The sequence below is a fragment of the Beta vulgaris genome, chromosome 3 (assembly GCF_026745355.1).
Source record: "Beta vulgaris subsp. vulgaris cultivar EL10 chromosome 3, EL10.2, whole genome shotgun sequence".
NCBI classification, from domain to species: domain Eukaryota; kingdom Viridiplantae; phylum Streptophyta; class Magnoliopsida; order Caryophyllales; family Amaranthaceae; genus Beta; species Beta vulgaris.
The window spans coordinates 1759005-1818997 of NC_079204.1; the positions used below are offsets into that span (position 1 = coordinate 1759005).

Here is a 59993-nt window from a genome sequence, read left to right on the forward strand (position 1 = left end):
TGACCAAAGATTCATAGATATGACATTTAATTTAACCCTAGCCCAAACCACCCCACCACCATACCTAGGGGTGAAAGTTCGGTGTGCGGTTTGGATTAGGGCCTAATCCAATCCGATTCGAATAAAATTTGGATTTCAAATTTTCAATCCGAATCCAAACCAATTAGGGTTTGAATCCGATCCAATCCAATCCGAATTTTCATACTCTAGATTGGATCCGATCCGAAAATCCAATTTTTTTAGAACTCTTGTTTTTCGATGAAATAAATTAAGCACAACAACAACCTAGTAGATTTAGGAAACGAGGAATCAAGTGGAGTTAGTGTTTTAGGGGAAGAGTTGAAGTGCTATGCGTATTGGGCTATGGAGTAGGTTTTTTTATAAAAATAAATCAGTTAAGCATTTAAGCCCAATCCAGATACATAATACAAGGAATATTTCTATTTGGTTATATTGGATTTTTGGATCCAATTATCCTCAATCCAATCCGATCCAAAAATCCAATTTTTCAAAAAATCTCAATCCGAATCCAATTCGAACACAGTTTGAATCCGATCCGAATTACTAATTTGGATTGGATTGAATTCAATTTTAGATTATATCCGAATAACTTTCACCCCTACCCATACCACACGCTCGCGTATACCACACTCGTAATTCGTAAACATTGATCTCAAATATGTACAATTTGCATAAATTACGTCCCCCATAACTTTAAAAAAATATCACTTTCAGTCCCTCAATTTTATTTCATTTCACAGTATCACCCCTCCCCATTGTTTTTATTTTTTTTTGTTTTCTGAATGTTGAAGCGAGAAATTCAATCCCCAACTCACAGAAAAGAAGAACTCGTGCGAAGAAGAAGAAGAGAGAGAAAAACTCTCCCAAATTTTAAAATTTAAAATTAAATTAAATTAATTTAAGGAATAATTAAAACGACAGTCGGTGACGGAATATCAGCGCAGACATCACTCACAATCATCACGAAAAAAATACACCCTAATTTTCTCTCTCCTAAGGTGACATTGGCGCTGTTACTCTCGTCTATTTTCTCTCTCCTCCATGGCCGATCTTTCGCTTTTTTTAAGGTTTGTTTTAATTTTTGTTTTGGTGGATTTTTTTGTAGTAGTAATTTTTTTGTTTGTTTTATGTCGATTTTTTTTTAATGTTTTGAGTGTGCATTTTTTTGATCTTTTTAGTTTGGAGATGATATGATTATGTGGTTGATGGATCGATTTTAGAGGAGATTGGGTTAATTTGTGATTAATTTGGGTAATATCGATTGATTTTTATTTTTGCTGATTAGGGTTTTAAATTTGTTGGCGTTTAATGTTGTAAAGTAATCCCTAATTAGGGTTTGTGTTGATAGATTAGCTTAATGAGTTTATAATTTTAGTTATGCACTATATGATGCTAGAATTTTTTTTGTTGATTATGGTTTTGGTAAGTACATGCATTTTTTTTGGTGTACTTGGAGGTTATGTGAGAGACTGTTAAGTGGGTTGTGAAAATTGATAATTTTGGGTTAATGCATTATATATGATCTTAATAATAAGTTGTGGGGTCTTAGGGAGAAGTATCATCTGAGATATTTTGGGAGGTGCCAAGATTCTGATTGAGCTTAGGGTTCACTCGGCTCGTTATACTCACACAATAATCGAGTGAATGGGGATGCTTGAGGGAGTGGAGAGAAAGATTGATGTATTTTTGGGATCCCCATCGTTTTTCGTTTGAAGCATTTACTATTCTTTGAACCTTGATGCTCAGTTATATGGTAGAATATCCTTATCGATTATCGTTGTTTTTGTTGCTGTTAATCTTTATGTTTATGTTTAATTTGTTCCATGTACTAGCATGTATTAGTGGTATTAGATTGTTCAATTTAGTCATCTGTTGGATACTTGGATTGGGTCTTATTGAGGTTAGTCCACATTTTCTTATAGATATCCCTAAAGAGCGGAAGCTCTCAAATGCAAGTACTTCCTTTTGTTCTTTTTTGTTTAGAAGTAACATTTTGCCATTTAGGGTTGCTTTATGTAATAGGCACATTCATCATTGTTGTGACATGGTAAGCTGACATCCTGATTAATGCATTTTTCACTTACTTTTACTCTCCTTTCTACCTTTTTCACTTTTCCTAATTTTAACTCACATTCGCTCTATTTTTTTTTTCATTTTTTCCTTGGTCCAAGTGACAAAGCAAATGCCCTATTATCAAAAAACAAAGGAAGTAATAGTTAATGACACTGGAAAATTATTGCCCGATAGCATTCAGAGACATAGCAGGTTTAGTTTGCACTATTAGTCTTTGCATCCCAGTATTTCTGATTGCTAAGTTGCTGTTTCCTTGGGAACATTCTTTGGGCCATCACATATTCACATTATTAGACTTACAGAAAGTTCTTTTTTTGATTGACAAATTATGCTGTTTTGGTGTATTATTACAATTGGTTGAAACTTGGAATGCTATTTCACCATGTGTTGGTCATGCAATTGTTTTGCATTGAGAAGGGATGGATTATGTGCTGCTCTTAGCATTGTAGCCTCTTTCTTTTCACTGGTAACATTAGCTGGCAGTACTTGTAAAAAATAAGAAATCGGAACTGCATAGTGTATCCGTGAAAGTGGAAATACAAGGGAAAGTGATGTATCTTATAAATCAATTGGAATCGTGAAATGGAGTGGCACCCAACTTCATTTCACAAGATTGTATGTCTTCAAATTGTTTCTCCCGTTATTTAGCTGTATTGCTGACATTCATTTAGGTGACACCTTTTTCTTGTTTTGACATTCTAACATTTGTCATATTGCTGTGCTTCTAATTTCATTAGCTACCTTCTTCCTCTTTTGTCTCCTTGCAGGAAATATTTTGTGTTTGAGTCTACAAAGGGTGCTTGTTGAAGCGGGGTGGTTTTCCGAAAGCAAATTCAGTATTTTGTACACCTTGCGTGCATCATAACCAGTTATCATGGTGTTGAAAAATGATGGTCATAATAGTGACTTCTGCCATGCAATTGATGCTAATGAGGATACGAGTTCCACTTTGTTAGCTTCTGAGTGTAGGAGGGACGAGAAAGGTTTAGAACAGGACAATGATGTCAGTTTCAATGATAAAAGTGCTAATGAGGTGAAGGAGTTTTTTTGCTCTGGCACAGATAAAGACGATAGAAGTGAGTCATCTGAGACAGGTTTAGTTAACAGTTTGGGTCAAGGAGGTGAGGCAGCTGATTTGAGGTCTAATCCCGGGAGTCCACGTTTGGGTTATGCTGCAGAAGACAGGCTCCTTGAATTGAGGAAGCATAGTCAATCCGCATCGCCTAGTAAGAATCATGGCAAGAATGAGAAGGTCATGCTGTCAAATGATGTAACAGAGCCGGTTGAAAAGTGTGAATCTTCTTTGCAAACATTTCCTGAAGATGATGTCGATGAATCTGATGTTGAAGAAGAAGATGTAAGTGTCACTTTGAGTCAGAGATTTTCATTCTGCGCAGTTGTATATTAATGAATAATGACTATCTTGTTTTGATCTGTCAGTTTTATACTTCCTGATTAGCATCAACATTCCTTCATTTTTATTAATTTCCCATTCATATTATTTGCTCTGCTTTTAAGAAGATTCCGGCCATTCTATTGTGTAAATTCCATGTCTTTCCTCTATTTTGGGAAATATTGGATGTGTGGTACATATTACAGTCTCTTTCCTTGGAATATCAAGTTAAAATACCGGGATTTGTTTCACTACAGAATTTTGTGGAATTAGAGCTGGAGTCGTTGAATGACAATTATGAGATGACACTTTCTTTGCTGAAAGACAAACATTGTTGCTAGTAGTTTATACCTTGAAGACTAAACTTATACTGTTAAGTGTCAAAAGTTTTTCAGAATCTGGTTTATCTATAGAAGAGGAATTCAGAACTGTATGTGATGTTTTTTTTTCCTTTTTCTTGGACATGTGCGAGGGTCACTAGTGAACTCTAATTCACTATAATCCGTAATAATTTTGACTGGATTGTAGGAATCGCCAAGTCTTGAGATTTTTTGTGCTGGCAAAGTATTACAGTGTAGAAGTTCATAATTTGGTTCACTGGAACAAGCCTCACAATACTGGGTGGTTTTGGTTAATATTGTCGTCCGTATTATTATATTAGAACGGATCTTCCAACCCAATGTACGGTGGTGTTTATGCAGTTTTTACTTGACTTTCAAGTTTCTTTCTAGGATGTGATTTTGAGTGTAGGAGTTCTTAGAGTTCTTCTTTTTTAACAAAATCATCATGAGGTTTTGGTAGGAAAGAGAATGAGGAATGTTATTAATGAATAACATTGCAAAATCGTGAAATACAATGATTTACCCTTGGTTTAGAGCTACTGTATGTTTGGACCTGGATGCAAGCCTATCATTTTTGCATGTAATTCCTGATATAGCTACTCCTAAAGTGATACTGTCGGAAGAACAAAACCTAGTGAGGTCCCTGTAGAAGCTGAATGTTGGAAAGATGAGACATGTGTACATCCATTTAGTATTGACATATTCCTGATGCTTCTTAATGGTAATAGCATCCATTACACCCAGATGTGGTTTTATTGATCTCTTGAATTGCAAGTTTTTAAGCGCATATACATCGAATCATTGTCAGGAGACCTAAACATTGATATACAATTTCTCATGGAGCATTATTACACACTGAATCGATTCTTTGGGGGGAAGGCTCAAATCAAAAGTGGAGATTGTTGAGAGAAAGAAGCAATAAACATTTATGAGATTGCTAAGTCAGAGAGCATGAACTATTTCAATGAGGAGCTTGAGAATTTAGAGTAGAAGGTGCATTATAAGTGCAGTATTGGAGACAGGATTATGGGGGCAAAAACCTAAAAGTGAAATGGGCAAGGAGAGGCAACAACAATGCATTAATTCCAAGAGCTATAGTCAAGCATTCTCGTAAGAGATTATGTTATTCTTAGTTGTTTGGTTGGAGTTCAAAATGGCACTTTCAGTGCAGTTGTCTCCAATTCTAGATTGAGTATAACTTACAACAGTAGGGTATATTCACCCCAAAGATGGAGCCTTAAAAGAAGATTGAATTCATCCACTTCTGAAAACCTATTTCTTTTGACGGGCCAATTCCTTGAACCTTCTCTTTGCTGACTTGTAATTGAGCTGAAATGCTGAGGCTGCTTCATAGCTCTTTTGCTGTGTTTCAAAGTATTTGTGATGATAGGACTGAAGCAGTTTTTGTCAGGCATGGCACAGTCTGGGTTGCTCTACGCTGGTATGATGTTGTTATCGTAACCCTGACCTCTTTTAAATCTCGACTCTTGTGAATTACCAAAAAAATCACCTATCAAGGAAGCAGTTTCTCTTTTGTTCCATTTCTGCTCCGGTTGACTTGGATTGAAATGGTAGAGTTCAAATCCTTCTTGGCTTAAGATTGTGAAGAAATATACGTTTAGCCCAACCAAAGCCAAAAAGTTCATTTTAAATCGAGAACATTAGAGCTTCGTTTGGACTAAGCGTTTGTTGTACCCTAACACGTTCTTCTTAATACTCCAAACCAATTTCTACCAATTCCCATAATATGAATGAGAGAAGGTGTGGTAACCTAAATTTTTAGCAGTGAGGAGAGAAATGTATTGAATCATTTGCCGGGGCCTTTTATTAATGAAAATGTAAATTCTAATGTGGGAAGGATGAAAAACAAAAGTGTAAAGACTAATATGGGGGTGGAGGGAGTACTGACCATATAGTTCAGTTCTAGCCATAAGTGCCAAACATGAAATTTCTCTTAAGCTATGTCTTGGTTGCATCTATCTGATCTTGTTGCTTCTTCATCACTATTATTCTTAGTTAAGAGTTTTTAAACATTGAAGATACCTTATTTGATTTGTAGTCATTTTTGTAGAACATTTAACAAAGTGTTACCTCCTTGTTGATTTTATGCTGAATTTCCTGTGTACACTTGTATGTTGTCGCCCTTGGGCTTCTGACTGTGCCTGTCTATCTTTTTTAATTGAGTCATCTTTTTACAGACCTCAACAGACATTATATGCTTGTTTGTAATATACTTTATCACTTAACAAACATGCAAAAATAAGCATGGCTGAAGGCGCGTTTTCCGTGGTGTTCATATGGTCGGTTATCTGAAATTTGAATGATGATCTTCAAGCATAGTGCTAGAATGCTAGGATGTTACTTGATGTTATTGCTTTTCATCTAGAATGTTAGCATTATTTTCACTGTATGCTATTTTGTTCCATGAGGATGTCATTTTATATTTACAGGGTAATAAGAAATGCTTTTGCCTCCTCTTTTTTTATGCTTTATTTTATTTTTTGTTTGTAAATGTATATATGACTTCTATGAAGTGTATTACCTGTTCGCTTGCTAAACTAATTGCAATCTTTGCAAATTGGGATGTGGCAGGTAAAGGTGTGTGATATATGTGGTGATGCTGGCCGTGAGGATTTGCTTGCTGTTTGTTGTAGGTGCAGTGATGGTGCGGAGCACACGTAAGTACAAATTTTTCTTTTTCGGCTGCAGGTTTGATCAGGTGTCTGATTGTGGTACTGATTTATATGTATCAATTTCTTCAACTAGGTATTGTATGCGCGTGATGCTTGAAAAAGTTCCGGAAGGCGACTGGTTCTGTGAGGAATGCGAATTAAACGAAGAACTGGAACGGAGACAGGAGCATTTAAAACTATTAGGTACTATTGAAAGAAGTAGATCGCTTGGAAGGACAACCTCTGTAAACTCGGAGTTTTCTCCTAAGTTGGAGAACAAGGACTCCTTTTGCGAACGTAGTAAATTAAAAACTTTTAGTGTAAAAAAACAACTACCGTCAAAGAGGACTGAAGATAGCTTCGAAGCTGGCCCGACAGCAAAGAAGCAGGCTCTTGAGTCAAGTACTGGTTCGCCAACCGCATTAAGTCCTAGTCGTGTGTTGTCTAAGGACTCCTCTTTTAGGAATTTGGATAAGACAAAGGGAAAGTCAATTAATCAATTATCTATGGGCATCGAAGCTGCTGTGGATGCTTCAGAAAATCCACGTTCTCCCACTAGAAATTCGCCTCAGAGCCTGAAAGGTAGCTCTTCATGCGTAGCTTGTTGGAAATCGCTTGTTAATTATAAGAGCTTCATTTAGGATTTTTTTTTTTTTAACTGTGTTTACCTGCTCTTTTACTCCAGGTAATCTTTTAAAGTCAAATTCTTTCAACTCTAATTCAAAGGCAAACGTAAAGGTTTCAGAAGTTCTTCAAAAGCAAAAGCAAGGTGTTGATGCAAAGGATGGACAAGGAAAGCTGATTGCGAAATCTATGTCTTTCAAAGGATTAGGTCGTTCAAGTGCTAGTGAACCAAAGGTTAAAATGCTTTCCCCAAAATGTGCTCCTGTTCAGGAGTTGAAAGGTCAGAAGCAAGTAAGAGACCGTACTTCATTTGAAAGAAAGAACTCAATCAAATTGGATTCATTTCCTGTTCAAACAACAGCTAATTCTACCAAGCGTCACTCTCGTGTTGATAACACCTCAACTCTAACTGTAAGCAATAGTCGTGATCACAAGAATGCTCAATCTGATGGAAAATTGACTAGTTTGTCAAAGCCGGCATGCCATGTGGCTCATAAGTCTCAGGAATCCATGGCTACTTTAGGTACTTTGATATATTTTACTGCACTGGATTTTTTTATTTCCCTCTTTGTGATTCTGATGACATTTTCTTACAGGTGAAGTTAAGAGGTCATCATCGACTAATAGCAGGGGATCTGGAATAAGTAGCTCTGCTGAAGCAAAGCCCAGCCATGTGAGCTTGAAGGATGTAACAACTTTGAGTTCCGCTCGGGCTGTTGATGGATCAATTGTTGGTGCCAATGGGGCCAAAGCGGATATGCATGATAATCAGAATGAAAAAGGACCAGAGAATACTTTTGGGCGTTCTAGACAAGGTGTTAATGGTGCTGCCGTTAGTGGAAATCGTCGAGGTATTTCCGCAGATGCTTCCTTGTTGAGAGCCAAAGATGGGTTACGTGAAGACAATAAATTAAAAGCTGCAATTGAGGCGGCAATGCAAAAAAAGCAGGACATATTTAAAAAGAATAAGTTGCCTGAGAAGCTTAATGAGTTATCTGTGTTAAACACCCAAGGAAACCATGTAGGAGATGTAGTTTCAAATCAAGCGATGGATATAATATCTGAGGAAACAGTTTATGCGAGGGAAGCAGGACTCTCTAACTATTCATCAAACTCTTGCAAACATACATCTATTGGTAGTGCAAAGCAGTTGAAAGTATACCCTGCTGATTTTGTAGAAGACCCAATTCTCACAAAGTCCGCCATTCCTGAGCTTGATGCTGTCTGGCAGTATGACCTCTTTTCTCAGGCCTTCTTTCTTGGTGTTTTGAAATACAAGTTTGGTTTTCTGTATCTTGAGTTTTTATGATGTCAATTCTTTCTTGTCCTTTGCAGAGGAGGTTTTGAGATACATAGAAATGGGAAACTTGCGGATGTTTGTGGTGGATTCCAAGCACATTTGTCAAGCTTTGCATCTGGTAAAGTGCTTGAAGTGGTGAGGAAGCTTCCGCCGAAAATGGTTCTTAATGAAGTATCTCGACCTGGTGCATGGCCTTTCCAGTTCAAGGAAGCCGGCGCTCAAGATGATAACATTGCTTTGTACTTTTTTGCCAAAGATCCTGAAAGGTTTGTTCTGCATATGTTTTTCTTGTATTTGCATAGTTGGTGTTTAATTCGTTATATATATGCTTCGATTTTTTTTGATGCCTGTATTGTTTGTCACAGTTATTCAAGGAGCTACAAGATCTTGTTGGAGTATATGATGAAGCATGACTTAGCTCTTAGAGGAATTATTAATGGTGTTGAACTCCTTATATTCCCATCAAACCACCTTGCTCATAGATCACAGCGTGAGTTCCAAAAATAACACATGCGACCTTCTGTAATCTTGAAATTGTTTCATGAGTATTAATCTTGGCTGCTTGGAGGCTATAATGCTTAAAAAGTGTCTATAAGGAGACCTATGCGATAACATAACATACTATTAGCTCAGTGCTTTCCCCAAGGCTCTTGGCCAAACATGGTGCGGTGCGAGTTATAAATACCTTTACAACTTGTTGTCCCTCAACTTTTCCGTACTTTTGTTATTCGAAACATTTGTAGAATCAGGTCTTAGTTTACTTCTATTCTTGAGTGACAAAATGAGGTTAAATTAAGCTTTCTTAGAAATTTCAATCCATGAGTATTTTGTTGGGTGTAAATTGCTTGCCTATTATTTTCCGATTAGGTCTGGCTCTCTTTCCCCCTCTGTGTCTCCGACTGTTTGATGCTGCTGGACATGTGATTTACAAATGCAAATTTATATTTATTTGGTGTCCTATGATGTTCACCTGTATTACTTGTCAATTTAAGGTTTCTATTTTTCCTACAGATTTCTTAAAGAACCTTCTTGCCTGTGGGTGGTCAATGGTCATGTAAAGTTGTCATCTTTGAAGAAATTAGTGTCGTAGTCAATATTTATAAAATGTTATTTATGATTTTCTTGCAGGTTGGAATACTTTATTTTTTATGTGGGGGGTATTTCGAGGTAGGAGGGCACATGGTCCAGATGACAGATACGCTTCGCTGGAGAGGGCGGAAATATCTGTTTCTGTTCCCAATACGATTCCGAGAGTCAGAAATGTTGCCTCAGCTGCTTCTCTACCCGTGAACACATGTTTGCAGAAGCCTGCAATTGATGACTTGTCTGCATTAGGCAGTGATGCTCTTGTATCAAGAAGTGAGGCTCCTGTTTTAGACGGGTCGTCTCTGCAAAAGTCTGGCTGTATGTCTAATGGAGACTGTTATGATCAGGGACGTAATGTAGGTAGAACCGGTTTGACTTCACCAAACAGCCAAGGGAACCTTGAGAAATGGCCCAGAAAGGATTCTTCAGTCGTAGGTGCCGAAGCATGCTTAGAATCACGGACTCCTGCTCTGGTAATCCTTGATGTCCATGATCTTTTTTCCTTTATTTCTTGCTGACTCTTTCAGTGTGAAATCCATAGGTTATGTATCATATCTGTTGTAAAAGGTGCTAGACCTTGCTGTCCTAAAAGGTGCTGTCTGATTGTTAAATATGTAGCCAAATGTGGCTTACTAATTAGTAAAAATCTGAACTTAGCAAATAGTTTTTTTTTTTAAACTCATGATGATTCCGAAGAGCATTCATCTAGGGCTTGGGTTGATAGAAAGTGAAGAAGATTTACTTGATTTAATTATTTGATACTGGCTTTTGATGTTGTTTATTTTGACTCCTGTCTAAGGTGTAGTGCATTGTCTCTTTTGAAGATGCCTTCTCTTCTCTCTGCTGGTCAGTCATTCTTGTTTCTGTAGTATACTCTTCTCTTTCTTTTGTCTTCGTAGTGTTGATAGAGAAACATGTCCTGTCTCTGTATTGTTGATATACTTGTGACAGGGTGCTGACCTGCGGTCCGCTGAATCTATAATGGCTCTTCCCACTTGTTCTCCTACTAGTGAGGCGGCTAGTGGAATTGACATAAAAATTAAGTGTATCAAAAGGAAGTGTTCTGACAACATCCAGGATAAATGCAGAAGTGTAATTCTGAAGGATCATTAGAAAAGAAGAGTTGGGTGTAAGAATTGCAAGGGAAAAGGTTATTATACAACATTTGGCACATATACAGCTTATGAAGACATGTCTGCTGTTATTAGAACTGTCCAGCTGACCTAAGCGGTCCATTTGATAGGCGGTACTAAATAACCATTATCGGCAATGGAATTATATGTGATTTGCAAGGAAAATCCTTCATTACCATGGTAATGGAATTTGATCCCCGAACATGTGATTCTACATTCTCACTTTATGCTGGTAATGGTAGTCAATGCAAAATTGAAGTAAAACACATGTTCGGGTAAGATTTTTCATCACCAAGGACATTGACATGAGTTTTTTCATACAAAACTATGCGGAAATTCATTACCATTACAGCCATATATTACCGCCTACATATGGGCTGTAAATAGATAGCTCTCTCATATTTCTATCCAAAAGAAAGAGAGTTTGTGCTGTCCTCTCACATCTCTGTTCACCTATTTGTTAATGGTCTCTTGTGTGTCAAATTTGTGTTCCATATTTGTGCTCCATTTTTCCTATCATTTGACATGTCGTTGTTGTTATTTATCTTGGTGTAATGGTCATTACTATAGGTAACTATTACAAGTACTACTGTTGCTAATACGGTTGTTTTCTTACCAAATTAGATGTTAAAAGTAGTTTGGTATTAATAAGTCTGATTGCGAAGTTCATGAGGACCTTCCTGAATGTTGCGTATTGCGAGCTTCACAGTTTTTGTACTTTCTCGATTTATTGAGACATGGTATCAACTGCTAGTATGTATCTGTGGATCTGAATTCTTCCCTGCCTTAGTTCAAAATATTGAATTTTGGTGTCACGAATTGTATTGTATATTATCTCTCAAAGTTGGTTTTGTGGTTTGACATGGCTATACACAGCAAATCGGAGTGCTTGTGATTGCAAATATCTGATGTTGTTTGGTTAACAAAAACACACGACATCGTCTATTTTCTTGGAAGTAGTTCCCATCTAGTGGAACTTCCCACATGAAGTAGAATTTCTTATGCTCCATATTGTGATTCTTAAACTTCATTTTTCTTGTTGGAAGTGGAGAGAAGGGGTTTAACTCTTTTTAGATGAACAGTCAATCTGAGCATATATTATAATTAATTGTCATTTCGGGACATGCCTGTTTATTTGATAGATATAGTGATCATCACCATGTAATTCTGACTCGTTTTCCCATCGTCTATAGGAAGATCATGGTCAGCCAGACCCTAATATAACTGTACAGCATCCGCATTCAACACAGGAAGTTGATAGCAGCCTTGATCATCATGAATCCAAGAAATCACTGTCTGATCTTATGTTGGAAAAACAAGATAATAATTCTTCCAAGGTGCTTATGGTAGGTAAGCAAGAGGGCTGTTCTGTTTTCTCTTCAGAAGAACTATATTCGGAAAAGAACAATGTTGAGGATAAATTTAAGAATATCGTGAAGGAAGAAGATCCGTCTTTGGATAATATACAGAAAAATGGAGGCCAGGTTAAAGTTGAGAATATTGTGAAGCAAGAGGAGGATAATAATAAGGATTCCATGTGGAAAAACGGCAGAGTTGAGTTGGATTCCAAGGGAAGCTTGAAGCAAGAAGAGTATGTAGATATAAATGTTTCTGCTGATGGTAGCATGGAGGACCTCCATAGCTTGCAATATTCACCCAAGACACATTCATACAAGAGTTCGTTGGAGCCTAAATCAGAAGCTGCTTCTGTCATCCCATGCCAAAAGAGGCCATGGATGGACAGCAAAGATGTGTCAGAAGGTGGCGACCAATCATGCATCAGCAAAAGAATAAAAGGGGATGATGGCTTTTACGGGTGTGATTTACGTAGATTTCCGAATTCTTTGGGTGATAGGATCACAGCCCAGATGCATGACGTGAGCACTAGCTCACGTATTGAAGATACATCTAATGAAGCTATGGATGAGAAAGCAACATCTGTGAATTCTGGATCAGCTGAGAGATGCTTCTTTCTTGTGGATTCACATGCTGCTCAAGGTGTCCCATCCAACGATCGCTCATCGCCTTGGAAAGTGTCTTTGTTAGGAAATGAGGATCGGCTGCCTGATGGATCCCCTAACTTGGAACTTGCTTTAGGAGTCGAAAAGAAACAGTCGAGAAATGGTCTGTTACCTTTCTTTGCTGGGATAGTTGATAGAAAAGGTCCTGACAGGCCTCCTGACATAGTGTCACCAAAGGAAGAGGATGAAGATGCCAGTGCTTCTCTCTCTCTCTCCCTTGCATTTCCGTTCTCGGATATGGAAAGCCCAGGGAAGTCTGTCAGACCCCTGACAACTCTGGAACAGGCCCTTCCTGCAAGACATGAGGCAAATACTTCGCTGCTGCTCTTCAGGAACTCATCAGGCAAGTAGACAGGTCAGTTCTTATGTATATTAATTGTTACACATATGGCAAGTTAATAGGTCATATACTATGATCTTCCATCGGGTTTTTGAGAGAACCCATGTCCCGTATGTTAATAACCCGACAGGATATGTTGATATCTCACCCTGCCCACAAACACAAAGATTCCAACCTCTTTTTTTTTTTCCTTTTAATTTTTAAATTCCCTCTTTTGGATGGTGCATAGGCACGGCTCTTTGTATATAAAGAGAATAGTAGCCGTCACAGTCCACAAGTGCATAATGATCGAAACTGCTGTTCTGTGTACCAAACATTGTTGTCTAGTTTTGTCTAATGTACTTCAATTAACATTTTATTTGCAAGATAGCAAAATAAGTTGCTGAATTATTCCCTTGTTTAGACGAGAATGGAATTTATACATTGTTTGTACTGGTGAAGAACAGTGTTAATCATGACTCTGGCTTGTGGGTGATGCGATGGATCGTTGGACAAAGATTTTACACTCAATGTTTGCCGTTTGTGGTTAAACATGGGCATAGATAAATCGTCTTTCTTTGTTGTATTCTAATCTGTCGAGTCTCTTCTCTTGTCAGTGGCTAGGAGTAAGCTGAGGTAAGCCTGAGTGTGGCTTGTTTGGACTTGCCTTGGATGTCAAAGGCTCGGTTTGATGCTTGGGTTAACTACTGAACTAAATGAATAGTAAATGAAACTAGTTAGCACAATCCTGTAACCAGAATAAACAGTAGTATGGATTGCATTGTTGTCTATAAAAGAGAAGACTTGGGGTGGGGTGGGGTGGGGTGGGGTGGGGTGGGGGGTGGGGGGTGAACTTGGTTGGTTCAAAGGCTTCAGATTATATGGCATAGCTTGAGACATGGCCGGTTGTAGGCTGCTGTCCAACGGGAAAGCCGGTTGTGAGAAAAGGCATATGGAACCAAGGAACATTGCTAAGGGATAACTGATCGCGTCTGAATTTTGTAACTGAGTTCGAATTTGTATTCTTTTCCGGCTTCAATTAGTTTTCATATTCAAGGGTATAAGATAACAGGAATATCATTGATATGCTCAGGCTGTCTCAGTTGTTTTGCCCCCAGTTTTTTCGGGGGTGTGTAGTTTGTTCGTGGGCGTTGCTGAGATCACACTCGTGATTCAACTGGGGTTGCCTTTATTTTGGCAATTATTCTTGCAATTATCAACTGTCAAGGAATGATTCTGGACTCATTCTGCAGAATTCTCCGATTCACCTGGGAAAATAAGCTTTTTTCTCTTGAATATCTTGAAGACTTTGTGGGACTGATGTAAAATTTAGTCGCAACAATTTATCAATTCGTAAAAATATGCTAGTTATGCACTTATCCGATCTTATTGTGCCACTGTAGTAAGAGCATTAATATGCTAGTACAAAGATCTAAATGGCCCCAATTATGGAAATGACCAATACTCCGAATTCAAATCACGCACCAACTTCACAACATTGTCATATTATGCCTTACGATCCAAATTGGCTTAATGGATCTAACATTCAGATGAAGTAGCTATATCTTCAGAATCTAGAAAAGTAACCACTACGACCCAATAACCCATATTGTCCTAATGACAACAAACTTCTAGCATTTGCAACACTTCAGGTTAATGTTTCGGTCTCCAATTCAATGTTACCAATGTTCCAATGTTTATGAACGGCATGAACAATTCCCATCAGCTATAAGAGGAGATGAAAGCAACAATCAAAACATGCAAGAAGATTTTCGCCGTGGATCGACAATCAAAAATAAGTTGAAACACTGCCAAGTAACAAAGGTATTGGAGTATATTTGACTATGACCAAAGAGTAAGGATGATCTTGAGCAAACATAATGATTCATGAACAAGGAACCACCTAAAGAAAAATCCATCTTTGCGTTTTAGGACCATGAAATGGGTTGATAGTCAAGAAAAAAATTTAATCAAGATGTGACTCAGTCAATGGGCCGACTCGAAGTGTAAATATGAAAGCAAAAGGAACAAAGGAGAAGTATAATAAGTACTTATTTGGGGTGTAAGAATAATATTTATGGGTATGTAGTTTTTTTGAAGGTAAGATGAAATCTCTTGTAAGGAAGGGGGAAAATTTGGGATTCCTCCTTGTAAGGATGAGACTTGATCCCAAGATTTTTGGGATTTGCGGTGGCGTCAATATCACAAAACTATCACCTGCTGCTCTTTATGGGTATGTAGTTGATTATTAAGAAATATCAATGTAATATATTGTATAGCATTGCCTTATCCATTCGAGTTGTTATGTTCTCTGTTTAATTAATACGGTTTTATCATTGTAATCACAAGAAATGTATATAGTAAACAACAAATGTATTTACAATTCATCAAAATGTTTGATCATGTCATTGAAATATCAATCTATTTTCGATAAAATTTATTGATACCTTATTGAACGGTTAATCGAATGTAAATTTTAGCTTAAATAGCATTGAGCTTAAAATCGACTATATAAATTCATAAACAACACTATACCACGATTATCATTTTCAATTTTCTTATTCGATTACTCTAACCTAAGTAAATCTGAAGTGACCTAAAACCAAACCGAATAATTCATTACCCGATATATGACAAGAACCAAGCCGACCTTATTATAGGAGTAAAAAATGAAATGATCCGATCCAAACTAACCCGAACTAAGTAGTAAGCACCCCCGTTCAAATTTATCCGATGACGATAATTTCAATAAAAAGCAAAACAAAAAGTTCTATCCACTGGCCTACACATACATTATTCATTCTACATACACCTGTGACCTGTCTCTTCCTCAACTTTCTTCTTGTTTTCTTCACTCATGGCGATTTCACTTTCTTCCGCTGCGATTTCAGGTAAACTTACGCACATCTTTCTCTCTCCTTTGAACTCTCTTTTTTAAGCTTATCTTCTCAATTTTCATAATCTGCTGCAAAAATGAATTAGTTTCTGTTACTATATATAACTCACAGGCGGAATATTTGAGGTTTTCCGATAATCTGAAACAAAGTTACTGGAAATTGGTGAAACGAGGTGGAAATATGATAAGTAAACCATTTTTAACATATATTTCTTGCTCGTTACTTATTTAATCAATTTAAAAAGTTATGCTCATGGATTGAAATTGTCACTTGCACCGGAAGAGTGATTTTTCTTGATTTGTCGTAATCTATTAAAAATTAGGTTTATGTTAAGTAATTTGGAACTTCCTTAGAACCGATTGTAGTATAATGAAGTTGCAGTGCTGTAATTTGTGCTTGTGAGAATCAGAATGCTTTCATTTGTGAAATTTGTTGTTATTGATTTGTATGAATCTGCTTGTTGAGTTCGGCAATTGATAAATTAATACTTGCCATTGTTTGCCTATACTGGATGTGTCATTAAGCTCACCTTATTCCCATTTCCCGGTGTGTTGGATATAAGTTGCATCTTATGCAATATTCTTTTGGGGAAATTACACTCATTGATACAAACTTTTACTTGACATACTTGAATAAACACCTTAAGCTCGGTAACTTTAGATAGATAATAGCGCGATGGTCACTAGAGCTTAGAAAAACTATCTCGCACCGTATCATCTTCCACTAGTATAACCTCTCTGCTAGTAATAGCAGCAACAAGTCTATCCTTTATCAAGTTTGTTAGTTCCTCGAACTGGACATCACATTTTTCAGATTTTCTTCAAGCTCTCTTGCACTTGGACATGTGGTACTGATAGCTGAGTAAACTTACCAAGTTTCAGGTGTTATTGTAAGGGTGTCAATCAATGTAGTTGGCCAAACTTTGTGTCATGGAGTGTAATATGCCCTATTCTTTTTCAACATTATAATTTTTTATAATATAAATTAGATTTGGATAAGGGTCAATAAGTCCATATATATATAGTTCAAGTAAATTAGATAAGCGCTACAAAGTTTGTGTCACTACGAAAAGTTTAAATAAGAGGACTCTGGGTCAAGGATGTGATATGCTAATTGTTTCAGTCCTATTGAGTCACACGAGCTCATGTAGTACCATCTCATTTTGTTCATTACACAGGTGGATCTAATATCAGGACATGTGAGCTTCCATTCTCAAAATGTAGCTCTTTGGGGAAAATGACAATCAGTGCAATGCCAAGAAAGTCGAAACAGTTGGGAGTGCACCACAAGCTTGCTGTTCGTGCAGAATACAGGTTTTACTTTTGGCATTTGCATCTTTGTTCGTTATTTATGCCTCAATTCTCTTGTATTCATCATGGCTGTGTTCTTGTAAAGATGCTTTCAATTCCCTATATAATAGTAATATACTATATATCTTAAAGTGAAGTAGTTGGATATTGACTGCAAAAGTGCAAACCGTGCTTGTATTGACTTCTGCAGTACCTCTATATAAAATAATAGTCCGTCAACGCTTGTTAACTCTGACCACTAATTTGTTAGAGAATTTATTAGGTTATAAAATTTTATGGATTTCTCTAGGGGTGTCCATGTGTTTTTTTTTTCATCAATGTACACTATATCCGTGATTTTAAATGCGTCTCAATGTTGTTCCTTCCTTTATATCTTCATTAATATATTCTGTTGGTGAGATTAGGATTTGGGGTTTCTCGTTTAATTAGCTTAAGCTTCTTATCATTAAGTCTGGAGAAATTAACTACTCTGTAACAAAATTTTTAAGCTAATTAAAGGTTTCTAAACCCCAATAGATTTAAATGCATAATACATCTCACTAATAAAATTTATTAGTGGAACTGTGAAATATATCAATAGGGGTAGGGCTTAGACACTTTTAAGACCACAAGGGTACTATGAAGATACTCGAAAGAGGTGATGGTGCAATGCAGTATTTAAATAAAAACATAGGTCAGTCTGAAAAAAACCGCAAAATTATTCTTAGTTGTTCAATTTTTACAAAATGATTTCAGAAGTTGCCTTTTCTGGATGGTTTGTACTATATAAGTCTATAACATACAGATATTCATCACGGCGAAATTTGACAAGGTTTGACCATAGAAGTCAAACGTGTCATGCTCTTTTGACACAGTGGTATAGTAGGTGTTTTGATTTCGTGCCTTGTTCAGAATCGTCTTAATCAGAAATCACTATATAAGCTATTGACATGGGTAAGATTAAAGGAATATGATATGACTTATTATGACTTCCATTTCCCCTTCTTTTTAGTTGAGAATGAAGGTGAGCTTTTCTTTTCGAGTCCTTACCCTGTTTACCAAAATATGAGCAGCAATGATGATAGAGGTGGAGGTGGTGGTGATTTTGTTGCTGGCTTTCTTCTTGGTAGTGCAGTTTGTGGAACTCTAGCATATATCTTTGCTCCTCAGGTGATTTGGCTTTTCCACTTTAGGTTTTATCATTTAACTCTTAATCCCTGCATGAAAGTTGCTTTGAGATATCTGTATATAGTTACCAATTGCAGTTGATCTTGCAGGGACATTTGAGCACTAAATGTGTTTGGTGAACAAAGATATGTGGGAAGTAGTTGTTGGTGTTTCATCTACCTACTTTGTAGTAGACTCTAGGCAATTTTACCATGATCAGAACTATCATGCAACCCTAGACCTAATATCTCTCTTCTTGATGAATAAGTCTAAAGGTTTTTGCTTTCTACACCTAAGAATCCTGAAATGCGGAGAAAAGAAAACATTACAACCCAACCAAGATCTCTTTTTATTACTTCAATAGTTGAAAATACATCAAATGGTCATAAGGAGGATTGGACGAGGGTATTGAAAAAGTAAACTGAAAAACTTAGATATTTATTAATTTCTGCATTTCGTAATGAATTAAAATGGTCCATGCCGTCCATCAAACAACATATATGAAACTATGTTACTCAAGCTCGGTTAGCAGTGTAGTGTTTGATTATTCCAGGGAAAAGATGCATGTTTTTGGTCTAAGATGAAGTGTCAACTACTGTCAAGTGTCTATTCCCATTTCCGAAGTGTCAACATCTGACTTGGGCATTCCAAGTGAATTGAATACTCCGAGCAACATAGTTTTATTATAGAGAGAGTATACAATATAGTTGTTTCTTCTGATGTTGTGGATAAGAACTTTGGGATTCTTTTTTCCAATGAAATAACTTTTTTGAGAATTGTCAATGAGGTTTGTAGTTTTAATATGAACCAGCTCTTATTTGATCATCCTTCATTATTATTGCTGTATGGTTCTTTCTAGTTTGTTTCGAAAGACTGGTTTGAAAGAGATTATATCTCTGACCTGCATTGGTTCCGAATTAGTATGTGCTATTTATTATATATTTGCACTAGAGTAGTCTTTGCATGTCTGCATGGCTGCATATACCCTATCTCCCAAAATAGCTCTGCTCTCTTGACTCTTCTTGTCTGGTTTAGAGGGGAAAAAAAAGGAAATAATGGTTTTCAGCTCTTCTATGTTATCAGATCAGAAGATCACTGCTGAATGAAGATGAATATGGTTTTAGGAAGGCTAGGCGACCAATATACTATGACGATGAAGGTCTGGAGGTAAGTATCACTTTATAGCCTAGACATACTGCTTGAATTTTTTTATACTACTTGCACAAATACTTCAACATTCTATTTTCTGTTTAAGCAAAAGCAGAAGACCAGACAAACCCTCAATACCAAACTGAGCCAACTCAATGCTGCAATCGACAATGTATCTACTCGCCTGCGGGGTGGAAATAATGCGGCTACAGTACCCGAGTCAGATCAAGAAGAAGTAGAAGCCGCATCATAGAATCGGGTCTATTTTACCTATCACAAATTGTCTTTCAGCTGATGCTTTTGCTGAGCCACCAGCCATATTGACTTCAACCTATATTTTATCTCTTATCATCTGGAGACTTCTGTGAATACTTTTCTCTTTAATAGTTTATGATCTATGTGGTCTATTGGTGCAAACTTGTGATGTAATGCTGTTTCACATAAACTAGAATATTGAATGAGGTGATTTTGAATGCATTTCTTGCAATTATACTCTCTTGTTACTCACCAGTGCAAATTCCTCAGGCATGTTATCCTTTTGTGGCATACTGGAAACTGCTATAGAAATTCAGATGTTAATATGATATACTTTCTCCGTTTTTTAATAAGTGCAACATTTGCATAGTGTTTACTATTCACAGTTTAAACTTTAATTAGCTTTGGTGATTTAGGGTTTAGGAAAAACATAATCATGTGGGATCTTGTTAGATTCGTCTGAATGTGAATTTTTTTAATATCAATTTTTTATATTTTTACTTATTGACAATTGAAGATATTAATGGTTAGAATAATGCATTGGCAAACGTAAAAACAAGAAATGTTGCACTTATTTAAAAACGGAAGTAAAGGCGGACATATGTTAAAATTATCCAATACTTGCATTGATTTCCGCTTCTATTCACTAAGGTAAAGGCGGACATATGTTAAACCTCTCCCTAAACAAAGGCAAAAATTCTTTGTGTTGTTTTAGGGAGATGTGATTTTTCTTGATGTATCTCCACTTCTGCATATCCATCTCTATCATCACAAACACCATGTATAATCGTGTCCATTGTTAGTACCACTTAATCATTACTCACGTGGTACCAAAACCACCACCTACTTATCACTATTATAGTCACCATCAACTTGTGTACATCCAATATAACCACCATCATCCACCACCAAAACCATTAAAATTTATCTTCCTCAACTATTTAGACATGTTAACCACAAAATCTAAAACTAATCATCATTGGCCTTCTATATTGCCAACAATACCAAGTAATTGTGGGGAGGAGGGTAGGAGGAGGAAGAGGTAGGAGGACGATGAGAAAAAGACTTAAAAACTGTCACAAATTCTCTCCACTCATATTAAGAAAATATCGATGATTTTTTTAAAAAAAGCACGAGATTCTACCCTTTTGAATCAGAAAAATCATCAAGCACCCAAAATAACATCTTAATAACATATACATCAACATCACCACAATTATCCAAAATCCAACTATTTTCATGTAAGATACTTGCTACTACATTTATCCAAAATATCATAAAACTTAAAACGAAATTATCTTATCCACCCATGACTAGACAAATTTGAACCTTAGCCATATGAATATTACTACACCAATCCAAATTCCAAACTAGAAAAAAGACAAATCCTTTTTCACTTGAAAACTTGACGATTTTGCAAAATTTAGGAATTTGCAAAAACATATTTCACCCTTAATCATCTCATCATTGAAGCAACGTGCGGCGCACGTGCTCACAGGATAATGAAGCAATATCACCAAAATGTAAAATGGAGAAGAATTAAAAGAACCCCTCTTCTCTTTTCATCACCCTCTACATTCTGCAACAACCCACAAAAATGTCTGTATTTCTCTGTTTTTCTTCACCGTTTAAAATCAAATTTAATTGATTAATTTCCTTTTCAATTATACTTTTTTCTTTTTCTTAGAGAATTTATTCTGAGGGGAAAAAAAAGAATTTAAATTGCAGTAAAATCTCAAATGAAGCATGTAAAGATAAGAGCTTTATTAGATTTAATAGATACCAATACTTCAGCATCAGATGGAAGACAATGATCATGCTGCTACTACCACTTGCAAGGTATTTTTTTCATTCAAAACAACTTTTTTTATTCACTTTTTGAATTAAATAATTGTTTGTGTGATTCAATATTGTAGATTTTTACTGGAATTGGAGAAATTGTGTTAGAAATTCTTCACCTTTGTGTATTTTTTTACATGAAAGTTTGATTTTTATTGTTAATTTGATGTGGGTATTTCCAGAATTAGCTTAAGAATGTAAATTCTAGTAGTTTAGAACTAGGGTGAAGTAGAAATCACTCAAATCAGCATCTTCACCTCTGTGTGAATGATGGGTTGTGAATAGAATGGTTACATTATTTTGAATTTTATATGTTGGAGGAATATTCAGGAAGAAGCATACAATGGATTGTGAATCTTTCTTCTGATGGGTTGTTTAATGGGACATTTTTTTTTTTTACAGAGGTTTAATGGGACATTGTTTGACTCAATCCATATATATTTTCTGTATGTTTCTTTTGATTTTTATGTGGATTAGGGCCTGCATAAATTTGGCATTTAATTAATTGAAACCCTGAAATTTTGACTTAGTTTGGTTTGGTGTTGTAATTGCTGTGTGATGTGATCTGATTGGAATTCGCTACGCCGTAGGATTATTACAAGATTTTGGAAGTTGGTTATGATGCAACGGATGAGGATTTAAGATTAAGTTATCGAAAGCTTGCTTTGGTGAGTATCATCTACCCTTTTTAAGGATCAAATGCAGTTTTTATGTGCAACATTTGGTTCTATAGATGTTATGCTCATATTACTCAACTTTGATTCCATAGAAATGGCATCCTGACAAGCATGGAGGCGATAATAATATTACTGCCAAATTTCAAGATATTAATGAAGCTTATAGAGGTATTCTTTATGCTAGTCCAAATTTCAAGATGGAACCCTGCAATTCACGCTTGCTTTTGACTGTAACACTAGTGCATTTCTTTGCTTCCGCAGGGAGTTTATCTCTCTTGCGTCTGTAATAATGATTTCCTCTTATAGTGCAAATTTCTTCTATTGTTTGAAATACATTAATGCTAAACTGTTTCAGTTATGATTATCTCAATTTGTTATCACCGATGTTTTCATAGTAATTTTATCTTGATTGTTGCATCTTACATTCTATCTGGTGTATCTTGTTATTGCTTGTTCTATAAGCCAAACATTCTTCTAATATAGATGCATCTACATTTTGGTCTTCCACAATTCTCATAAAAACATATGGCTACTCTTGTTTTCTGTAACTTGGTCATTGTGACTAGTTATTGTAATTGGTCCTGCAACTTCTTTTCTACTACTTGTTGGACTTGAAGTGGTCATGATTGATGATACATTATTTTTGCTTAGCTTCTATTGAATTCAGGAAAGATATTCTTGACTTTCTTTGAGTATATTTCCTTTCCTTGAGTTTTCTCATCTCGCTTTTGTTCATCTGTTGTGATCTGGCAGTATTGAGTGATCCTGCAACACGACTTGAATACGATCTAAGTGGGAATTATGCAATTGATAAGTACTCTCTCAGAGTAAGAACCATTAGTATATTTCGTTATCTGGAACTAAAAGTCTACAATATATTATATGCTACGTGATTAATGACTCTTGTATGCGTTATACTGGTCCATTGAAACCGATTCTTATAACGAGTTTCTTGATCTATCCTGAATGCAGGAATACCTTTCCAGATTCAAGGGAATGATACTCACATGCAATGGTCTTGGCATCAATCATGCTTCACTTTGGTATGACATTCTAATATTGCCGTGGAACTAGATTGTTGATTTCGTAAAATTTTTCAGAGCTGTAATCATTTAAGCAATTGAGCTTCCTCTGCTGTAGGTTAGGAATTTGTTACCATGTTACACGATAGCAATTCATACATCCCATTAGCTTATCAATTACCTCTTCTAGCTTGATAGTTGGACAAGAAAATGAAAAGATGACTTATTTGCAAATAGGCATGAAGCCATGGACACATGATGGTCAGTTTGTTTCTTGATTGTTCAACAATTAGGAGTTGTAGAAGTAGCTGACCAGTGGTAATCATTGTATGGACCAGAAAAAGGGGAATGTCTTGAGAAAAACCAGTCCAACCCTATGGCTTCTGAGTTTTATCTCCTTGATATGGCCATCACCTTTTTTCATCCATGATCCCAGATTCCTAGTTATATCCGTGTGTGCTTAGGGTCTGGACCAATGTCTTATGGACGGCTTCTGTTGAAGGCATATTGGCTTCTTTGCAGCCAGGTTATGTGTTTATGTACCCTGCTCTTACTCTTTACAAAAGATATAGTTTCAAGGACTTGAATCCCTTCTTTAAGTAGTAGAAACATTAACGAAATGCCTTCATCATTAGGATACACTAGAGAGAGGATATCAGTTGCTTGACTTGTGTCTTCTTTTTTATTGCTCTTGATAATGTTGTGGGAGAAACAGGTGTGTTTCCTTTTACATGTCTTGGGTAGAAAGACCGGACTTTATCATGATTATGTTGGTACTCTTTTGAAATTGAGCATTTATACTCGTGGTAGTATTATTTGGGCGAGTACCAATTCTATGAGCTTTTGAAGGTTATCCTGACTTAATGAAGCTATATTTATGCCTCTGAAACCAACTAAAGTGATCTCAAAATGTAGAATGATTCTACTGAAACTGAGGATAATCTCATACGTCTGTGAACATGTATATTTACTAATAAGTTATAACCCACAAAGGATTTTCAAAAGCTTGATCAACATTAACTTAGTAGCACCGACAAGTCGACAACTATGACTAGAAAATCTTCTAATGAGCTCCAGGTCTCTGAGCAACTTATTTCCCTTTGGTTACCTAATTTGCATATCTTCTCATCCCATTTGTATTTGTTGTAGGAGTCAACAACACCTCAAGGAAGCAAATGATTGTGAAGATGATTAAGGTTTGAGTGTCCTGCCATTTTATCATTAACGAATCACCTTCTTAATCAAGACAACAAGGAGCGCGGTCTCCTGTAACTGTTTCGAGACTCCGGAGAGGGAGGAAGGAGAAAGGACCAAGTTGTTGTACAATACTAATAGAGAATAGTCAGTATCTGGTACACTTGAGGCTGTTATGTCTTGTACGGCATGTTAATGATTGAAAGTAGCTTTGGAGTAGCAACAAGATAGTAGAGCAATTGCTTTGTGAGAATATTGATCTTTTTTTAAGTGCTCACTCACTTTCTTGTACTTAGTTATGTATCATTGGAAGTAGCACGAGAAACAATTTTTTTATAATTATTTTGTGAACTGTACATTTTTTTAGGGGAATTTTACTTGAGTGAATAATTGGTTGGTTTTTTTAAACTATAACTAAAAGTCTAAACTGATCGTTTTGATAAATGAAGAGGGTAATGGAAAGAGGAGGGAGGGGAAAGAGAAAGAAACTTTGTCTACCCGATAGATAATCTATTAACTAGAGATAGGCATGAATAATTAGTGGAGTTTAATTTTTTTTTATCCGAAATGGAGTTCAATTCACGGTGATAATAATATTTAAATTGTTTATATCTAGTGGATAATCTACCTGATGGATAGGATAGATGTAAATTTCTAGAGGAAAGTGGGAATTATAACCTTTATCTTGGGTAATGATTGACAATCATCTAGGGTTGTGTCTTGTGGCTTGTGGTTTGTGGGTAACTAATACGCCTTTAATTAGGATATTATCTGCCTTATTTTTTTCCTTCTTATACAATCACTATTTTATCTTATCTACTCTCAACTTCATGGTATTTGAATCGGTTATATACTAGTTTCAGTTCAATTTATCTCAGCTCATTTCAGTTCAGCTTGAATTATTTCAGTTCAATTTTATTAAGTTCAGCTTAGTCTGAAAGAATTGGGGGGCTAAAAATGAAATTGAACTTTTCAACTGTTCTAGAGAGATGAGTCCACAATGGGGCGTTGCGCGGAGGAGAGGAAGATTGAAGTCTTTTGGGATATTCAGAAGGTCATATCTCTTAATGTCATTGGTCCAAATTGGTTTTGAGTGGCCATCCTTTTAAAAAGGGAATTGACTAATTAACCACGCCAAAACAATAAATAAATACAACTTGAGAGAATCTGTTTTTATTAATATAGATTTGGACTGTTACACAATGATACTCTAATAAGACTAAAGACCGATTCTTCCCAACTTATTTTCAGTTCAGTTCAGTTTTGGACAACACTTTTACTTTCACATATGACATATCACTATTCAATTCAATTCATCTGTTTTATGCCGAAGAGAACAGACCCTAAAGATGTCTTGACCTACTGATTAAGATTGAGATATTGTGAATAATAGGTTACAGGTTCGAATCTTCTTTTCCATTTAATTTTTCTGTATTTTAGACTGCTTTTGTGGTTCGTATGGATTAAGATATTCTATAATTCTAATAAGAGAGACAAACAACATTGATTTATGGGATCTCATTGGACCATAGTCTATGAAATTTTTATTTATCAAAGCTTTGGTATCATCTCTACGTAATTGGAAGTCGAGTTTATTTTTTAATCACTTGGCGTCTCTGTTTATATATGAAAGACCAAGTATATCATGTAAGAGTATCTCTTAGAGTGTCTTGACATTTAATTTAATTTTATTAGTTAGACAAAGAGATTCTCTTAGAGTGTCTCTTACGTTAAATAGGATCTTCTTGCAAGGGATGGAAATTGCGTAGGTCTACGAGTTTACCTACTACTTCACCATTAGTTTGATATCGTCTGCTTTAGGCTTAATTTGCAAAGATTTATTTTTGGACTTTTTTCAAAAAAAAAAAAAAAAAGTCTCATATTAATATAATCGGTGAACTCATATACACTAGGTAACTTTTTCTTATTTTTCCCATATGAAATTTGAGATGTACAACCGACAAATCAACCCCCGTGTCATAAGAGTACAAGGAGGACCTTACAACTATTAGGCGAATCTAATACTTTGTCATTGTTGTGGTTGTATTTTTTATTTTTATTTTTTGATTAGAAAATTAAGTCAATCCAAGGGCTAACCCTTATAAGGCTACTAGCCTGTAGGAAACACCAACACATTGGCTGGTAAGGCATGCATAGCATGCTAAGGAAATACCCCAACATAATGTTGGGGTAAGGATCGAACCCCTAACCTCAAGGGCCAAGGGAAGCGTTCTACTCACTTGAGTTAGCCTATAGGAAACACCAAATCTTATTCTTATTGTTGTGGTTGTATTACCCAATGCAAAATTTGTTATACTCTTGCAATAACTATAAAGTAAGTGGACTCAATGTTATTATGAAGTACTTCCTCCGTTTCTAAATAAGTGCAACATTTGCATAGTATTTACTATTCACGGTTTAAACTTCAATTAGCTTTAGTGATTTGCATTTTAGGAAAAACATAGTCATGTGGGATCTTGTTAGATTCGTCTAAATGTGAATTTTTTTAATATCGACTTTTTACAATTTTTACTTATTGATAATTGAAGATATTACTGGTTAAAATAATGCATTGGCAAACGTGGAAACAAGAAATGTTGCACTTATTTAGAAACGGAGGAAGTATATTTTTGGCGTTAAGTGAACTTGGTGTTGTCATGTTTAAAGTGCTTGGTCACTGGTCAGTATGTGTGGCTAGAAGAGTTAGTGGCGTTGCCATAGACAGAACACAGACTCATAGTAGAGTTTTTTATTGTACCAAAAAAATCATAGTGCATTTTTTTGCACCAAAAAATGAAAAAATTAGCAGTGCGTTCTTTGTCTATTAGCTGCTAGCATATGTATCGCTAGTCGATGCGAACAGATCTTATAAATTGAATAAATATAATGAACGGTGTTAAGTTACCATAATATATTCCCCTCCAAAAAAAAAAAAAAAGTTACCATACTAAATTAAAGTAAGTTTTTTTTTTTACAAGTTATTAGAGTAAGTTAGAAATATACTTTCTCCGTTCTATTGTGTTAATTTATTGATTTTTTTTTTTGAAGATCTATACTAACTTGTCTTTTATGTAATTTCCAATATACAACTTGACTTTTAGGGCTTGTTCTCTTCAGTGTAAAACAGTTGAATCGAACCGAACTGAATCGAATTGAATTAAATTGAACTGACCTGAATCAAATTGAACTGAACTAAACTGAACTGAAATAAATAGTGATATGTGAGAGTAAAAGTATTGTCCAAAGCTGAATTGAACTGAATTGAACTGAACTAAACTGAACTGAATTGAACTGAACTAAACTAAACTAAAAATAAGTTGAGGAGAACATATCTTTAATCACATCTTACTAAAGATGATGAAAAATAACTATATTTGAGAATATACAATGAAACGAATCTAATAGTATTCTGCATCTCGTATCTAATAACAAATAGAGTACTACCTCGAAAAGTTATTGGATAAAAATAATGAAAGGCAAAGGTGGAATTTAGAAGGAGCCCTACAAGAAAAGTATATTGTCAACGTTGATGTGGTGTAATTGGCTGGGGGTGTTGATCCTTACCCCTTGGGTTTTCATTCATAGGAAGTTAGATTTTCATAGATTCTAGAGGCAAAACTTGTTTGACTAGATGTAGAAAGAGTTAGATGCAAGTATGGAATAATTTAACTATATAAATTACTTCGCACGCATAGCGTGCATATAAAGCTAGTCATTATATATGTAGAGAACTAGAGTGTTTGTTGGTTGGTAATGATGTATCATTATAAGTTTAGTATTGTTGAAATTTTGGGAGCTACTCTCTTTAAAATATTTGGTGCAATTGTTGTATAATTGGTAGTGTGTAACTTGTAAGTGTGTAGTTGTGTAACAATTATATCTTAACTAATTTAAAAAATTACAACTTTAAAGATTCCTTGAAAATTTATACTACTGACGACGTGTATAATCATCTATCACAAAATATTTCAAAGTATTTTTGATGTTGATTAATTTGGTGATCGGAGGAATGTAGTTGTTTAACATATAAATGATATATTTCCTCCGTTTTTTATTAGATGTTACACTTTTCAAATTACGGACTCCTAGATAATTTTTGGAGAGGAGAGAGATAGAGAGAATGAAAAACAAAAGGGTCCCATGTGAACATGTGATAGGAGAGAGATAGAGAGAAGTTATTACCCAAAATAAAAGTGTAACATCTAATTTAAAATTTCCTAAAATAAAAAGTGTAACATCTAAAAAAACGGAAGAAGTATTAATATTTGGGAAAGTAGTCAAGGCACATCAATCAGAGACTAGAGAGGAGAGGTAGAGAGTTCTTGTTTTCACCCAAATTTGCTTTAAATATATATTTTAGCTTTTCAGAGATTTATATTAACATTTTCTAAACTTATGTTATTTATTATAAAATTTAGGTGATTTTATTGAACCTTGTAGCCTTATTATTAGCTATTTATTACTATACATTATGTAAACATTAAACTAAACTCATTGACGCTCAACAATATATCTCATTTTATTTCTCCTGAATTATGTTAATGAGAAGTTACTAGATAGAAAATCCATTGTGCACTAGGGTTTGATGTAAGTATGTACGTCAAACACTATATTTTGTTCATTTAGAGCATTTCCACTTTGCTTATTTGCTTGTTTAGGGGATCCTAAAATAGTAGCATTTGGTGTATCATACTCATATTACACTAGTGTATGGTAGAAATTGTGAAAAGTGAAAACCGGAGAAAGTGATCATAGTGCATTTGCAACCTATAATAATAAGTATTCCCCCAGCTCAAATTACACTATTTGACTCTGTCCAAAACTATAAAAGATTAATAGTCCCTCGATCCCTTCATTTCTTTTTAATTTACACATTTTTCTTCTTGTCGTTTCTTTTTAATCTACACATTGTTGCCTTTTCTATTCTTGTTAACATGTCCCATCTACTTTCTCTTATTTTTCACTTATATCATCCTTTTTTTAAATATTTTAACCCACTTTATATTTTTTCTATCACTTTTCCATTTATCTTTCGTATTTTTGGATTTCCTTCTCGATTCTCCCTCACTATGATAAACTAAAGTATCAATCTGAGTACAAGAGTAATGAGGCCTAGATTTTTCTTTTAGTTTTAGAAAAATCTATACTTAAGGTGTGTGTTAAAATGTGAAAAAAATTGATGACAACTAATTTGCATAAACAATAAGTTATATATAATTTTGATTTGTACGAAAAGAATAGATCCCCTCATCACTAATTGATTATGAAATTCCCCCTCAAAAAAAAATTATGAAATTAGTCTCCTCAACCTATTAATGTAGTAGCAATCACAGTATCTCTTATTATAGATGGCAAACAGTGCGGGACAATCCAACCCGTCCAGTCCAGCCCATCTCTTGAGCCGTGTGGGCTAAGCTCACGAAAAGCTCGATCCAACCCAGCACGAACTGTGAAATTGGTGGCTGGAACGTGGGCTAGATTTTTTGAGCCCAGCCCACGAAAGCCCACTACTAAAACCGTCCAACTCGGTGCACGAAAGCGATCCAGCCCAGCCTATAAACCGAACCAGCCCAGCCCAAATAATTATTCAACCAAAGTGTGTATATTTTAATCAAATTGTATATATTTTAATCAAATTGCATATATCATAATTTCAATCAAATTCAAAAATAACAAAATTATTCATTAATATTAATAATTGTATATATTTTTTAATTATATTAAAAGTTTTAAGTAACAATAATAAATGATTATATAACTTTGAAAAAAAAAATTCATGTCGGCCGCCAGCCCGCTAGCTCGCCACGCCCACGAACCACTTCCCGAACCGTGAAAACCGGTAACAGATCGATTTGGGCTAAAAATTTTCAGCTCGTAGACCGCGAAATCTTAACCCGACCCACTAGAGTCCACGGACTAGTCCGCACCAGTGGCCATCTCTACCTATTAAGTTATTATCTTCAGCTATTAAGTCATTATCTTCAGTGAAAATTACTCCATGTAGACCGAGTTTCACGCTTTCCAAATCTGGAGACATAATTGGTAAACATAATACAGTCTAATCGTTACATTGTGAAAATTAAAGGGGGTTAATTTACCACATCTCTCGATTCACGGTAATGTCAAATATACAATCGCATATTCCAGATATGTGTTACATGATGATTATTCAACTAATAAAGTAGCAAAACAATGCTAACTACTCAAAAGAAACAACAACTAAAATTACTCTTTTCTCCCCAAATTTCTTATCAAGATTCAAAACACAACAACAAGAAATCAAAGAAAAAATAGCAAAAAAATCAACTAGTAGTAGTAGAATCAGACGAAATAAAACTAGAAATATGATCTAAAAAAGTAAGATTTTGAGGTCGATCTTGACGCTTAACATAACCTTTAGCCTCTTTATGCGAATAAGTCACATATCCCGTCTCACCATTCTTTTCCCACATTTGATGTGCGTAAGACTCGTGCGCGTAATAAGCCTCAGCAAAATCAAATATTAAATCATTCGGCAAGTCCGATATTTGAATCGCCAGCCGCTGGTAATGCCCGCGGCTGGTGCCTTCTAATTCATCGAGACGGGCGAGGCCTACTTCAGATACCAAGTAGGCCTCGCCCCATACTCGATTGCCCTGCCCGGGCAAATTTAAAAGAAAAGGTACCCTATATGGTCCGCAAACCAAAGGGTATTTTTCCGTGGTGCGAAATGAACCAACGTAGTATGCGTCTAATGTTGCAATAAGTTCTTCCATTAATTTGTGATTTGAGAAGCCCTTTTTTAAGGTGCCATATGTGAATATTAGTCTCTTGCATCTTCCTACTATTGATTTCTTCTCTGCCCCCATTGTTTCGAAAAAGAAGGTGAGAAAATTGAGATGATGGGATAATTGAGAGGAGTTTTTTGTGTGGTAGGGAATTGAATCTTGTGAATGCAATGTTTCATAGTGAAGACTATTCTAAAGCCAAAAGTCGTTTATATAGGGAGTCGTCTTTCCAGATAACAAAACAAAATATACGCCTTGGTATCCACCGAAAATGATTAAAATATCAGCACCCATATAATAATTAGAATACTAAGGATCCGTGAGTCTAATAGTATGGCTTCCTATCTCCTATATGAAATATGAAAGGTTCAGATCCAGTAGAGGAAATTTTCAATATTATTGGGGGAGAGAGGGGTTTGGGGCTTGTTGGGCCTTTGAGTAAGTGTTCCTGTGCAAGGGCAGTACGGAGGATTTTCATCTTATCACCGTTCTCGAAAGGAAGCCCAAAATAAAAATAAAATAATTAGAATAAAAATTAGGGTAGACTTAAGTGGTGAGTTTTCCCATCTCTTTAACAAAGTAAGGGTTGAATAAAGAAGGAGAAGATGGGAGTGTCTGGCTTGTGATGGGTCTCACGATGGAGACCCTATGTGAGAGTAGCTAAGATGATTTCTTCTTTTATAATAATAATAATAATAATAATTTTCCATAAATGGGTAATGTTATATGTAGCCCTTAGGGCTATATATAAGCATTAAATACATTTCTTTAAATAGAAACAATTTAAGAATTCAAGACACATTTTTACATCAATTGAGGTAATAAATGCTTGATTCAATATTTTATTTCCATTTTAACCATCTTATACATAGCCATTCAATATTTTATAAGCCTTTGATTTTAAAATGTATGATTCAGATTTAACTCTACCTTGTAGAGTTTCACCAAAAACTCTCGAGGATCCGGACTCATCTTTCACCATTTCACATGCCTACCCATTTAATTTTCCCATTCTTTTTCATTTTTAAATGATAATAATTCCAAAAAAACTCACTATGTAAGTACTAAGTACTCCACAAATCCACAATCATTGCTTACTTAATTCTTGGCCCAAAATGAAATGAGAACTGCTTCCTCAATTGCAAAACAGATATCACAATTTGACCTTTGCACTATTCATACATTCTCCTTTGATCGTGTTTTTAGATTTATGCATAAGAAAAAATATAGTAATCTAGGCACTCGCTAAATTGGTCTCGATATATAATTTTAAATTTTTTATAACTTTTACCTGTAAAAATATTGGAGATATTAATGGTTAAAGTTATGTAACGTTGATAGACATGTACAGAGAAGTGTGTCAACTATTTAAATAAAATAAATTATTTTTTATTACGACTAATATAAAAAACACTGGAAAAGAAAGGAGGATATTTAAAAAAAATAAGATAAGGAAAAATCTTGACAAATTGTAAAAATAAAAGAGATTTCAATTTCTCAAAAGCGAAAATCAATTTCAAAATCTTTTATATCGAAAGGGAAGCTCTAATTAGTAGGTTATCCTCACTCTGAAGTAGGATGATAATCATGATATGATATCCCATGTGAAATATGATTTGGTCGGGTCTTGGGTTTCGCACTTTTGACGGATGTCTTTTGATTGATAAGAACCAATGAGGTTTCAACACTTGTGCGGTTGTACTTTGTTTGAGGGTTTTTTAAATGATACGTACGGGCTGCGTACTACTCTGCTCAGTGGGCACTTTACTCAGTAGTCAGTACAAGCTCCAACATCCATAAAAAGATTTCTCTCTCTTTTTGTATTCAAGGCATCTGTAATTTGAGTCCAATTTTAGAAAAGTTATTACTCCATGCCTTTCTTTTTAATTAATATAGTATATTATTTGCGCACGATTTTTAAGACATTTTTTAACGCTTAATATTTTTTTTAAGTAGAAACTATATACTTAAAAAAATTAATATCAATTTACACATCAAGACGAATATAACAAGATTAGAAGTCAGGAAGCTTTACAGTAGCATCAAAGGAATAAGAGAAGACAATGCTAGTCGTTGAGGGATGTCCGCTCTTGCCGCTGCATAAGTAACTGCTCTTGTCTACACATGATTATATTTTTACTTATAAAAAAAATCAAATAAAAATGATAGTTGAATTTTTCAAAACAGAAATGTAACTGTTAAAAAGAAACAAAGAGAGTATTTTACAACTTTACAAAAGACAAAGTAGAGAAAATGTTAAAGTTTTGGAGAAAGAAAAAGGTGTAGTTGTTTGCCACGAAACTTGCATTATTGAGCTTTGTATAGTGCTGGATTTATGAGAAAAGGACATTAGGAAGGGTGTACTTTGTTTGGTGTGTGCCTTGACAAGTGGATCTCATCACATCAAGGCTTAATTTGTACTTCCTCCGTTTCTTTTTACTCGCTACACTTCTCATTTCACGGACTCTTAGGCAATTTTTGGAGAAGAGAGAGGTAGAGAGTAAAAAGAAAAGGGGCACATGTGGGAGGAGAGAGATAGAGAGAGTTTATTGCCCAAAAAAGAAGTGTAGCAAGTAATATGAAACTTCCCATAATGAAAAGTGTAGCGAGTAAAAAGAAACGGAGGAAGTATTATTGTTAGCCCAATTTTGGTTTGGAATACAATCTATAAACTTGTTTTAGTGTACTTTACTTTGTGAATTGCCAATACCAAGTGAATTGGGCGTGTAAGGTTACCCTTTAATCTACTTTTCCATGTTTAAATCCTTTATACACACACCTAAAACATCCCTTCCATCAATCCTTTCATTAGTTGTAGGCTCATAGCATTTGGATAAGGATAATTACATATTTCATCCGTAACAAAATATATGTTACATTTTGAAAATTGTACAATTTATCTACTATATTTGATCACGCATTTTTTTAGTTTTAGATAAAATCAACCATTATTATATAATATGTTGTTGAATTTGTCTTAATGTATTCTTTCATAATATTAACTTCTTATATTTTTTTACTAAGGTCAAAGTATTGCATCGACAAGCATAATTAAATGTCAAGTAACATCTATTTTGCTACGGAGGAAGTACCTTTTTCACCTCTCTTTTCTTTTCAAATCTTATGTAGTTTTAGAGTACCTATTGTTACAAGGGTGGTGGCGTTATATGTGCACATACATAGCCACATACATAGATGGTGTATATAATGCCTTTGGATCATTGGATGTACTGATGTACATGGGTCACGCATGTGTCGCTTAAAAAAGTTCAGAAATATTCATGAGGTTTTAGAAAGTTGGATTTTGATAAGATAATTTCCATGACCGATGTATAAGTCAGATAAGTTCAAATGATATTTTCGTTAAACAAGATAGCATTACAAAATTGTACCATTTAAGGCTATGTTTAGTTCACCTGAAATTTTCTGATCTGATCTAAACTTATTTTTTCTGATCTGATCTGATCTGAACTGATTTGATTTACAAGATCTTATCTTTTAGATTTTTCTCAATATATAAGAAAAAATATAGTCATGTGGGGTCTTGTTTGATTCGTCTCAATGAGTACTTTATTAATATTCAATTATTATAATTTTTACTAATATGTAATGAAAGATATTTAATAGTAATAATGATTTTTAGATATAAGCATGATTTGAACTTATTTTTTCTGATCTGATTTGATTAGATCTGAAATAAGCAAAAATAAGGTGAATTGAACATAACCGAAATGTAATGATGTCGGTAATTAGGAAAAGTTGTGAGCTCCTTTAACTAAAACGACTTTTAGAAAATGAAAGTTAGGTAATAAATTGTAGTAAATCACATGGCCTTGATAGTTGCTGAATTCGAGACTAAAGTTGCTCTTTTGATCTGGAGCCTGGGTGTAGACGTGATGTTGAACACCTATTCCTTTAGAAACCTTATCCTTAGTGAATAATAATCAATCTTAATGAGTTTAGTTTTGTAAATTAAGGACCTAAACCTGATGATTTGCTTCTTTGATTTTCAATTGGTAACATATCAAGCAAGCAAAGCAATGTAACAAGAACTAGAAAGAAGCGTCGAAAGATAAGTGATTAACTCAAGATGTAGCAAGAGAAAGTATGTATGTTTTATAGGCGAGGAGAAACTTTCACGAGTTGGGAAAATAAGATGATGGGCATGAGAAAGTATGATTTTTTAGGTAAGGAGAAACTTTCGCGAGCTAGGAGAAATAGATAGGATTTGCCTTATCATGGATGTCATGGGTGAGAATAGGTTCCATGTCCTATTTGAATAGTGAGAGATGCTCTAACCATTAGTTCACTATGCTATGCACAGCAGTAGATCGAAAGGGTATGTGTATTTGTACGCTTTAGGGATTCGAGCTTGGTTGAAAGTCGCCAGCAAATCTTTCAAAGAAAAGCTTATAACCTAATAGTGCTCTCCTACACACACATTGACATCCTTCTCTTCGTAAGCAAAAATATTATAATAAAGCAAGCAATATGTTTCAGCACTAAAGAGTATGAGAATTATTTGTGGCAACAAAAAGAAAATATTAACAAACAAGACACCCTCCTCATCTATATATTGTCTGCCATCACTAATCATGCTTGTTATTTCATTAACATATGACTACAAAACCAAGTAAGTGTTGGCCCAGTGATGATGGGGACTGGCTTTGGTAGGACGGACTCGTGTTCGAATCCCCGCAACACCCGTGGAAGAGGAATGGAACCTAACCACCCCAAACTTGACCTCGATCCGAATGTAGCCCCAAGAGTGAATCGGATGCAAACACAAAAAAAAAAAAAAAAAAAAAAAAACATATGACTACAAAGTTTCAACAATTATTGCCTAATTGTCATTGTAAATTATTAAGTATCGGTACGAAATAACTTGCAAAAGTTGCGACACTCGTTTTGAAAGTTCCAACTTCCAAGTCCCAAAATGATACAATTTTTATTAAGCACCTATCTTGCTAATCTTATTACTCTTTAAGTTCTTGTAAGTTGTACCTTTATAGATCTGAAACTTTTTAGTAGAGAAATACATACATCTATGAATTGGATGGCTAAGTTTCATTGCATCGCGTTATCTTACAATGTTAATTAATGGGTAAATTATCTGTTAGGTAGATTAGCTTTTCTCCTTGTGAGTAAAACTCACCTCTTACTTGTTTGTAGTTGACAAAGTCAAAGTTCATAATCTTGACCATTAATTTTCACTAACACTTCCTCCATTCTATACTAATTGCAACGTGTTGTGTTTTTATACTTTTCAACGCACAACTTTAAGCATTCATATATTCAATTATTCATAAGTAAAAATTATTAAAACTTGGTATTGAGAGTAATCTAACAAGATTTCATATGAATATGTTTATCCTTACATATAAATTATAATAAAAGATCAAAATAGAGTATGTGTATTTCATACGTTGCGATTAATATAAAGAGAAGGAAGTATATAAAAAAAATTACATATAGAATCTTATTGAGTTCGAATCAACATTTTATAATTATTAAAGACGTGACTGACTATAATCAAACAAACATCTTAGAAATGAATGAAAAAGGAAGGGTATATTCTCTTCGGCATAAAATAGTTGAACTGAACTGAAGTGAACTGAACTGAACTGAATAGTGATATGTGAGAGTAAAAATATTGTCCAGAACTGAACTGAACTGAACTAAACTGAACTGAATTCAGCTAAATTGAAAATAAGTTGGGGAAAACAGGCCTGAAGTATGTAAACTTTGAAGGGATAGAGCCAAAGAGGGAATATGTCTTGTAATTGTACTATTTTTTTTTTGTGAAGCCGTAATATCTTTAAAAAGATATTATATATTAAAAAAAGATATTTATTTATACAAAGGACATAGTGGGCCCATTTTGGCATTACACGAAGAAACTTGTCTAAGTTGGACTATTAGCCCAATAATTAAGCTAACAGGCCCAATGATATACTGTACCGGTCTGTTTGTTGTGATGTACCATCATTTGTAAGCCCATGATAAAAACCCATGATTTAGACGTGCAAGTATCACTATCAAGAAAAGATGTGGGTCAACTCTTTGCGTCAAATGTTTTTACTCCTGAAATGTCCACATAATTTTCTCTTCTTTTTACCCCTCTCATTCAATCTTTTAAGATATCAACTCTCCAGTATACTTCTTCCGTTTAGAAATAGTTGTACCGGCCATTTCATATATTCACGTTTGCAATGCATTATTTCAAACATTAATATCTCTAATTATTAATAAGTAAAAATTATAAAAAGTTGATATTAAAATAATATATTATATACATTGATATGAATCTAACAACATCTCATATGACTATGTTTTTCCTAAAATATAAATCATCAAAGATAATCAAAGTATAAGATATACTCCCTCCGCTTTTATTTATTTGCTACATTTTGGTTTACACAAGAATTTAAGAGATGTCCTTTTCATTATTTTTTAGTGTACTTTTTTACCCCTTTAGCATTAAATAAGGTGGGAAAAGGGAAAAAAATAGTACTTTTTGGTAGAAGAAGAGGGGAAACAAATATAATACTACTCCCTCCGTCCCAAAATATAGTTCTTATTTCCCTTTTTTCACGGTAATTTAAGCAAGTAGAATCTAAGAGGGTTAGTAAAGATTTTTTGTTTATTTAAATAAATGTTGTATGGGAAAAGATGATTTTAAGAGAAAGAGTGGAGAATAATTGGTGAAAGAGCATTAATTGTAATATTTTGGTTGAATAAACAAAGGAAAAAACAAATTTCAAGAAGAAATTAAATGATGGGACACGGTTTTTCTAGACAAATGACGAAAAAATGTGGAACTAAATATGGAAATGGGAACTATATTTTGGGACATCCAAAATGAAAATGGGAACTATATTTTGGGACGAATTGAGTATTACTTTTTGGTGGGTCAAGTCTCCTTATAAGGAAATGTAGCAACTAGCGAATAAAAAAAAGCAATTTTTTTTGGAAAATGTAGCAAATAAATAAAAACAGAGGGAGTAAATAGTAAACAGTAAACACTATACAAATAGTGTAACTATTTCTAAACCGAGGAAGTATTTAGGAATTTAAGATCTTATCAATTGGGTGACCAAAACTTTGACAAACTAAATAATAAGACATGCATAATTCAATGATGCGTAACCCCTAGAAGATGGAGGGTATATACAACTAGAGTACTAGACTATTACTCACACATGACACATGTAGGTGCAACTTGCACAGATAGCTGAATTTGACCATCACGTGTAATTAGTTTTGATACAAGGTACTACTTCCATTAAATTCTAGAAAGAATTGGAGAAGTTTGATTTTATTTTTTATCGTGTTTAATGGGATGTGGAAAATAAGGAGAAATTCTTCTTGTGACCTTTTGAAAGTCAGATCAAATTTTATATTCGCCATAATTGAATTAATTATAAGAAAAATTTACTTTAAAATTTAAATGAGTCACTTTTAAATATGACGAGGTCATTTTCAAGTAAAAAAAAATATAAGAGTTGACTTCATTACATGAATCACTTTTTATATGAGTGACTCTTTTAAGACAAAAAAAACTATTTTACACTAATATATTTTGCACCCATCTCATTCTAAATTTATATTAGCGAAATTTCTCATGTAGTGCGGACTTCGACGTCCAATTGTAACCTTACAATGATTAATCTATAATACTTTGTAAGTCGTTACTACTCCTAATAAAAGATACTTTAGTGTCCTATAAGTTATTATTAAGAGTTTGTCTCATCTAAATCAGTTATTTTATATAATATTAATTTGTGTAGAATCTTATTATGATGATGTTGAATTAGCAACAATAATATTTAAGTAAGTCAAAACTCATAGTACTCTAAAAATATTTTCTTGCAATAATATATCATAGGAAAATATAAAATTAACATATCCTCACACACATATGCTTAAAGGCCTAAAGGGATATTTATGGAGTGCAAATGATTAAGTTTACACAAATGCTCTTTTCATCAATTCAACAAATCATTGTGAATCATAGCCTATTATTAAAAAAAATGTTATTTCTAATAGTGCATATCTTGATCACAATGAGGTACAGAGCTAAATAGGTTATAGCCACCTTTAAACTTGGAATTTTCACCAAGTCTTAACAAAGAGAGGAATTATATACAAGAAATAATTAGTGGATTCATCTACTTTTTTTTTTACATTTAAAAAACTTACAAAAACTTGAGAAAACAGGAAAGAAAAGGCCTAAATATCCATACGATTTTGTCGACACCATGTAGCTAGTTTGTGGGCTGTAGCAACTCGAGTCTTAGGCCTCGTTTGGTTCACATGGGAAGTAATTTTCCATGGAAATTTACATTTCGTGGGAAATTCTTTCCCCTGTTAATTTCCTAGGAATTAGACAAAATTGTTTGGTTGACACTATAGGAAATTGCATTTCCTAGGAAATTACTCACCAAGGGGGGCTTGGTGAGTGATTTCCCATGTTTCATGGGAAATTCTATTTCCTTGGAATTTGTATTTCCTATGCTTCTCATTTCCCTCCAACCAAACACAACACCCATAATGTATTTTCTAGGAATTTGTATTTTCAAGGGAAATAGCTTCCAACCAAACAACACCTTAAAGACCTGGACAATTCGACAAGATGTAAATTGGTTGCCTATATCACGAAGGCGAGCGGTTGTGTTGTGGATCGTAAAAGACGGATCAAAGCCTTAGAAGCTGTGCAAACCTGACCTGCCTATGTTCTAGCTTCCACGGCCCGTTTGGTAGTTGGTCATAAATGGGGGTAATGGGAATGAATTTGTATGTAAATTTGTGAAAAATCTCATTGTCCATTCCCATGGTAATGCTAATTTATCCTAAAGTTCACTTTCCTTCTTGAATTTTCATTCCCATCCAATACCTTGTAGGGTGGTAATGAAAATTGCTTCCCTTAGTGACAAAAACACAAGTTTAGGGGTGAGATTGCTTGCCATGGAAAAAAATACCTCCCATGGAGATTTTAAGGGTGCTTTCCTAATAAAATTACACTTAAAATTCATTCACATTACCGCAATTTATTACCAACTACCAAACGGGCCGCCAGGGAAATGGTCGACGTTGAGTAGCAAAAGAACCCTTGTTGATCACAAACGCTAGGGTCTATGGGTTCTCTTATTCACGCTGTGTCACCTTCACAATTTTTATTTTTATGTGTTTTCGCAATAAGTAGGGTTGTGGATGACATGTCTGTAATCTATTGCCCTATGTGGACAACTTCAAAACCCAAGGGCTAGGTGGGGCCCAGAGGATTCTGCGTCGGGTCACGGCCAACTTACACGAAAAGCAGATGTTGTTGGGCACTTTCCTATAACTGCACAGAAATAGAAGTTGTTGTCTGCTGATGTTGGCGAAATACTTGGCTATTCTGCAAACACCAGATTGCCAAAAGTGTACCGATAAACTTTGGAAGGGTTGAACCCCGTGCACCATCCTCCATGACAAAATACTTAATCCAGTGGCTTAGCCAATCTCTAAAAGCCAAATGAACAAAATTGATGTAATCGAAAGATAACTGGGTTTGTTCCCAAGCTTCCATGGCCAAAGGGCGGAACCGGAAAAGATGATGCAGATCTTCTTGATCGTGAAGACAAATCGAACATTCTTCATTGTTGGTGATACCCCTTTTTTTAAAATTTGAGTTGGTTGCTATCCCATTCTGCCAAAGCTTCCATATAAAAAAGCTTCTATTTAGGTATGATGTTCAATCTCCATAGACAGCGAAAAATTGCTATATCAATGGTAGATGTCATGCTACAGATTTCATGCATGTTACTAGTGGAGTAGAAAGTCATACCTCGACTTTGTTGAATATTCTCCTGATTGAGTATGAGGCCAGTAACGGTAGTCTCGTGTATTCCTAGTAAAAGGAATTTCTATACTCTTAATATGTCGTGTAGTGGTTGTTCGAATAAAGAGTTAATCAGACGAGAATTCCATGTTGATTCGGAAGAAGAAGATGTTCGGCTTTAAGATTGCGCACATCACTAAGCCTTGTTGAGTCTCGAAACACAAATCGTCTTCCCTGCATCCAATTATTGGGGTCACTACACATAATTGGATGTCATATACGTTAGTTGATAGTCTTGTAAGTGTGGTACATAAAACTTGGGATTGAATTTCATCTTTATCACTACACTTAGTCGCTCATTTAAACGAAAAAAACTAACATATATATAACCAAAAAGATCGATACATGTTAGCATATCCTAACATAAAATCAGTACGACACTTCTCCTTACCGATCTACCGATCTAAATGGATTTCCTAACGGACAAATGAGCTTAGAAAGTTAGAATCAGGAGAAAATGAAGGGTTAAAAGAGAAGGAAAAAGAATGAGGCTTTGCCAGCTGAACTAAAACGGCTCCTGTTAGTTTGGACCAGCTGTAGTTGCATAAGTGTTATTACATGGTCGACTTATTTTTGGTGTGGCATGATCTTGTAAAAAGTGATAGTCTGATTACTGAGAGAAGAAAATCTGCTAAGAAACGTGTAAAAGTTAGCATCTTTTGAGTCACCTGAATCAACACGAAATTTTCCTGAGTCAGAATATCAACTTTCAGACCAAACCAAAGTAATTTTATCAACCCTCTTCAAAGGGTAATAATAGCAGGGTTAAAGAAATTTTGCACTTTCATTTGCATTACTATAATGTCTTTTCTTGATTTATAATAATGTAAAGAAAAGAAAAGAAAAGTAGTGAACAACCGACCACTACAATACATGATACATCACCATCATCTTGGAATCTAGAAGTGCAAATCTTATGTTTTTCAGTGTTTTAGTTGTTTTTTTTTCATTTTTTTGCTTATTTATAGAAAAGTTATAAAAGTTTAGGGAAAGTTTGAAAAGTTTAGAAAAATAAAAGAAATAGAAAAAAAGTTAAAGAATTTAAAAATTTAGTAATTTGGAATAGATAAGAGCTACCATATATATTGACAAGACGTCTTTCACAACATTATTTATTATTATTTAAATTAGGCAAAATTGGTCTAAATACCCTGAACTATGACGCACTGGGCACCAAACAACCCCAATAACAGCTTATAGTGAGAAGTCAGAACACCCCCAAACTACGGACTTGGGTGCAATCCATATCATAAATGAGGTCGTGCCCAGAATTCTCACCAAATTCTCTTTCTTTTCTTAATAGTTTGGTTTAATTCGCAGCTCTAGCCTAATTGCCGAGGAGAAGTCGGCAGAGATTTCAACGTGGGATCGGTAGTGAAGCCAGTAATTGTCATCGAATGCGCAACCCCAGAGTCGCCGGGGGATCTCCAAGAAACATAAATCTCTTGCCGCTACTTCTTTTTACTTCGACGGAGTTAATCCCTAACTCACGTATTTTCTTCTTTTTTAACCCTAATTTTTTTACTTAAACAAAAAAAGGTGTGTGCCTTCATTTCCTCAACTGAACACAAAGACTTTCTTCCCCAAATTCTCTCTTACTTCCCCAAATTCCCTCTTCCCAAATGAACCCTAAATTAAGAAAGAGTAAAATCTGCATAACAACAATGAGCTCAACTTCATCTTCAGGTTGTTTCATGTTGCAATGCGTACCAAAATTTGACCGTTATCTAGTTGACAATTGAGTATTGTACTTGTTAGTTTTGCCTTTATTTCGAGCCTCTTTTAAATACGAGTAAAAGTGCTCATCCTATAAACGGGTATTGATTGGTAATAAAAATTTCTAAAAAAAAATGTGCGTTTCAAAAAGATGTTTTATTAACCATGAAAAGAAAATGTTTAAATGACCATAATTTATTTTCATTGTCCACCATGAAACTAGCATCTAATTTCAAAAAAAAAATTACATAGAAATTCATTAAATATAGCCTACTACTAAACGAGACCTTATTAAAAAAAGAATTATGCTATATGTAGTCTTGAGGATTGCATATAATACATAAATACATTGTTTAAAATTAAAATAAGTTGTAATTTATGACAAAATTTTGCATTAATTTATGTAATAATGATCAGTTAATGTTTGTTTTTTTTTTCATTTTTATTTCTTATATGCAGTCCTTAAGATTACATTTAGTTTTCCTCTTAAAAAATAACTTTCAAAATGGCCCTTGGTGAGAATAAAAATCTAAAATATCTATGAAGGTGGATAAAAAGTTTTACTTTATGAGATGGATCAATAATTCCTCTTTAATCACTGAAATATCTTCCTTAATTATGCAAGAATAGTTCTCTCCGAAATACAAATAGAGGCTCCTTACGAGAAATTTCAATTTACCTATATATACAAATATACTTCCTTCCACATCTTAGGGCATGTTTTCTTTGGCATAAATCAGCTGAACTGAATTGAATTGAATTGAATTGAACTCAAATGAAATGATTAGTGATATGTGAGAGTAAAAGTATTGTCCAAAGTTAAACTGAATTGAATTGAATTGAATTGAACTGAAAATAAATTGGTGAGAATACTCCCTTAGGGCCTGTTCTCTTCGGCATAAAACAACTGAATTGAACTGAACTGAACTGAATTGAACTGATCTGAATTGAACTGAACTGATCTGATATGATCTGAACTGAACTGAATTGAACTGAAATGAATAGTGATATGTGAGAGTAAAAGTATTGTCAAGAGCTGAGCTGAACTGAACTGAACTGGTCTGAACTGATCTGATCTGAACTGAACTGAATTGAACTGAACTGAACGGAATTGAATTGAACTGAACTGAACTAAACTGAAAATAAGATGGGGAGAACAGGCCCTTAATCATATAAGATCTAATATGCGTTTAAGAGTGTAAATACACGTTACATGGACAGAGGTGTATCTATATGATGAAGATTTTATTTTTGTGCTTCCACCATACCATTACCACCCGTCCACTTCAATGGCCCAATTTCTTACACCAATAATATCTTCACGACAAATTGTAGAATGGTTTTAATCAAGGTAAAAGCAATTAACAAGATAGGATATTTGATGGATTTAATTAGGTTTATTTCATTCTCTGGCTCTTGCTATTTTAAAGAAAGTAACATTATAGGCGCTATCATGCTCATTTCCATTTCATTCTTTGTTGGTTCCAAACTAGCAAATAATGAGTGATTCTTTAATCTTATATTGTTCTTAAACAAGAATTAGGTTGATTTAATAACCTAAGGTTTTAATTATCCAACCTAGATTTCTGTTATATATATTTTCATCTTGCATTATTTGCTTCATTGTATAATGGTAACAACTTTTTGTTTTTTTTAATGGCCACACTTTGAATTTTGACACTATCACAAATTTATGTTTGACTATTATTTGTAATCAACATGTTAGGAAAAATATAGTTATATGAGATTTTCTTCGATTCATTTTTCTATGCAAATTTGGAAAATCAAATTTTTATAATTTTTACAAATGTGAATTTAGATATATTAACGTAAAAACATTTAATAAATTGGCAATTGTGAAAAGACAAAGTGTAAATATTAAAAAGAAATTGAAGGAGTAATTTGTTATCTTTAAGTGTTTTATGAAAATTAGGTTTTCACATTTTTGTCACTAGATTCTCTACTCTAATTAAACAGTTTGTCAACTTTTTCTTTCTTCTTTTTAAGGAACAACTAGCTAGTTAGTAGGCTCGGGCTATACTCCGATTAAGAAAAAAATTTATTTATTAATATAATACTTTATGATAATAACACTAAATACAACTTAGCCTAGGAATTAGAACTTTAATATATGTATTTGAGATCTGTTTTCGCACGCCTTTTAATATATTTGTATAGATGTATCAACTTTCAATGAAGCAAATATTTTATGGTGACAAAAAAAAATGTTACTAGTCGAGCGGTACTATGTTACTCCCTCCGTCTTTTTTTATTTGCTACATTTTGCCATTTAGGGGTGTTTCAATTTATTTGCTACATTTGCAAACATTTCCATATATAGTACATAGTAGGTCCCACACTTTATTTACAAATTTGCCATCACTCCCTTCTTGATTTTGTAAATGTTTCCATATATAATACATAGGTCCCACAATTTACCTATTTGCTTTTTTGTTAATTCCATTTATGTCAATGGTCCCCACTCCCTCCTTGGTCTTTGTGAAAAAGTGCTTGTAGCAAATAAAAAAAGACGGAGGGAGTACTTCTTATGTTTTCTTAGTTGTTCCATTCTTGACACTATTCATCCAATGTAATTTGACGATTATTGATCATATTTTCCTAAAGGCAATATAGAATATCGTTAAATTCGTTTTAATATATATATTCTTAAATATCAACTTTTTATAATTTTTATCTTTTATCTAAACTTCAAAAGTCTAAATTGGACATTGTCAAACATGTATAGGAGAAATGAAACTACTAAAAAACAATAGGAGAAATAACCACGAAAAAAAAATCTCTATTATATATGAAATTTTTTGAGGATTTTAGTATTCATTTATTTTTTCTTAACTAGAAAAAAAAAAACTGCAATATCTACCATTCTATTATATGTTGGAGTATTTCCTTAGCATGCTATACATGCCTTACCAGCCAATATGTTGATGTTTCCTACAGGCTAGTTATCTTGTAGCGATTAGTCCTTGACCTGACTTTATTTCCTAATAAAAAAAACCTACCATTCTATTAGTTTAAAATAAAAATAATAAAAAAGAAAATAAATCTAAGAAATTGCAAAGCGTTACCCCTCATCTTTAACGTTCACACGCATAACGTGCATATATATAAAACAGTAAATAAAAAGAGAGCACTAGAGCAGTAATGGATGACTACGTGTCAAATAGACGGACCAAGTGGGAAAAGCAAATGAGACACTTGGCTGTATCTGCAAGTGGATAAGTGTTGTGGCCATTAGCCCTCCAGCCTAACTTAAATAATGCGGCCTTCAATTAATTAAAACTATTGGATAATAAAATCGAATAAACAAAGGCCAAAAAGAATAAGCTTTGAAACTAGACAAATATTGGCCTCTCAGTAACTACGTTGCTAATGACGAGTTTTTATGTCACTTTTTTTTACCTATTCCATTTTGCTTTAAATGAAACATTCGACGAAATAATATTATATATTAATCAATTTTAATTTCAATTTATTATTATTATATAGAGAAAAATATAATTAAGTAAAATGTTATTAGATTTGTCTCGATACATACTATCAAATTATAATTTTTTTATACTTTTTTACATGTATAATAAATAAAAATGTTAATAATTAAAAAAGTGTGTTAAATTACATAAAAAATAAATATTTTATTTAGAACGAAGTATTAACTTTTTACAATAGTTTTTAGGGACAAAAAACAAGAGGGAAGGAAAAGGTTGAAGGAGGACGTACCACGTGAGGAGATGAAGTTCCTTAAAGAGCACGCAACTTCTTTCCTCGTGGGCCGATGTTGGTTTTTCTTTTATTATACTATTCGACTCGCAAACCCATAACCCCTCGTGTCAAGCTTATTTATGCTCATCAATCAATTTACTTTTCCAGTTTTAATTTAGTTGCGATACTTTTATTTTAGTTAGTCTCAATTTAGTTGTGAGTTGTGAGACTTTCATTTTGGATAATAACTTTTCTCTATCTCTTTCTTATTATACGAGACCTTTTTATTTACTTTTCTCTATCTTTTCCCATATCCAAATATTGTTTGGGAGTTCGTGATTTTAAAAGTGTCATGCAACTAAATTGAATCGGAGGAAGTACTAAAATTGACACAATTTAACTATTTAAAACTTAAGTAGGAGTTTAAAAAACAAACTCGATCCATGGGTCCAACCCGTATTAAATCCGCTTTTAGTCAGTTCAGATCAATTTAATCAGGTTTTCTAACCGATCAAACCTGGTCATGAATCAACTCAACCCAGTTATAGTACTATACCCAAGTATATCAAACCCCGTCCCAAATTGTTACCAACTCACATTTAATCTGAATGAATCCAAGTAGACCCGAGAAACCCATTTCAACCTGACCCATGTAAACTCAACCCATTACCGACCCGATATTATAAATCAAATATGTTTTGCTCATAACTTTAGCTCATGTTCTTATAAATACTTCCATATAAGATAAAAAAAAAATTGTTACTAATAAAATATGTGGACATATTTGGTAATATGATTACAGTTAACATTGGTCAACTTTAATTTATTAACTTGTTCATTTATGTATTTCTCGTATTATCGGCCCACACGAATGTCCAATGCCAACTCGAACTTCGATCGATATGCATAATGACTAGAAACGAATGAACGACACAAACATATAATGGATCATTCTAACTCCACTCTGGATATGGTCTGAGCCAACCCAATTCAACCCGAACACGGTTCGAGCTGACCCAAATCCATCCGAACACGGCTCGAGCGCGACCCAAGTACATCTGAATCCAACTTGATATGCATGAACAATTTAGAACCCACTTTTGTCTACACAAAACTGATTCGAGCCGAGCTAAAGTGGTTTGACTCATACCCAATCCGCAAGTATACGTTGTTCAAGTTTGACCTAATCTAAGTGGCTACGAATTAACCCACCCTTGATCCAAGAAAAGATGTGATCCGATATGATATGATCCAAAAAATATCTGACTCAACTCGGGCCATCCTAAACTCTCACACGCAAACCGTAAAAAATGGTCAAACAAAAGTATCTAATAATATAAAAAGTTTAAAAATATAATACTCTCTCCGTTCCATGTTATAGTGCCTGATTCTGTTTTTGCACGGGTATGAAGGTCAATAGAATTAAAAGGAAAGTAAAGAGTGTTTAAGTATTGAAAAATAAATTTTATGAGTAAAAAACTGATTTTAGCTAGGAAAAAAAGTGACAATTAAGTGGTGAAAAAGCATGAAATGGATGATTAATTCAACCCGTGGGTTGAATAAACAAAGCAAAATGTTATTTTCAATTAGTAAATAAATGATGGTGGCATAATTTTTCTAGGAAAATCATAAAAAATGCGTAGAATTAAAAAAGGAAACAAGAATTACATTTTGTGACACTTTAAAAAAAAAGAAAGAGAAGTATTATTATGAATAGGGATGACAATTGGGCCTTGGGCGGTGCGGGTGCGGAGGATGGTACCCCCACACCAGCACCCGCATTAAATTCTCATCCTCATCCCCGCCCCACCACCCATTGCGGGGGAAGATTCCATCCCCATCCCCGCCCCACCACCCATTGCGGGGGGAAATTCTAGACCCACCCTCAACCAACCCCCACCCGCGTCGTACCCACTTCATTCCCGTAAAAAATCCACCAAAAATTCTGCCATAAGCCCATTATAGTTGTCTACTTCACAAAATCACAATATAATATAAGAAAAGAAAAGTTAAAATACATTAACAAAGGCAAATGTTTTATTGCATTTCAAAAGTGCCTTCAAATACATTAGTAATATATGTATATAAATAGAATTTTAATAATAAATATGCAGGGCGGGGGTGGGGCGGGCGGGAGTGGGGCCGGTATAACATAAAATCCACACCCGCTCCACCATCCATTACGGGTACAATTTTAATCCCCATCCTCGCCAAATCTAGACCCATCTCCTCTCAAATTGAGCGGGGTTGGGACGGGTCTCTTACTTAATCCGTCCCACTTCTATCCCTAATTATGAAACGGAAAAAGTAGTAAAAAATGGAGGAAGTAAAAACAAAATATTCTTTAAGTTGGGACTTGGGAGTATCTAGATAGAGACTAGATTGGTGAAGTGTACTTCCACGAAATATGTGTGTAAGTGAATGGGTCATGTGCTTTATTTTTTATCCTCTCCTATTGTACCCACAAATCAAGATACTCATAATTGCATCATATTGGAGTTTTGCTTTTTTCACACCCTCCATATTTTATACTTTCTAAAGGGTGAAGGTTAAGTTAATAGTTTAGCATATATCTTGGTTTTAAGAGATGATCTTAGAATCAATTTCTACTTTTGATAGGTTAAGAGTTCTTTTACTTCCCCAACTCGTTAAGATATTTTTCAATTAAAAATATATACTTTCTGTTTAAATTTATATTCAAAAGATTTTCTTATATTTACTTTATTCCTTATTTATTATATTTATTTAATTTTGTACTATCTTATCTCACTTATTAGATGCACATAATTATTTTTTGCCTAGGTACGCAAACAAAAATGACTCACTTTTACACTTTGTCTTCTCTTAATCTTGAATTTTTGGTATCTCTATTGGCTACTACATATAGGAAGATCTTTAAAAATTTGAAGGAATACTTTTCTTGTTAGATATTTCCCACTATTTACATCCTCAATTTGAACAACTACTTCACTATATACCTCCACTTATATCAAAAATTTGGTACACCTTCTTACATTTTTTTTTTTTTTTTTTTTGGATAAACTTCTTACATTTTGTTGCATCATATACTTTATAATGGTAAAGAAGTATATATATAATACTACCTCCGTATCTTCATACATACAACATATTTGTTTTTGAAATGTATCATTATACTTGCAACATTTTTCTTATTCGCAAATTACTCCTTTCGGTTTTTATTAGTTTACCCCTTTCTTTTGCACAAAGTTTTAGGAAAAATAATGTTGTGAAACATACAAGAAAAAGAGAAACTATTATTTTATGTATGTTAAAGTTGAATGTATGTGTGATGGAAAGTTAGTAGTCCCATTTCAAAATAGAAACAAAAGAAGTGGATAAACTAATAAAGACCGGAAGTAATATGTACAAAGAAAGCTTTATTTTATTGTTTAAGCTCATAGGTTATGTTTCAATCTCTTTTTTCTGCTTTGTTTATATATACCATTTACGGGTGTTATATTTTCTTTGGACCCTATTTCGGGAACCCGTGCTAAAATGATTTTCCTCTAGGCTGTCCTCGTACAACGCCACTCACTCAGAGGCCCAACAAGCTCCAAACCTCCTCTTCCCCAACAGTATTAAAATTTTGCTTCCATCAAGGTTTGAACCTTGATCTCCCATATGAAATAGTGAAAGTCATACCATTAAACTCAAAAATCTTTGATATTTATGCGTGTTATATGTATTAAGAAACAGAGGTAGCAGACTAGCAGTAATATATAGTAAGATATATGATACACATTGCAAATAAAAGTATGTACTCCCTCCGTTTCAAAATATAAGGCATTCACGTTTTACGAAAATTTAATTTAATCACAAATATCTATCATAATATGATAATTAAAAATTATAAAAATTATACCGTTGGATTCGTCCTGAAAAAACTATAATAATATTAATTTTTTAATTTTTTTATCCACATAAATTGAGAGTAATTAACTATCAAAATTCGACCTCGAACATCGTGCGATATTTTGAAACGGAGGGAGTATATTGGTAATGAAAGATAGAGAAGGGTGTTGAAGTAAGAAAAGGAGGGAAGAAGATAAGAACAACCAACTAGAAATTCCACCCACCCATACACAAAACAAGACCCACTTAATAATAAGACGAAAAGTAGTACTTCTTAATACTCTTTTCTTTATCTCCCCCCACTTTCTTCTCGTCATACCTGATAATTCATAAAAACACAAACTTTGCTCATCATATTCATAACTCATTTCTCTCACCGTCTTATATAACTTTCTTCATCCCATACCCCATATTTTTGTTTATCATCGTCAGATCATTATCTTCAAATAGTAACGCATATTGAGCAATAAAGTCACAAAAATTCCATCCTACACAAATTATCATTATTATTATAAAAAAAAAAGAGAGAAAACTCAAAACGCAAAACTCCACTATAAATCAAAAAAACACAAAGGTAGAGAATAGAGAGAGAAAAAATGGGAATAATGGAACATGGAGCAAGAATAATATTAGAAGAGAATGAAGAAGAAGAGAAAAAGAAGTGGCCAATTTGGTTAATACCACTTCTTAAAACTAGTTTTTTTGGACAATGTAAAATTCACCCTGATGCTCATAAGTGTGAATGCAATATGTATTGTTTAGATTGTATGAATGGTGCTCTTTGTTCTGTTTGTTTATCTTCTCACAAAGACCATCGCGCTATTCAGGTAATTCTATTACTTCCTTCGTTTCATAATACTCGCTACATTTTCCATTGCAGACTTCTCCTCCATTTCATAATACTCGTTACATTTTTCATTGTAGGAAGTTTTGTATTACTTGCTATACTTCTATACTTCTTTTGTGGGCAAGCCTAGAAATCTGTGAATTGAGAAGTATAGCGAGTAATATACTTGAGTCAGGTTTGAGTTTTGTTATTAATTGATGTATATATGAACATGGATTTAATGGTTGCAGATAAGGAGGTCATCGTACCATGATGTTATAAGAGTAACGGAGATACAAAAGTATGTGGATATAACTGGAATTCAAACATACATTATTAATAGTGCACGTATTGTGTTCTTGAATCAAAGGCCACAACCTCGCCCTGGAAAAGGCGTTACCAATACTTGTCTTGTTTGTCATCGGAGTCTTCTTGATTCCTTCTCCTTTTGTTCCCTTTCTTGCAAGGTTTGTCAATCTCTTACTACTCGATTTCGCTTAATTTAATACTTCCTCCGTTTCATTATTATTGTAATATCAGCTTCGAGCTGTATTGCATTTAAAAAAGAACGGAGGAAGTATAATGTTACTAGAAATTTCTAATTCAATCTAAGAAATTAGAAATTTCTCGTCACCAGGGTTGTATGTATAATTTTCAATTATATGAATTTCGTCCGGTATAAAGTTATACATCTAATTAGTTTGTTGATTTTGTTCTTGTACAAGTGTGGAGAATAATTGTGTTAGGTTAACCTGACAGTACTTTAATAATAGCATCCAATACCTTAATTAATCAATGTGAACTAATTAACCCACAAAAGAAATTGAATATTTTGATTAACTTTGGTTAAGATTATACATATGTTGAAGAATTAGATTTTTAGACTATATATGCTTGGCATATATACTTGATAATGGATTCCAGAATATTGGGGAAAAAAATGGGATAATGTTCTTAGAGAATGTTTCATAATCAATGGGTAGACTAGTGGGGTAGAATAAAATGTGTGTGTAGGAGATGAAAATGGGGTTGCATTTCCACTAAACTAAAGAACAATGTAACTATAGGTAACCTAAGCTAAATTGGATGTATGCATAAGTTAATTTAGTTGATTGGAGAGGCGGCAGTTGTAGAAATTTCCCATTCTATACTTCTCTAATCTGTTAATCTCTCACAACCACAAGTGTCTCAATCAATTAAGGTCATCTCACTTTTTGCTAACTATAGTAAATGGTTGCTTATACTATTAAGCTTTTGACTATTCGTTTTAATAAATAAACTTGGTGTGCTACCCTTTCATCATATTGATGATGACCTTTCCCTACTACACTAAGTAATTGTTTCTTTTGGTCAAACCTTATCTCATCGTCGATGTGTTTTTCGGAGTATGTGTTTTCGGACAGCTTTTACTGTCGCTACAATGTTGTTCTAGTAGTTGCAGTATTCAAAGATTTTAGGGGTATTTAGCAATCGGTTGTTGGTTGTTAGTTTATGGCTGGTTTAGTTGGCTTGTTTGACTGTCTAGAAGCATTGACTGTATGTATTGGCTTTTTAAGTTGGTTGTTTAAGTCAGCTGTTTGTAATTGTGTTTGGCAAAATTAATTATAATTGTTAGCTGTTTATTAGAGAGTTTGTAGGCCAATAAGCCAAAAGTTAATTCAAAAAGCTGTTCTAGAGCAGCTTTTTCCATTTTGACTTAAGCTTTTCAGCCAATCAAAAAGCCAATAACCAAATACTTTCTTTGGTTGTTTGACCAAATTGAAAAGCCAATAGCCAATGAAAAAGTCATTTACCAAACATGGCCTTACATTGTTGAACTTAAAGTGATTTTTGCGCGTAGGTTTATGAATTGTGAATTTGTTGTGTTTTTTTTTTTTGGGGGGGGGGGGAGGGGTTCGTTTCCGAAAATATGGCTCAGTTGTGCACCTCACGTACCACATTGTGTCGTGTTGTGCCGTGCATGCCTTGAGCTGCATTTTGTTCTGCTTTTTTGTGTTGGGTTACGAGGTGGTTTGGTCCGGGATGGGCCAATGTCATCTCTAGTCAAAACCATTTCTTGTTGATTCACTAGTATGTTTTCTGATTATGCAGTAACTGATTTAAACTGTGATTACAACTTATTGATAGATAAATGGGACATCAAAAAACTTTTGGACTGAGAAGAAGAGGAGGATCGAGGAGACAGGACACGCGAATTCAGACTCAGAAGAATCCTTGAACAATTACTATGATGAGAAAGGGGGTATTGTTTATAATTATAATTACAGTTATAATTATAAGAAGAAGCTGCAGAGTTTTACCCCATCCACACCACCTAGAACCACATCCTCTGGTTCAGGTTCAGGCTTAGATGGGGCTAAATACCGGTCTGCCAAGCGCAGGAAGGGTGTGCCTCACAGAGCTCCTCTTGGAGCACTTCTCATACAATACTGAAAAACTGCATGCTAATGCAATATAATTACCGCGGCCAGCTACCTCGCCATATCAATTCGGTGCTTGGTAATGCGAAACTAGTTAAGGTGGCGCGTGTACGAGGGCACTCTGTATATTATTACACAAAGCTAGCAGCATCAGGTACTGTCTTCTGGGTACGGTATATGTACATATATAGGTAGTTAGGAAAGACTTATACATAACAATAGAAGCAACAAATATGGTAAGAGCTTGTGCCTTATTACACAGGTTTTTATTTTTCTTTTGGTATACACAAAAGTATATATGTGGGGAGGAGATCTTTGATGTAAATGCCTATGTATGTCATGTAACTGTGTAGGTATGCTAATATAGTAATAATGAAGGAAAGCTGGAATGAATGCTAATATAGTAGTAATGATGTAAAATTATAGTTATATGGAATGAAGTATGAAGTTTGTATAAAGTTGATATATATGATGAAAGTAAAACTTGTTATTTGATAGCAACAATGTGTAAATAGATTATATTGTTTGATAGAAGTAGCATTTATCAAATCGTCTCAATTGCCAATCAATTTAGTGAAATTAATTCGAGATATTGAGAATATTATACCTAATGTTATATATAACAATGTTACATATAGCCATATAGGTATAATATTTATATACTCCCTCCGTTTTCGAATATTATTATACTAATGTTATAGGAATGTTACATATAGGTATAATATTCTTATACTCTTTCCATTTTCTTTTGTTGTTCCTATATTCTTTATCGGGAAACTTTAATATGTTGTAATTATTTTGAATCTTTTTATAAATAGTATAATTTATAAATTAAATTTTTGCATTAGTTTTATGTACAATACATGCATTCACGCTATTCATTTTTTTATAACTTTTAACCCCTTAAATTTTTGTCTAATTAGTTGTCTAACATAGAGTAACTTAAAAAGCAATAAATGTGTTTACATTAGTTTGTAGTTTTGTACCTATTTTACTCTTTTGCCTCTCAACTATTTATATCATTAGTTGCCTAACCTAGCATAATTCAAAAGAGCAAGAATTTTTATTTTTTGTTAATTTAATTTTATTTACAATTGTGGAATTTTGACAAACTTTTAAGTTGCATTTGTTTATTCCTCGATTTTAAATAAGAACAACAAAAGAAAACGAGACAAGAGTGCAATAGTTTTTCAGAATTAGATAGTTAATATGAATTACCCAAAGAAAGTTAAAGAGTTTGGATTATCTAATAAGTAGAAGACTAGCTGAGATAGATGGGAATTTTGATTGGAAATCATGTTGGTGGAAGAAGTTGGGAAAAGATGCTAGCACGCAAACAAGAGAGTACTCCCTCTGTTTCAAAATATAAGGCATTTACGCTTTACGAAAATTTGCTTTGACCACAAATATCTCTCAAATACGATAAGTAAAAATTATAAAAATTATACCGTTGTATTCGTCTTGAAAAATACTATAATAATATTATTTTTTAAATTTTTTTATCAACATAAATTGAGAGTAATTAACGGTCAAAATTCAACCTCGAACCTCGTGCGTGTCTTATATTGTGAAACGGAGGGAGTATGAAGCAGGACCAATCCATAAATAAATAGTAGGTAGTTAGCATTGTTTTCAGTTTGGATGCTAATTAGTTTGATGCTCTGTGCAGAGCAGCGGTGCCGATATTCCTTGTAAGTTGTAATCTTGTGATGTGTGAATAATTTTTGGGTGTAATAGTAGGTAATATTACATCTACTCGGTAGGTAGTTAATCTACTAGAATTAAGGACCCTTGAGTCCAATAGTATGATTTCCTATATTTTACATGGGAGATTAAAGTTCAAATCTTGGTAAAAGCAAAATTTCAATATGGTTATGGGGAGGGAGGTTTGGGGCTTTTTGGGCTTCTGGGTAAGCGGCCTGATGCGCAGTCCAGAGGAAATTCATCTTACCACGTATTCTTAAAAGGATTTTTCCTGTTTGTTACATCACAATTTATGGTGCAACAATCCATTAACCACTAATCTTGTCAAGAAAATTATGGTAAGATAACATGAGATTTATGTCACTATTTGTATAGTTTACAGTTTTAGTCATTAGCATGTTGCATAATAAGTTTTAGTATAACATTTGAGACGCAGTTATTATGTTTTATACTTCCTGTTCTCGTTGTAATGTGCATAGTTGTTATGCAATTAGACTAACTCATAATTTTCGCATATTGATCAATAAATTTGGGGGTAATATTAGAGATTGAAATTATAGCAGGTAAGTCTCATTTTCATCAATGACTCGATGTAGGACAAATGACTGTTTACTTGAACAGTAAACATCGCATCAATTTTTGATTATAAGGTAGCCGCTTAATAAATGAATCTGGTCAATACTTTATGATTGAATATAAAATATACTAGGATTATATTTTGTATTTAATACAAAATATAATCCTAGTATATTTTATATTCTATCACTTTATACTAGTTGGTAAGTGGTAATTAACTAACTAGTGAAAGTTGCTGGTTGTATTGCGTTATATTTTATACTATGTCCTATTCCCTCCGTCCCATAATATAGTGCTTCATTTCCATTTTGGGTGTCCCAAAATATAGTGCTTGGTTCTATATTTAATTCCATAATTTTTTGTGATTTGCCTAGAAAAATCGTGCCATCATTATTTGTTTGCTTCTTGAAAATAGTTTTTTTGCTTTGTTTAATTTATTCAACCCAAGGGTTGCATTTAATGCTCTTTTACCAATTATTCTTCATTCTCTCTCTTAAGATCACCTTTTTCCACACAATATTTATTTTAATAATAAAAAGTTTTTACTTTCCTCTTAGATTCTATTTACCTTAATTCCCGTGAAAAAATGGAATCAAGCACTATATTATGGGACGGAGGGAGTAATTAGCAATGTTGTTTTGTACTCCCTCCGTCTCAAAATATAGTTCCCATGTCTCCTTTTTTACCGTAATTTATGCAAGTAGAATCTAAGAGAAATAATAAAGATTTTTTGTTTATTTAAATAAATGTTATATGAGAAAAGATGATTTTAGGAGAGAGAATGAGAATAATTGGTGAAAGAGGATTAAGTGTAACACTTGGGTTGAATAAAAAAAGCAAAAAACAAAATTCAAGAAGCAAATAAATGATGGGACACGGTTTTTCTAGACAAATTACGAAAAAATGTGGAACTAAATATGAAAATTGAAACTATATCTTAGGACACCCAAAATGAAAATGGGAACTATATTTTGGGATGGAGGGAGTATTATATTTATCAAATGCAAAACTTATGTAGAATAATACACCTATTAATGATCTTTTTGTCACTTACATACACTATTGATACTATTAACTACTCCCTCCGTTCCATAATATAAGTCTTGATTCTATGTTTACACGGGAATTAAGGTAAAGTGAAATCTTGTTTTATTTTGGATAAAAGTATTCATTTTTATTGTGAAACACTTACATTATTATATCTTTGTAGCAAAAAATAAAAACTGAACATTAATGTTGCATGGTTTAATGTGTAGAGGGGTTTAATGGGATAAAAGATTTCATTTCGTCATTAATTATAGTGCATTGGAAGCTGAAATTATGAGGGCATTTTGAGAATAAATTATTTTCGTGAGGGTATTTTGGACATAAATATTGATTGAAAATAGAAATAGGACTTATATTTTGGGATACCTTATAAGAAAACAGGACTTATATTATGGGACGGAGGGAGTAGAACTTATAGGTGTCAATATTGTTGTGATACCAAGCAAAACTAATTTGTATAGGTCAATATCGAACACCGAACTAAAAGTTTTACAAGGTGTATGAATGACACTCTTTTATTGTTGATGATCAATGTTTCAGATATAAAATTAAGATTGTAATTATAAAAAAATAATTATATAAAATCTTATTGGATCAATTAGTATATATTCATATTTTCAATGTATAGCTTATTTTAAATATGTAATCATAGGAATTAATAATTAAAATTTTTGTTGCAAACTCAAAAAACGACAATGGACGAACAATATAGAAACAAGGAGGGAATAATATAATACTAATAGTCACATAAACTTTTAATCAAAGATGACATACTTCATGATTGAAACAACAATTTATTTTATTAGAAGAATCAATTCGTCTATGATAGCACCTTCTTCTCAAAGGAATAATTAAAGGGACTACTATGAGTATAATTTATTTATGGACATATTATATACTTTCTCCGTTTCGAATTAAACACAACAAATTTATTTTTACATACGTAGATGCATTATTTTGATCACAGATATCTATACTTATATATAAGTAAAAAGTTATACTTTCTCCGTTTCAAAATATAAGGCACACACGATATTCAAGGTCAAATTTTGACCGTTAATTACTTTCAATTGATGTTGATAGAAAATTTTAGAAAATAATATTATTATAATATTTTTCAAGACGAATCCAAAGGTATAATTTTTATTTATCGTATTTTAGAGATATTTGTGGTCAAAGCAAATTTTCATAATGTTGGGTATATGGCGTGATATGGAGCTCATGGAGGTGTATGGGTGTGGAGATGAGGTTGCGTAGAAGGAAAACGTCATTTGGGACATAAGACTGACTTTGAATGCACATATCTTTCAATATATAAATGATTTTGAGGTGATTCAAATTGGAGGTGATAGCTTGTTCTGAGAGCTTTCCAACGATAGGTCATATGTTCAATTCCGGTGAGAAACGAGAAAGTTATAGTTGTTTTACGAAGAACTGACGAAACTGACGGCAGAAGACTCAAGTGCGCCCGCACCTGAGGCCTGATGCGCCCGCACCTATCGAGGACGCGTTATTTTTCCGGTTTTGCTTAATGAGGGTATAAATAAGTGCCCTAATTGCGTCATTAATGTATTCTTCATCTTTAAACACATATTTGAGAGAGAAAGCTTTAGAGAGAGTTCTTGAGTGTTTTTGTAATCTTTTTTTAATATTCATCGATTCCTAGTGCATATTCGTGGTTTTTCTCCCAGTTATTGGGTTTCCACGTAAAAGTTTTGGTGTGTTCTTTCCTGCTTTCTTATTTGATATTCTATTATTGTTTGCTATTATTTCTAGATTGATAGTCAATATAACTTACACATAAAGCGTGAATGCCTTATTTTTTGAAACAAAGACAATAAAAATTACATTAGAGAACGTACGTCACTAGACAAATCTAACAAAATTTTACTTTACTATGTTTTTTATTGTGTATAATTAATAAATCTTAGTCAAAGTGAAAAATATAAATAGTAAAAAAATAAATTTGTTGCATTTAATTTGAAGTGAAGGGAGTAGAAAATTTAATTCACATAATGTTTTCAACAAGGAAAGCAAAAGATTGCAATTTGCAAGGCGTTTGTCTGTTTAACATTAGAGATGTAACGATAACTTGCCAACAAATATCGGCAAATAGGCAGGTGGAGGGTGGATAACTAACCACATCTTACCTTCAACAAACGTCTCCCTCTGACTTTTCACACTTCTAAAAGTCAGAAAGACAAACTTTCTTCAGTTAAAGAAAGCTACTTTTACCGGTATTACCGGTAAAGTTTAAAACTTTAATCACTTAAGAGTTAAGAGTGTACAAATTGTACTACTAGTCTTCTCAGATTTATCATTATCACTAATCACTCTCCTTAACTCTCTCTGTAATGATCAGTTGGTACATTTATGGTAAACTCTTTTGTTTGGTTTTAGAGGACCATTTAAACGCGAATAAGGTTTAACTTAGTGATAAAAGTTCCGGATTATGATGATCAATGATAATAATGTTATGAGATTACAAGCGACGTTAGAATCCCGCTGTGTTTCATATAATATAACCAGCGTATCTGCGTATATAATTAGAATATGAACGTTCGATCAATAATAATCAAGTATATAATACATCATTGATCATACAACTTGCTGTTTTTTCTGTGGGTTGTTCACGTCATTAGTTAAACAGAACAGCAAGTGAATAATTGCCCATAGTGTGAGCTCAGTGTAGTATCATGTATGCGTCATAATTGTGTGCCTAGGCCTGCCTGCATGACTCATGAGGCAGCAATGCAGCATGCTGCAGTTCACATACTGACATAAGTACTAGCTCCAACTCCCAAGTGACATACTAGAAATTAGGATTTTTTGACCTAAAATATCTTTGATTCTTATGTTTTGCGAGAAATTGCCTTAGAGCAAGAATATCGGTAGTCTGGAGCACCGAGTCTCAGCGCAGACTTTGGTGAGTCTGCCTCCAGACTACCGATATTTGGACTAAATGGAATGATGAGTCTAGAAATGAGTT

The 59993-nt window shown here is 34.0% G+C and overlaps 5 protein-coding genes across 10 annotated transcripts; 4 read left to right on the forward strand and 1 right to left on the reverse strand.

The window, feature by feature from the left end:
- The first annotated feature begins 761 nt into the window (after window positions 1-761).
- Window positions 762-13394, forward strand: LOC104887980 (hypothetical protein). Of its 4 annotated transcripts, none has more exons than XR_007272364.2 (11): window positions 762-1088; window positions 2862-3451; window positions 6421-6506; window positions 6595-7082; window positions 7186-7647; window positions 7721-8354; window positions 8460-8690; window positions 8790-8914; window positions 9553-9983; window positions 10462-10756; window positions 11837-11978. XR_007272364.2 is itself a non-coding variant. In XM_057393462.1 (11 exons), exons 2-10 carry the CDS (start codon window positions 2969-2971, stop codon window positions 10313-10315), a joined length of 2946 nt encoding a protein of 981 aa, XP_057249445.1. In that variant the 5' UTR covers window positions 763-1088; window positions 2862-2968; the 3' UTR covers window positions 10316-10356; window positions 11837-11976. The 4 variants fall into 4 exon arrangements, 3 of the variants coding, with proteins under 3 accessions (XP_057249445.1, XP_048496717.1, XP_010671076.2); XM_057393462.1 differs by lacking the exon at window positions 10462-10756 and adding an exon at window positions 10310-10356 and having other exon boundaries at window positions 763-1088; window positions 11837-11976; XM_048640760.2 differs by lacking the exon at window positions 11837-11978 and adding an exon at window positions 10310-10356 and having other exon boundaries at window positions 763-1088; window positions 10462-10598.
- Window positions 13395-15719: 2325 nt separating this feature from the next.
- LOC104887981 (hypothetical protein) lies at window positions 15720-19988 on the forward strand. 2 transcript variants are annotated; one of them, XM_010672777.3, is made up of 5 exons: window positions 15720-15874; window positions 17058-17193; window positions 18243-18339; window positions 19420-19503; window positions 19592-19988. In XM_010672777.3, exons 1-5 carry the CDS (start codon window positions 15841-15843, stop codon window positions 19736-19738), a joined length of 498 nt encoding a protein of 165 aa, XP_010671079.1. In that variant the 5' UTR covers window positions 15720-15840; the 3' UTR covers window positions 19739-19988. The 2 variants fall into 2 exon arrangements, with proteins under 2 accessions (XP_010671079.1, XP_010671080.1); XM_010672778.3 differs by having other exon boundaries at window positions 15721-15874; window positions 19601-19988.
- A 1136-nt stretch (window positions 19989-21124) lies between these two features.
- On the forward strand, window positions 21125-24823 carry LOC104887982 (uncharacterized). 2 transcript variants are annotated; one of them, XM_057393463.1, is made up of 6 exons: window positions 21125-21579; window positions 22170-22247; window positions 22349-22424; window positions 23010-23096; window positions 23229-23299; window positions 24428-24823. In XM_057393463.1, exons 1-6 carry the CDS (start codon window positions 21541-21543, stop codon window positions 24455-24457), a joined length of 381 nt encoding a protein of 126 aa, XP_057249446.1. In that variant the 5' UTR covers window positions 21125-21540; the 3' UTR covers window positions 24458-24823. The 2 variants fall into 2 exon arrangements, with proteins under 2 accessions (XP_057249446.1, XP_010671081.2); XM_010672779.4 differs by having other exon boundaries at window positions 21135-21579; window positions 23010-23083.
- Window positions 24824-30551: 5728 nt separating this feature from the next.
- On the reverse strand, window positions 30552-31434 carry LOC125495943 (putative gamma-glutamylcyclotransferase At3g02910). The gene has a single exon (XM_048640761.2). The coding sequence runs from the start codon at window positions 31318-31320 to the stop codon at window positions 30775-30777; it is 546 nt and encodes a 181-aa protein (XP_048496718.1). The 5' UTR covers window positions 31321-31434; the 3' UTR covers window positions 30552-30774.
- A 19290-nt stretch (window positions 31435-50724) lies between these two features.
- LOC104887983 (hypothetical protein) lies at window positions 50725-54172 on the forward strand. The gene is made up of 3 exons (XM_010672780.4): window positions 50725-51258; window positions 51509-51724; window positions 53385-54172. Exons 1-3 carry the CDS (start codon window positions 51028-51030, stop codon window positions 53688-53690), a joined length of 753 nt encoding a protein of 250 aa, XP_010671082.1. The 5' UTR covers window positions 50725-51027; the 3' UTR covers window positions 53691-54172.
- The last annotated feature ends 5821 nt before the right edge of the window (window positions 54173-59993 follow it).

What these genes read in the sequence shown, in the direction of transcription:
- LOC104887980 (XM_010672774.4), top strand. Translation starts at nt 2,969, where the DNA reads ATGGTGTTGAAAAATGATGGTCATAATAGTGACTTCTGCCATGCAATT. An exon ending in TTTGCCAAAGATCCTGAAAG is followed by an intron (nt 8,691 to 8,789) that starts GTTTGTTCTGCA and finishes TGTTTGTCACAG; the next exon opens with TTATTCAAGGAGCTACAAGA. An exon ending in AATCACGGACTCCTGCTCTG is followed by an intron (nt 9,984 to 11,836) that starts GTAATCCTTGAT and finishes CATCGTCTATAG; the next exon opens with GAAGATCATGGTCAGCCAGA.
- LOC104887981 (XM_010672777.3), top strand. Translation starts at nt 15,841, where the DNA reads ATGGCGATTTCACTTTCTTCCGCTGCGATTTCAG. An exon ending in TTCTTCCGCTGCGATTTCAG is followed by an intron (nt 15,875 to 17,057) that starts GTAAACTTACGC and finishes TTCATTACACAG; the next exon opens with GTGGATCTAATATCAGGACA. An exon ending in GCTGTTCGTGCAGAATACAG is followed by an intron (nt 17,194 to 18,242) that starts GTTTTACTTTTG and finishes AAATATGAGCAG; the next exon opens with CAATGATGATAGAGGTGGAG.
- LOC104887982 (XM_010672779.4), top strand. Translation starts at nt 21,541, where the DNA reads ATGGAAGACAATGATCATGCTGCTACTACCACTTGCAAG. An exon ending in CTGCTACTACCACTTGCAAG is followed by an intron (nt 21,580 to 22,169) that starts GTATTTTTTTCA and finishes GCTACGCCGTAG; the next exon opens with GATTATTACAAGATTTTGGA. An exon ending in TTGATAAGTACTCTCTCAGA is followed by an intron (nt 23,084 to 23,228) that starts GTAAGAACCATT and finishes TCCTGAATGCAG; the next exon opens with GAATACCTTTCCAGATTCAA.
- LOC125495943 (XM_048640761.2), bottom strand. Translation starts at nt 31,320, where the DNA reads ATGGGGGCAGAGAAGAAATCAATAGTAGGAAGATGCAAGAGACTAATA.
- LOC104887983 (XM_010672780.4), top strand. Translation starts at nt 51,028, where the DNA reads ATGGGAATAATGGAACATGGAGCAAGAATAATATTAGAAGAGAATGAA. An exon ending in AAGACCATCGCGCTATTCAG is followed by an intron (nt 51,259 to 51,508) that starts GTAATTCTATTA and finishes TAATGGTTGCAG; the next exon opens with ATAAGGAGGTCATCGTACCA. An exon ending in TTTGTTCCCTTTCTTGCAAG is followed by an intron (nt 51,725 to 53,384) that starts GTTTGTCAATCT and finishes ACTTATTGATAG; the next exon opens with ATAAATGGGACATCAAAAAA.